At 38.6% G+C, this 72,089-nt stretch overlaps 1 long non-coding RNA gene across 1 annotated transcript; it reads left to right on the plus strand.

The window, feature by feature from the left end:
- Window positions 1-17,004: 17,004 nt before the first annotated feature.
- Window positions 17,005-44,701, plus strand: LOC122689280. Its single transcript, XR_006339787.1, has 4 exons — window positions 17,005-17,015; window positions 22,166-22,176; window positions 40,078-40,080; window positions 44,588-44,701. It is a non-coding gene; the product is annotated as an uncharacterized LOC122689280 (long non-coding RNA).
- The last annotated feature ends 27,388 nt before the right edge of the window (window positions 44,702-72,089 follow it).

Here is a 72,089-nt window from a genome sequence, read left to right on the forward strand (position 1 = left end):
GGGGTCTACGTGCTTGCATGCAGCATACCATTGTTAAACATTAACTTTTCCTACCTGGAAGGGGTTTCAGTATCTGCAAAATAGGTCAGATATTGTGTATATCCACTAATAGAGGAAACAGGACCTTGCCCCAAGGCTACTCTTAACTGTTTCTCCCAGGTCTCACATCTACTCCCTTCCCTAATTAACAGCTTCTTGAATTTGCCCATTGGAACTCAGAGAAGGTCATGAAGTCTGAATGAAGGCCATTTCCTGTAATCAAAGAAATAGGGTCTCAGAAAGTCTTTGTGCCCAGGAGCCCCACAGGGCTCAAAAGTTTCCTCAGAAACCTTCTGTTTGAAACATGTGTACAAACATAACTTCTACAAGATCATAATCTGTATATTTTCTTGCAGAAAATTCAGCAACTAAACTCAAAGAAATCATCCCAACAAAGCAAGATGTTTGTGAAACTGAGAAGGACCTTGTGGAGCCCTCCCTGGTACAAATCCTTTTCTTGTCCCCTATTTCTTGTTTGTAGAAAATAGGCTTCATTCAGCCTCCTTGACCTTCCTTGAGTTCCAAAGGGCAGATTCAAACACTTGCTAATCAGGGAAGGAAGGGGGATGCAGAACAAAGAGGGGAAATAATAATGAAGCCTTAGGGTAGGTCATGGTTCTTCCTCAAGGACTAAGCATAACAATATCTTTGAACAGAAACCCCAGTTCAGGTGGAGGATGGCAAGTGCTGGGTGAGAGTAAGAGTCCTAGAGCACTTCATTATTGCCTCACCACCAAATCACATACCCTGCATCTCCCCCCACCCCAATTTTGCCTATAAAACTTCTCCCTGAAAACTATCAGGGAGTTTAGGGTTTTTGAGCAGGGTCCACCTGATGTTACTTGGCTTTTGCAATAAACTTTTCTCTGCTCCAAAACTTTGACATTTCTGTTTGTTTGGCCTCACTGTGCAACAACACACACTAACTTATGTTCAGTAACATTTGAATTTTGTTCTATTAAAGCACACGATTTAAAAATCAATTAATGTAATCCACCACATCAACATGCTATGGAAGAAAAATAACATGATCATATCAGTAGATGATAAATAAAAATCTCTCATAAAATGGTTTTGAAAAATATAGGTAAGATGATCCCACAAACTGTCAAATGCTAGGGCTATAGTGATAATTACAAAATTAAGGATGTATTCCTGAGGTTAAGTAGCAATAATCTTAGACAGATATTTAAAACTATGCATGTAAAAAAATTTTTTTAGTTACACAGGCAACCCCTTATAAATCTTGGGCTGAGGGAAGCAAGAAATTACACTAGATGGATGGATTGATATAGATATAGATATAAACATATGTTAGAGAGCTGTTGACAAATTTGGGCTCCAAAATCACTGCAGATGGTGATTGCAGCCATGAAATTAAAAGATGCTTGCTCCTTGAAAGAAAAGCTATGACTTAAATGGTCTATTAAAAAGCAGAGACATTACTTTGCCAACAAAGATCCGTCTAGTCAAAGCTATGGTTTTTCCAGTAGTGATGTATGGATGTGATGAAGAGGAAAAGTTAAAATTTTACATAACCTCCTTCTCCTTCTGCCTCTGTAACTCAACTTGCCCCTTGCAAAGTCTAGATCATATAGGTCACGTAGTCTCATAAAGTGGGGACTTGCAATACTAGGAACGAGTTTATCTCACTCACCCTTGTCCTGCTCTTAGCAATCACCCAGCCCCTGCAAACCTGCTTAATCATGCCTGTCCAGACCAGGCACCTCCCTCCCCATCTTGACTGCTGTTCCCACATGCAAAAAACCCCTTAGTTTAAACCAGCCTATTAACAGCTAGTGTTGCCCACTACAGCCTGTCTATAAAAACTCTGTAATCCCTTTGTTCAGGGCTCAGAGCTTGGAGTGTTAACTCCTCTGGGCCCACCGGCATAATAAACCTGAGTTTTCCAACTCTCCGAGTGTGGTGCTTGGTTTCTTGAGTACTGGTTTCTGCAACAGTGAGTTGCACTATAAAGAAAGCTGAGCGCCAAAGATGCTTTTGAACTGTGGTGTTGGAGAAGACTCTTGAGAGTCCCTTGGACTGCAAGGAGATCCAGCCAGTCAATCCTAAAGGAAATCAGTCTTGAATATTCATTGGAAGGACTGACGCTAAAGTTGAAACTCCAATACTTTGGCCACCTGATGCAAAGAACTGACTCATTGGAAAAGACCCTGATGCTGGGAAAGATTGAAGGCAGGAGGAGAAGGGGACGACAGAGGATGAGATGGTTGGATGGCATCACTTTGAGTAAACTCCGGGAGTTGGTGATGGACAGGGAGGCCTGGCATGCTGCAGTCCATGGGGTCACAAAAAGTCGGAAATGACTGAGCAACTGAACTGACTGACTGGGTAGTTGACGGACTAGCCAGGGACTCTAAAGAACCAGACTCAAGACAAATGGCAGGAATCAAGTGTAGACAAAGAATATCACCTGCCATTTCAGTCAGCAAAGGATGTTTCAGCCATAAAGCCATCAGCTGTTGCAGCTGCCCCCCAACTCAGTGGTACACCTTGAAGGGAATCCAGGATGGAGAAAAACAGGATACTCACTGTAGATAGTTAAAATGTATATCAAAGGGATAATTTCAATGAGCCAAGACTTGCATCTTCCCATACATAGAAAATCATTAACTTGAGAAATCTGTTTTTTGTGATTAGCAGTAATCTTTTTTTATAAGTATAGATGGATGTCCAAAATGCTTTAACCTCAGATATTGTCTGTTTACGGCCACGTCATGTGGTCTATTCAGATTTTCTATTTCTTTTAAAGTCAATTGCGGTATTTTGTGTCCAGGAGTTTGTCCACTTCATCTGAATTGTCTAAGCTGTTGGTATAAAGTTGTTCAAAACATTGCCTTATAATCCTTAACATTTTTATAGATCAGTAGTAATGTCCCTCTTTTAATTTTTCGTCCTGGTAATCTATTTTTTTTTTTTTTTTTTTTGTCCATGTTGTACAGGATCTTAGTTGCCCAACTGGGGCTTGAATCCAGGACCATGGCAGTGAAAGCACTGATTCCTAACCACTGGACCACCAGGGAATTCCCAGCAGTAATCTTTCGATGTTCGACTACATGTGGTTTTTTTTTTTTTTCAGCAAATACTCTTGTATAGTCTGGCTCCTCCCTTACCTCTTTGAAATAGTCCCTCAGAACTATATGAGAGGCTTCCTTCCTGAGCTATAGTCCTCAGTAATGTCCTGAATAAAATATAATTCTCAACATTTAGGTTGTGCGTTTTTTTCCAATCAACACAACAGAGGTTAGAAAATCAGAAATGTGACTAAAATTATACCTGAAACTTAATCTAATGAGGCCACCACTGCCATACACTGATACTGAAATTTGCACCACTGCTATTGCTGCCCGCAGAAACTGGCTACTGTGGCTTAGCTTCCATGTGGAGAATAGACATAATAAACCAGGCCAGAAGAAAGATCAGTTAGGAAGCTATTTCAATGTAAACTACAAATTGGCACTTGCCATCGGTGTTTTGTCATCTACCTCTGAAATGGAGCAGGACCCTATGGTCCTTACCAACCTCACCCCCTCAACCATGTCTTCTTCCTGCCTTTTGCCTTTGGAAAATTTTAATCAAAGAATAAGTTTAATCAGAGAAGTGAGAAATGCTGAAACAAAGGAAAACAATCAAAGGAGACGAAATAATAATAATATAGTCATTAAGCACGGTCAAGGACCTTTAGCTCTTTCTCAAGGACTATAGATAATATTCTGAGTCACATCCTGTGAGATGTCTTATAAATACCAAAACACCAGGTAGAGAAGTTAACTATATGATTACCAGACTGTACCCAGGACATGAGCTGCCACAATTGGAAAACAGACCCCAAAGAAATGGGAACAAGTACATCCTGGAATTGAAGATTAACTGTACCTAGAACAACCAAAATGATGCTAGTCAGGCCATTGATGACCAATTTGAAGATTACTATGCTGTTTCTGCATGTAATCCACCCCTCCGACTCTGTCTATAAAAGCTCTCACCCCCTGCTTGTTGTGGGGAGAGTCCACCTTTGGACAGATATCCACCACCATCCAATCTGGCCTGTTTATTGGCTTTTGAGTGGAGAGCAGAAGGACCCACCACACTCCTTCAGTAACACCTCTACAAGGATTAAATCATGTGCTGCTGCAGCTGTGGTTGCTGACCTTCAACACCCCCAAAAGGATTTCAAGGTGGAGAGCAGAAATGAAGCACTCTATGCTCTGGAAAAACTGGCAGAACAGGTCTTCAGATAGTTAGATATTTTCAGGAGCTGATTTGATGAGCCCAGTTCTTGCATCTCCTCATATTTAGAAAAGCACTAAATTCCTTCATGGTGACATTTGCTCCTCACAACTAGCAGAAACCTTCTGCAAAAATAGTGCTTGATTGCATGTACTCCACCTTTACCAATATCACATATATACTGACCTTCTCCCTACACCTCTTTGGAGCTGTTCCTCAGAGCTATCTGAGATGCTGTTTCCTGGGCTTTAGTCTTCATTTTGCCTCATATAAAACTTAACTTGAAACTTTCACATTGGGCATTGTTTTTAAAGTTGGCAACACTACCATGTCTTTCAGGCTCCATTATCTCTTGCTACAAACAAGAAATTTGGAACCATTAAGAAATTTTTTAAAATGTTAAAACATAGACTGTCTGTCTCTTTTTCTGGGTCACATCTATTAGAGGGATACCAGTGTGATACTTCTAGAACCCCAATGTCCCCAATGTCTTAAAGACTTACTGGAAATTTTTTTTTTTTTAATTTTTCTTGATGGTGGTGCTGGTGGTGTTTTGTTTTTGTTTTTAAAATTCCAGTTCCTCCTTTCTCTAGGTTTTAGATTGAATTTAGTAAAAATTGGGCTAGAAGACAACTTGAGAGAGACTGCTCATAAAATTACTTTGCATAAAAATTGCTTCTCTCATGTGACAAACAAGGAAGCTATTTAATAAGTCTGGCCTTGCATTACTTTTGTCTGCTTCCATTCAGATAAGCATAGGTTCAAACTGAGTCCCCTGCTATTAATACATAAAGTCTAACCCACAGTTTCAAATGTTTCTTCAAGTCAATTGTAGAGCAATTGGGTATTTTTTAATCAAGGACCTTTTAGTTGGAAATAATAGAAGCCTATTTCAACTAGGTTAAACAAAAGGAAGATTTATTAGAAGAATCTAGTGGAAGTCAACAGTATGAAATGTAATTTATCCTCCAAGAAGATTGGAACTGTTTAACTTATTTGATAAACTAAGAGTATTTGACGCAGTTGATCACATTTAACTCCTTGAAATGCTTTCTCCACTTGAATCCTATGACACCACACTTCCCTGGGTTTTCTACTACCTTACTAACTGCTCCATTTCAGTTTTCCTTTTTTGGTGCCGTCTTATCTCCCTGACAGGAGAGCATGGAAACCCACTCCAGTGTTCTTGCCTGGAGAATCCCATGGACAGGGGAGCATGATGGGCTGCAGTCCAAGGGGTCGCAAAGAGTCAGCCATGACTGAAGCGAGTTAGCACACACGCACATCTCCCTGACCTGTAAGACATTGGTGTTCAAACTTTAGCATACATCAGAGTCACTTGGAAGACTTATTAAAATACAATTTGTTGTGCTCCAACCCCAGAGATTCTGATTCAGTGGGTCAGGAATATGGTAGGAAAATTCACATTTCTAATAAGTTCCCAGGTGTTACTGATATTGCTGGTCTAAGAACTATACTATGAGAACAACTGCTTTGAACATTGGAGACAGAACCCAGTTCTTAGACAATTTCTCTATTTATATACACTGATTCAGTGATCCTTAAATCATGCGACTCAGACTGGGACTTGAAACCACTCAGCCAGGTCTCAAACCCAGTGAAAACCCAGATTGGGACATGAACCTATGATCTTTTAGCTGAGATCACACTTGGTCTCTGGACTTAATGAAGCTCAGGTTCTTGATGTCTTATTGCAGGAAGAATTCAGTGAGAGACAAAGCAATAAGTAAGAAGTGGATTTATTTAGAGAGAAACACGTTTCCACCAACCTGGCCTGTTTATTGGCTTTTGAGTGGAGAGTAGCTGGACAGAGTATGGGCCATGTCAGAAGGCAAGAGTGGCCTCAAAATACTATGTGGTTTGTTTTCATGGGCTGGGTAATTTGATAGGCTGAGTGGGAGGATTATTCTAACAAAATATTTTGGGGAAGAGGTGAAGATTTCCAGGAATTGAGTCACTGCCCACTTATTGGTCTTTGATGGTCACCCTTGGAACTGTCATAGTGCTGGTGGATGTGTCACTTAGCTTATGCTAATGTATTCCAATGAGTGTATGATGAGGCTCAAGGTCCACTGGAAGGCAAATATTCTACCATCTTGTACCTAGTTGGTTCTAGCCAGTTTTCATCATATCCTATGGCTATGCCATTCTTTTAAAGGCTGTGCCTTGCCCTTTCCCTCCTGTTCTAATTTCATCTAGCCTTATGATTTTCAAAAGTAGATATACACTGATGTCTTCCAAATTTGAATCTCTAGCTCAGACTTCTCCACTGAAAGTTTGTATAATTGACTACTTGATATCTCTACTCAAATACACAATAGTAATCAGAAACTTAATTTTTCAAGGCCAAATTCTTTAAAAAATGTTTTATTGAAGTATAGTTGATTAGTTAGGGAAACACTGACTGAAACAGCCTACCCTGACCAGGTACCATAGTAATCATTTGTGTGATTTATTTTATGACAGGAGGTCCCGGTAAGGAACACAGAACTAACAAGCCACCACCAACTGGAAGAATTTGGGAAAGGTCAAAAAGAGGCCTACATGTCCTATCAATCTCCCAGGATCCTCCTCACTGGAATCCATCTTGGCTGAGTGATGCGTGTACTGCCAGGAAGGACCCTGGAGTTAGAGTGATTGGCCAGAGACAACCAGGAAACTAATCCCATTACCATAAAATTTGAAACAGCATGCCACATAGTAGAGCAGTTCTCCTGGGGTTCCTTACCTTGCTGCTCTCCACTTAGTATCCCTTCCTAATAAAGTCTCTAGCTTTGTCAGTACATGTCTTTCCTTGAAAAATTAATTTCTGAGTGTTCAACAGGAGCCCATTCTCAGGCCTGGAAGGGGTCCACCTTCCTGTAACAGATTTACGATGTTATATTAGTTACTGCTGAACACAAAGTGACTCAGATATACATACATTCTTTTTCTGTGCTATACAGTAGGACCTTGTTATTTATCCATTCTATATATACCAGTTTGTATCTGCTAATTCCAAACTCCCAATCCTTCCTTCCTGCACCCCAACCCCCAACCCAAGACTAAATCCTAATCTTACTGAAACCAAGCAACACCCTGTGGGGGCCCTCTTGGGCCTGAAAGTTTTTCTGCATCCCAGTTCTTATATGCAGGAAAAAGGCTTCTGCCTCCTGGACCTTCCTGAATATCAAAGGACAGATTCAAACAGTTGCTAACCAGGAAAATAAGGGAATGAAGAAACAATGGAGGAACAATCATGAAACAATAGTGCAGCAATTAAAGCAGTGTCCTGTTTCCTTCTCAAGTGGTATTCCTAACATTATCTTTGTCGTTTTTCTGGGTGGGAGGGGAACTAAGATCCCCACCCAGTTGTAGCATGGTAACTTCAGACTGAGCACAGCATTCCCACAACACTGCCCTGGTATCTCTCCATCAACCAATCAGAAGAAAGTCACACACTCTGCAGCCCTCATCCCAAATTTTGCCTAAAAAACTTTTCCCTGAAAACCATCCAAGAGTTCGGGGGTTTTGAGCATGAACAATCCCCATTCTCCTTGATTGGCCCTTCAATAAGCCTTTTTCTGTTCCAAATTCTGATGTTTTGCTTTGACCTGCATACAAACTTACGTTTGGTAACATTAACTCACAAACCTGGCTCCTCCCCTGTTTGGCCTCATTTCAGTAAATGGCAACTCTATTCTTCTATTTTGTTCAACACAAAAGTTTTGAAGTCATTCTTGACAATGTACCTTCTATCACACTCTATATGCAGTCCATCTGCATATCCTATGAGATCTACCTTTAAATTACATCCAGAATCTTCATCACCACATCTCACCACCTCTACTACTACCATCTTAATTCAAGCCATCATCATTTCTTGCCTGGATTTTTGATGTCAACTACAAATTGGCACTTAGCTTGGGCAGTTGCCATCTACTTCTACAGTGATTAAATCATGTGCTGCTACAGCTGTTGACCTTCCACACCCACTGAAGGGAGTTCAAGTGGAGAACAAAAATGAGGCACTATGTGCTCTGGAAAAACTGGCAGAACAGGTCTTCAGATAGATATTTTCAGGAGATGATTTGATGAGCCCAATTCTTGCATCCTCTCATATTTAAAAAGCGCTAAATTCCTTCATGGTGACATCTGCTCCTCATGACTAGCAGAAACCTTCTGCAAAAATATGTGCTTAATTGCATGTACTCTGCCTTCACCAAAATCACATATATACTGACCTTTCCCCCCTACCTCTTTGGATCAATATCTCAGAGTGATCTGAGATGCTGTCTCCCAGGCTATAGTCCTCATTTGCCCCAAATAAAACTTAACTTGAAACTCCTACATTTTGCAATTTCTTAAGTTGGCAATATCAAGAAAATGAGTCCAGAGGAAATGAAAAGAAATATTATGATTATGTATGGCAGCTAACTGGATTGTTTGTGATTACATTATGAAAGAACCCCTCCCCTGGAAATATTAAAGGAAAAAATTTTCAGGAAGCTGGATATATTTTTAAAATATATGGAAATAGAAACCATTGAAATTTGAGTTATTGTTATTGTTAACTCTTATTAATACCCACAGGCTGAAGGTGAAGTCTAAGAAAGTTTGTGTAATACATAGGAAATTTTTCATTCATTAAGATTTTGCCTTATACATTTATTTCTTCTGTTATTCAAGATTTATTATTCCAGTCATATTCCTAATTCCCTTTTTTCTGTCTTCTCTAAGATAGGAAACGTGTCTATTGATTATCTCCTATTGTCTTCACTATTTTTAATGCCTTTCTTTTCCCTACCTCCTTTTCCCATAGCCTATAAACATGTTTAACTAAATCTTTTCCATTAAAAAGAAACACTCTATCTTACCTTGTGGAAGTAGTTGTTAAAACAATGAGTTGGAGTTTAGCACCAGTATTTACTAGCTATGTGTCCTTGGGCAAAATTTTAAAGGCCTCTGTACCATTCCCTTATCTGTAAAAATGAAATAATACTAGTTCTTACTTTATGAGATTATTATGAGAGTTAAACAGTGACTAATAAAGCTCTTAGAACAGTGCTTGACAGATAGTAAATGCTATATGTGTTTACTAAATAAAAATTAATTAATTAATTAATTAATCCTCAATTTATGGTTTGTTAGAACTCCGCTGACACTGCATAAGGAAATGGCAACCCACTCTAGTATTCTTGCCTGGAGAATCCCATGGACAGAGGAGCCTGGTGAGCTACAGTCCATAGGGTAGCAAAGAGTCAGACACAACTGAGCTACTAACACACACAGAACTCTGCTGAAGGTTAAAAAAAACCAAAACTCTTAATTACTAAATTTAATGTATTATTTACTTCTTCACTAATTTGATCTTCCAGCAATGCTTGACCCAGTTCAGTTAAGTTCAGTCACTCAGTTGTCTCCGACTCTTTGCAACCCCATGGACTGCAGTATGTCAGGCCTCCCTGTCCATCACCAACTCCCAGAGTTTACTCAAACTCATGTCCATTGAGTCAGTGATGCCATCCAACCATGTCATCCTCTGTCGTCCCATTCTCTTCCTGCCTTCAATCTTTCCCAGCATCAGGGTCTTTTCCAATGAGTCAGTTCTTTGCATCAGGTGGCCAAAGTATTGGAGTTTCAGCTTCAGCATCAGTCCTTCCAATGACTGCTCAGGACTGATTTCCTTTAGGATGGACTGGTTGGAGCTCCTTGCAGTCCAAGGAACTCTCAAGAGTCTTCTCCAATACCACAGTTCAAAAGCATCAATTCTTCAGCCCTCAGCTTTCTTTACGGTCCAACTCTCACATCCATAGATGACTACTGGAAAAACCATAGCTTTGACTAGATGGACCTTTGTCAGTATAGTAATGTCTCTGCTTTTTAACATGCTATCTATGTTGGTCATAACTTTTCTTCCAAAGAGTAAGCATCTTTTAATTTCATGGCTGCAGTCATCATCTGCAGTGATTTTGGAGCCCAAGAAAATAAAGTCTGTCACTGCTTGTGAGGAGATACCCCACCTCCAAGGGCAGAGAAACCCCAGCAAGATGGTGGGGGGGGGTGAAATTGCATTTAGAATCAAACCCCATACCTACCAGAAACACTCAGAGGGCTCAAACAAACCTTGTGCACACCAGGACCCAGAGACCCCACAGAGACTGAGACAGAACTGTGTTTGAGTGTCTCCTGTGGAGGTACAGGTCAGCAGCAGACTGCTGCAGGGGCAGGGGCTGCAGGTGCAGCAGACCTGGGTATGGCATAAACCCTCTTGGAGGAGGTCACCATTAACCCCACCATAGAGCTGCCAGAACTTACACAGGACTGGGAAACAAACTCTTGGCAGGCACAAATGGAACCTTGTGTGCACCAGGACTCAGGATAAAGGATCAGTGACCCCACAAAAGACTGGCCCAGATTTGCCTGGGATTGTCCAGGAGTCTCCTGCAGAGGAATGGGTCGGCAGTGGCCTGCTGCAGGGCTGGGGACCCTGAGTGTAGCAGTGCAAGCATGGGATCTTTTGAAGGAGGTCACCATTATCTCCATTACCTCCCCATAGTTTGGCCCCAGGTAAATAACAGGGAGGGAACACATCCCCACCGACCAACAGAAAATTGGATTAAAGATTTACTGAACATGGCCTTATCCATCAGAACAAGACCCAATTTCCCCCTCAGTCAGTCGCTCCCATCAGGAAGCTTCCATAAGCCTCTTATCCTTCTCCACCAGAGGGCAGACAGACTGAAAACCACAATCACAGGAAACTAACCAGTCTAATTACATGGACCACAGCCTTGTCTAACTCAGTGAAACTATGAGCCATGCAGTGTAGGGCCACCCAAGACGGACAGGTCTCGGTGGAGAGTTCTGACCAAATGTGGTCCACTGGAGAAGGGAATGGCAAACCACTTCAGTATTCTTGCCTTGAGAACCCTATGAACAGTATGAAAAGGCAAAAAAGATAGAACACTTGACCCAGTGGAGTACTAAATTCTTCTTGGAATTCTCCCTTTATTTCCTCAACACCACTTTCCTGGTTTTTCCTATAACTCTCTAATACTTTCTATTCAATTTCTTTTGTAATTTCCATGGGGTTCTGTCTTTAATCCTCTTCCCTTATTGCTCTATAACTCAAATATGATAGGAAAAAATTGTTTCAAGTCTTTCACATAATAAAAAATGTCTCTCCATAATCTAATCTCTGCTAATTTCTTCAGATCCATCTTTCAGTACCTCACCACAATGAATGGCTTGCACTTTCCAGAGTGTGCTGGTAGTGTTGATTCCTCTGCCAAGCAATATCCTTCCCAACCCTACAATTATTCCTTAATTTTCAAGTCCTAATTAATTTTTTTGATATGTTAAGTGAATTTTCTCCTTTAAGTCATATATATATATATATATATATATGTTTTGTAGCTACCAGTATCCCCAGAGCACAATGCTGTAAGGAGCTCAATATTTGTTGTATAGACTGAATTATAGCACTTAAATTAATATTTTGCATGTATTTATTTTTCACAAGCAACTGTATATGTCTTTAGAAAAAGATTAGCTTATTGGGACGTCCCTGGTGGTCCAGCAGTTAAGACTCTGCACTTGCACTTTAGGTGCACAAGTTTAATCCCCTCTCCTCAGTCAGGAGTTCCTCAATGCCACGAAGTGTTGCAAAAGGAACAAAAAAGAGAGAGAGAGAGACTGACTTACAGTTTTCAGGACTCTGGCCATAAGCACTCAGTTACCTTTTAAAATCTCTTCAGATCATTTATGTTGTGATTTCTGTAACAACTTGAACAAATTTTCAGCTCTTAAAAATTATTAATTTGCTTTTTATTTCCCCTGAAGAACCAGTTAGTTGCACAGGATTCCACTAACATGTAGAAGTGGTGTATACAGAGCTTTATTAGGCAATAAGTGTCACATTTCCATTTTTCTTAAGAAAAGTCATGAACAAACATTTAGGGAAGTCACAAAAAAGTATATGTCACTATATACCTCTGAGAGTGAAAGCTGCTCAGTTGTGTCCGACTCTTTGCAACCCCATGGACTATATAGTCCATGGAATTCTCCAGGCCATAATTCTGGAGTGGGTAGCTTTTCCCTTCTCTGGGGGTTATTCCCAACCCAGAGATAGAACCCAGGTCTCCCGCATTGTGGGTGGATTTACCTGCTGAGCCACCAGGGAAGTCCACTGGATGAGTCTTAACTGATAGATTTATGGTAGTTCTTTGAATTTGAGAGAAACAGAACCAGTCCATCATGAATATAACATTGTATTCTACAGAAATGCCAGCTGCAAAGAGGAGAAATGGGGTTCTTCTGAGAGCTATAAAAAGCAAGGATCAAGCAGTCTGTTACACACAGACACACACACACATACATACAAAGTAGCCAACTGAGTAGTCTATGTACAGGAGAAGAAGCAATTTTTAGAAAGAGCGGGAAAGAAATGGGCCAGTCTTCCTCTTTTGTTTTGTTTTTCTTGGTGAGCCAAGTTTCTGATTGGGGACCTGGGAGAGTAGATGCCAAGCTCCACCCCCTGGGTCTTAGGGACAGCAACGCGACAGACTGTGATTGGAGGACGAGTTTTGTCGGAACCCGAGTGAACAGTACTGGGAGCTCCACACTCGTTTGGAGTGTGGTGCAGTCACGCTTAGGAAACAGCTTCTATTTCCAAACGAATATTTTCTGGAAAGGAGATGACAGACACCGACAAAGAGGGAAAGATGAACTTTCTAGATACGTCTCTAGGTATGTATCAATAGATCCCGGTTGTGAAGGGCAGGTTGGAAGCCGGGCTGTGAGGCACGCCCTCAGGCAGGGAGGCTTTCCCCTAGCTAGCGCCCACCGCTGTGAGAAAAAAAGAGCGATCCGAACCCCCACCCCCACCCCCAGGCCCTTGCCTTTCCTCTCTGTTCCCATTTTCCCGCTTCTCCAGCCCTGGCCTCTTAGATGGAAAACTGGCCAAAGCTTATAGAAATTGCGTAGGGATTGCTGGAAGGGGTCTGACGTGGGAAATAAAAAGCCGACTGTATCCATATATTATATCATTCAAGGACTTCCCTGGTGGCTCAGACGGTAAAGTCTGTTTACAATGCGGGAGACCTGGGTTCGGTCCGTGGGTCGGGAAGATTCCCTGTAGAAGGAAACGGCCACCCACTCCAGTATTCTTGCCTAGAAAATCCCATGGACGAAGGAGCTTGGTGCAGGCTACTGTCCATGGGGTCGCAAAGAGTCGGGCATGACTGAACGACTTCCATTTCCCTATCATTCAAAGGAATGGTAGCAAGTTACCTTTTTCACACTCATGTGCGGTTAGTCGCCCTTGCTCTTCACAGTCCCAGTGCGTGTCACAAAGGGTGAAGTAACAAGCCTAAGGCTAGTTTTTGAGGAGTGGTGGTCAGGCAGCCAGACTGGGCAAAGGGATGGTTTATTTGGTTGCCTGTTTTTTTGACTGATACCTGTTCGGTCTAGACCGTCCTTCACTTCTGCTGGTGCCCTCCAGTCTCTCGCGCTTCCCTAGTAGCTAATTTGGTAGAGTTCTTCTGTAATGCAGGAGACCACGGTTCGATTCCTGGGTCGGGAAGATCCCCTGGAGACGGGAAAGGCTACCCACTCCAGTATTCTGACCTGGAGAATTCCATGGACTGTATAATCCTGGGTAAAGAGTCGGACACGACTGAGTGACTTTCACTTTCACTTTTCCAGTCTCTCACCTCAGACCTCTACTGTCTCACAGCCACTTAAAAATTGGAGGTGAGAGTGGGAGGGAGGGAGGACGGACTGCATAACTGAAGCAGGGGGAAGGAGGGCAAGAGGTGGTGGTGAGGCAGCACAGAGCAGAGGAAGGGAAAACCTTAGTCATGGCGGGGAGCAGAAGGAGCAACAAAGCATCAGCAACTTTAGAAAAGAGAAGTAGAGGAACATGGCAGAGAGGTCTAACTGGATGTGGAGGCGAGGAGCAAGGAGAAACGAACCTGGGGATGGGAAGAACAGTAGGAAGAGATTTCACCTCAGAAATGAGAGTGGGCGAGCAAAGCAGGGAGGGCAGCACTTTGAAATGGAAGGGCACAGAGCAAGGAGGGCTGATATACTATAAGTGAAGAGAGAGAGAGGAAGGACCGACATCAGAATTGAGGAGGAAGGAGCATCAGACCTAAAATATGAGACAGGGAGCAATAGTAAGGGCAATCATTAGAAGCGGAGAGAGAGAGGAAAAACAAAACAAAACAAAACAGTGGGAAGAGCCAGAGCCAGGAGCAAAGACCTTAGGAAAAAGAGGAAGTGAAAGTGGGGAGAGCAGACCTCAGAAATGAGCAGAGCATTGCAGCCAGGGAGGACCTCAGAAATGGTAGGGAGCAGGTGGAGTAAACCATAGAAATGAGGGTAAGAGACCAGAGCAGGGAGGGTGGACTTTTGAAAATGAAAGTGGATTCTCTTTTTAGTGTTGAGCTGTAAGAGTTCTTTATGTTGTGGACACTAGAACCTTCTCAGATATATGATTTAAAAATATTTTCTCCTATTTTGTGGTTGTTTTTTCATTTTCTTGACTATCTTTTGAAGCACAAAAGTTTTTAATTTTGACGAAGTACAATTTATTTTTTTTTTCTTCTGTTGCTCATGCTTTGGTATCATATCTAAGAAATTATGATAAAGAGTTTTCTAGTTTCCACTTTGATTCATATTTTATACTCACATCATTGATTCATATTGAGTTAAATTTTTGCAGATAGTGTGAAGTAGAATCTAACTTCTCTTAAATTCTTTTGCCTGTGAATATCCAGTTGTTGCAACATCATTTGTCATAAAAAACTATTCTTTCTCCTATTAAATGGTCTTTCTTAACTTCATTTTTGGATAGTCCATTGCTTTCCTAACTTCACTTTTGGGTAGTTCATTGCTAGGGTATAAAAACAGAATTTATTGCTACCCAATAAATTATTGGGTAAATCTTCATCATTTCTTATTGTGGTGTGCAGGAGCTGTTCTTCATTGCGGTGCAGGAGGCCTCTCATTGTGGTGACTTCTCTTGTTGCTGATCACAGGGTCTAGGCATTCAGATGGATTTCAGTAACTGCAGCATGTGGGCTCAGTAGTTGCAGTTCCCAGGCTCTAAGGCAGGAGTTTAGTAGCTGTGGCACAGGCGCTTAGTTACTCTGTGTCATATGGAATCTTCTCAGACCAGGGATTGAACCAGTGTCCCTTGCCTTGCAAATGAATTCTTAACCACTGGGCCACCAGGGAAGCCCCAGGCAAAACTTTTGGTTAGTCATTTAAGGCCCTACTAGTTTGAAGCCAGAAAAATACATCGTAAAGAGCAAATATATGTTGTTTCTATGAAAGTGAAAACTGAAAGTGTTAGTCACTCAGTCGTGTCCAACTCTTTGCGACCCCATGGACTATAGCTGGTGAGAAATCTATGCTTTTCTAATAAATTTCCCCATGCTTTTATTAAAGTGAAAAGATTACTTTTAACAATATATATCTTTGGATAGCTACACATATTCATTAGAAAAGCAATTTTATATTATTTGTATATTACATATATAATTTTATATTATTTATGGGAGCTTCTCTGGTGGCTCAGATGGTAAAAAAATCTGCCTGCAATGTGGGAGACTCAGGTTCCATCCTTGGTTGGGAAGATCCCTGGAGAAGAGAATGGTTACCCACTCCAGTATTCTTTCATGGAGAAGTGCATGGCCAGAGGAGCCTGGCGGGCTACAGTCCATGGGGTCTTAAAGAGTCAGACATGACTGAAAAGCAATTTTATATTATTTGTATAATACATATATGATTTCATATTATTTATACACATATAAATATATTATTTACATTGAATGCACAGATTTTACTTCCATTGTAATCAAATAGGAAAAGGCTCTACAAATTTATTTTCTTTTTTTTTGTCACTAGTAAACATTCTCAAAAGGCATTATAAGTGTTTTTTTAAGAAATAAAAGGCAAAAGTAAGACCAAAATTGGAACGGGCAACAGCAAGAACTTACTGGGAACTGCACCCCCCATGTTCATCACTTCTATCTAAATAAGACTAAGGCAAATGGTTCAGTAGTTAGAAAAAGAGGAACCCTTTTTGCTTGTTAGATATATTATATCATAGATCCATAAATGTTTATAAGGTATCCACTCTGTATTAAGCACTATCTAGACACTTGGTGTACTGATAAATAAACATGGTCTCATCTCAAGTATTTAATAATGTGGTTGGAGAGGCAGATAAATAAATACATGCAGTTATATGTTGCCAGAGTCTCTCAGAAATTGAGAGGAACCTTAGATCACTTACATTTTTTGAGGTTTCTAATATTTTAAGTATTTAAAAAATAACAAAACAATGTTTACAAAAATTGGGGTATCTTTTAAATGTTTATAAATAATAAAATAGTGCTTTCAACATATTCTAAAACACCAGGCAGTATAGTTAGGCTTTTCACAAGAAAATCAATTCTTTAATTTTAATAAAAATTTAATTATTCATATGGCATCTCAAGCAGCATGATCTATTTTAAGCAGTATGAGGAATGTTGTTTCTTCAACCCTGATAGTATACTTCTGAGACTAAGTATATCTCACTTAGATCAAGAATTCAAATTTGAGGCTCTTTGGTGAGTCCTGGACCAAATGGTTCTCCTTGGGAGACTGGATTCTCCAGATGGATTCAGTGGAGAATGTCATCACATGGAGTAGCAAGAACAAAGCACCATGTCTCTGTAATGATATATCTTGAGAACTGAGGCAAAGGATGCCGTCTTCATAACCTCACAGACTATGCTGAAAGGATCCTTACACATCTTACCCAGGCGCAAAAACATTTGTTTTCTCTTCTTTATGGACAGGCTGAGCAGCAATTGAATCTCATCTCTAAATCATAGCTGATAAGATATATATTTTTTAATTTTAAAAATAATTTTATTTATTTATTTTTTGGCTGTGATGAGTCTTCATTGCTGTGTGGGTTTTTCTCTGGTTGCAGTGAGCAGGGGCTACTCTCTAGCTGTGGTGCTTGGGCTTCTCATTGCGTTAGTTTCTCTTGTTGCTGAGCAAAGGCTCTAGGGCACATGGGCTTCAGTATTTGCAGCACATAGGCTCAGTAGTTGTGGCTCATTGGCTTAGTTGCTCTGAGGCATGTGTGATTATCCTGGACCAGGGATTGAACCCATGTCTCTTGTGTTGGCAGGTGGATTCTTTACCATTGAGCCTTCAGGGAAGTCCTGATAAGATCTTTGATTTCTAGCTGTTTATGTTATTGCACAGTTCCGTTGCAGTGTAACAAATCAAATGGTGTTCTCTAGACTTACCAAATCCAAGGATTAAAAGTATGTATACTGTCACTTCAGAGAAGGAAGTGGCAACCCACTCCAGTACTCTTGCCTGGAAAATCCCATAGATGGAGGAACCTGGTAGGCCAGTCCATGGGGTCATGAAGAGTCAGACACGACTGAGCAACTTCACTTTCGCTTTTCACTTTCATGCATTGGAGAAGGAAATGGCAACCCACTCAAGTGTTCTTGCCTGGAGAATCCCAGGGACGGGGGACCCTGGTGGGCTGCCGTCTATGGGGTCGCACAGAGTTAGACATGACTGATGCCACTTAGCAGCAGCAGCAGCAGCCTAATGTCACTTAAAAAAAAAAAACCTGCAATGCATCCAAGGGTGTAAATAATTGAAAGTTTTGAAAGTAATTACGTTTTTAAAATAATTTTTTATTCTTTTCTGCTTTATTAAGATATAATTGACATATACCACTGTGTAAGTTTAAGGTGATGTACAATGTGATGATTTGATTCGCATATGTATTGTGAAATGTTTACCTCGGTAAGAAAAAGTAATTAAGGTTTTAAATAAGTTTGTAAATAACCATTATGTGTAAAAAGTCAAGACTGCTGGTGTTTCTCAGTCTTTTTTTTTTTTTTTTCCTGCTGTGAAACCATCTATTCATCTTGGCCTGCTTAACATACACCTGTATACTCAGAAGATAGAAACCTCAAAATAGAAAAATAAAGTACATTCTAGAGACCATATGCATACACATGAGAAACTGTTTAGTGTCAATAATATTAAATGCTAATTCAAGTATTTATTAAATATCCACTATGTATCTAAGATAATTTCTATGAAACAGAAATACTTCTTACATTATACTTTTTTCCTTCAATTTTCTAATGTTATTGGTAGAATTTTAGAGCTAGAAGGGACTATAGAGACTCTCTTGTTTCCGAACAGTCAAATAAGGAAGTGTCTAGAAAGAGAAAGGAATGTCATTGCTAAACTCATTTCACATAGGCAATACCTGAAGTCTTTTTTTTAGTTCTCATGGTACATTTTTATGTTGGGGCCGTACATAGTTTTTCCTAATATCTTTTTTCCCAATTATATTTCAATGTAGACATTTGTGAATTTAATATGGACTATTGGTGAAATCCCAAATACTAGGCTTATTTTCAGAAAACCTAGCACAGAAGCATAGAATGGGTGTTCAAGATTATGGACCTGGGGTGTTTTTCTTTTCTCCCTTTGAATCTGGAGCACATTCATGATTACAATTTCCTACTCACTTGACTTACATCATAGTTGACATTTTAAATGCTGACACTAGAACTTACATTAGTTTAGATGGGTACTATGCCATACAGTGGAGAAGACAATGGCAACCCACTCCAGTACTCTTGCCTGGAAAATCCCATGGACAGAGGAGCCTGGTAGGCTGCAGTTCATGGGGTCGCTAAGAGTCAGACACAACTGAGTGACTTCACTTTCCCTTTTCACTTTCATGCATTGGAGAAGGAAATGGCAACCCACTCCAGTGTTCTTGCCTGGAGAATCCCAGGGACGGGGGAGCCTGGTGGGCTGCCATCTATGGGGTTGCACACAGATATGACTGAAGCGACTTAGCAGCAGCAGCAGCAGCATGCCATACAGGCTTTTCTTGAGGTGACCACACCATATCAGTGTTTTAAGTGCAAAGAGAAATGGAATAGCCAACACTTGGCAAGAGGTGAGATAAAAGATCTGTATTATAAAGATCTTATTGTAAAATAAGTAACAAACATACTTGCTTTTAAGGATTGAATGTTATATTAAATGCATGCATCTTGCATGTTTTCTTTGACTTTCCTCCTTTTGTGGTCTGGGCAGCTTTGCAGTATTTGCTAAAACAAGTTCCCTTGTTTTAGAAACTGAGGAGAGTTTCTAAAAACAGTCAAATGAAATAAAGATTATTAGATAATAGAAAGGATAGTTTCCTTCCAAATAGCTGTGCAGTGATAATATAAATTCTCTCTCTGCTTAAAAAGCATTGATCAATTTCCTGATTTCATGTGATACCTAGAATATTACCAAGCATATAGATGCTCTCAGAAACTGCTTGTTATTTGGTAGATTGACATGGCACTGTGCTAGATATTGTATGGAATACTCCCCTTGGTCCCTGTCCATAATCCTTACTACTTAGCTTCTGACATTCAAGGCTTTTCATCATCCACCTTATCTGTCTGACCTTTCTCCCATAACTATCTGGCACCAGTCTTCCATTCTAGCCAAACTGAACTTCTCCTTGAAACATATTATATTAATTCCTGGCTCCAAGGCTTTTTTTGTTTCTCTTTCATGGAATGCTGTGATCTTTCACCTCTTCAAACCCTATCCTTTTTACCCACCTCTGCTACAAGGATTTAGCAATTTTTCCAGTACACAGTAGTCTGTCTTTTGTCTGCAATCTTGGAACATTTAGTGCCTGTGTTATTCATTTGATTCTTAATCATATACAGGCAATTCCCAACTGGTAAATGTGTTGTTATGTTCCAATACCTAATTTATACACCAGTTGTTGGGTGCATAAAGAATTGCATGCATAGAAACAATATTTTAAAGAGTGGACAGGTTTCTAGGACAATGCACTAGAGTCTATTTGGCTCACTGATACTTGGATTGAAACAACCATTTATAGTAATATTTTATGCAAAAATGAATTTCAGGGTCAAGCAGGATTCTAGGAAAATATCTCCCCTGCCATATTTCTAAGAATATCTCTCTTTGTATTCCTCCTTCTTCTCAACTGGACCTCATTTCCTTGGTTACCTGGGGAGGTCTTTCATAACTGATCATTGAGTGAGAATACTTGGGCTCTGGGATTGTGCTTGTGTTTGGAAGAGGATGAGTAGAAGAAAGCGAGGCTGTGGAGGTCTCTGTACTCAGTGTTCCCAATGGGTCTGAGGTGGATAGGGACTTCTTGTTTTCCTTTTCCTTTTTTCCTGACATCACCTTAGTATAATCTTTTATTTCTTCATGCTTGCATTATTGTTGATCCTTCTGTCTACTGCAAAATAATTCATCTTCCTTTTTATAGTCTCACTTTATTCTGCAATTTATTGTGAATCACAAATTGATTCGTCCCCAAACCAACAATTTAATAATCTCCCTCTTCTGCTCTTTGAAGATTCTCCATTGCTCACAGCAGTTGTTTGCAATCTTGGCTAAACATCAGAGTTACTCGGAGGACTTTTTTGGAAAATCACAAATATTTGAAACTCACTATGGCCCTACCAAGTCATAATCTTGGATAGGGGCTCTGTATTTTAAAAGAAGTCTCTCCAGGTGATTCTGATGCTCAGCCAGGGTAAAGAACCACTGACCTATAAGATAAAATTTAAAAATCTTAGCTTGACTGTTGGGACCAGCCCAACAACGAACTGACTTGAGGGAGTGGTGCCGCAGAAGAGTAAGGAAAAATAAGACTCAAATAAAGTGGGGATCAGGAAGCTGATGCCATTCACAGGCAAAAGCTCAGGTCCTAATCTGTGCATGCTTTTTTATTGTTAACATCTACTTCCTTGTACTTCCTTGTGCTCTATAGATATCTGTTCTTTACAATCTCAGATCAGGGATAAAGATATACAATGCACAGTCCTAAATGTCAAACCTTCAGGCCTTTCATGACTTTGTTTAGCCCTTCGGCTAGTGACACCCTTTCTCAGCAACTCCCTCAAGGCTCTAGTTATGGGAACAGTCACTAATGGTTTTCCCTCAGTCACATCAGTACTTCAACATCTTGTTTTCAGGATGTCTTTCCACTATGTACTCTCTACTGCCCCCAACCCTTCGCCTGGGGGTGATGAGAAAGTCATTCTTATTTTTCAAAGAAGCCGTGTTAATTAGAGTATAGGCCTGTGCATAGCATATTCCCTACACTGGACTTTCAAAACCCTTCATGTTTGGGAGAGTTGTGTTCTAATCCCAGTTCTGGCAATAGTTAACCTTGGGTATATCACTTGGCCCTCTCTGGGCCTCAATTTTCTCATTTGTAAAACAACGGATTGGTACTTTCCTACTTAATGTTTCCATTCTAGATTTGGGGTGATTCTAGGCTGCTTTCTACCTTTATATTTTATCTAGTGTTACATTTTAGTCTTATTTCAAGAAAGCTGATTTAGGAGGCCATTTAAATTAAACAAATGTGTGAACAATTATTTTCAAGGCAAAAATATACCAGTGACACCCCTTTCATCTTTTAGACAGAGTTTCATTTACCTGTGTTACAGACTGTAGGGACAGATTTCTGCTGACTGTTGTGTAGCTTGTTTTTCTGCACTCTATTTTGGTGTCCTTATATCTTCCCTTGCACAAGTGATCCCTTTCTACAATTGATGTGAAATTCAATTTTAGGATAAATATAACAAATATGGAAAAATACCAAAGAGAAAATTGAATTTTCTATTAGTTAAATGAATTTTATATAGCAACTGTGGGTGTAGTCATTAAACCTGAACCCATATTACGGGACTGCTGATGTTTTAAAGAGAAGCCAGTACTATCACTTATGAGTCTAAATTAGGTGAAAGCAGTGATCATTTTAAAGAAAATTTAAATGTCAACACTAGAACAAAATCTTTTTTAGTCTAGAACAGTGAATGACCTTAGAGTTTGGCTAAATAAGTGAGAAAATAATCTATTTTCTGACTCAGAGAGTCTCCTTATTGTAGATTTGGATGGATACCAGAGCATATTTCTACCTTCTCTATTCTAGAACAATTATTGTGAATCAAAATATCTTGATGCTGTTGGCCAGGTAGCAGATATGAAACTTATACCGATTTGTTGAATGTGAACTTTGACAATCTCTATAAAACCTATTTGGGAATGACATTTTTATGAGAATCTCATTTTGTATGAAATGTACCACGTTTTGCTGTCTGTAATACTACCACTATTCACTACTCTTTCTCTGATGTTTGTTCATTCATATTATTAGGGAGTTATATTATATTTGGATTGAGTCAAACTGAGATGGGAAAATGCTTCCATCCAATAATATATTCATTCTAAAGGAAAAGATTTGAAAAATCTTATGGGATTAATGTGGCACTGTTAGGGTGACACTGAAACTGAAGTCTTTATAATGTTATGTGTAAGTTGAACTAATGGAGAAGGATTTGATTTTAGGGAAGGAGGACTCTAGGCATTTGTGGAGCATTCTATATATTCCACTCATGAGTTTAAAAGGATTGTGTGACTTGCAGGGTAGTTTGATTCAAAGTTCAAATGGCTTAAGTTCTTTTGGGCAAATAAAGCCACAGATAGGATTTAAAGCCATGCTATAGTTTTCCTGTATAGCACTGTGGTTCAGAACAAGCCTGATAACAGTTGCATACCAAATCTTAGACTGACCGAATCAAGGGGACAGGGCAAAATGGGAGCTTGAATACTGGGTTAAAGATTGCTATTGCACTAATTTAATGCTAAACTTGATTTTGTGCAATTAATTACAAATAGATTTGAAAGGAAAATGCTATTTTAGTAGGAATACCACATTCAAATGAATGGTCACTAGCCTCGTTGCTGCTGTTTTAATTCTCTGGATAGCTGAGCTTTTGAAGGAGGAAGTGTAGTATAGTGGCAAGGATCTTGGCCTTAGAAGCTGTCCCAGCTTGTTAACCTATTAATTTGCTGCCCTCAAGTAAGTCATATAATCTTCCTGAGCCTGTTTTCTTCTTCTTCTTCTTCTTCTTTTTTGTTTGCTATGCTGCCCATAGCCTGTGGGATTTTAATTCTCCAACCAGGGACTGAATCCAGGCCCTTAGCAGTGAGAGCATGGAGTCCTAACCACTGGACCACTAGGAAACCTCTGTTTTCTTCTTTAAAAATGAGGATAATCTCTACTGGCCTCTAAGGGTGAAGGTACAGTACCTAGCATATATCAGACACTTAATAAATGTTTGTTCATGTGTTATCTTATTTACTGAGAGTCTCATATGTGCCAAGTACTGTGTCAAGAGCTTTTATGTGGAAATACTCTGTAAACTTTAAAGTATTATTCAGTTTAAAGGTGTTATTTATTTATTTTACATTAAAAATTTTTTTGGCTGTGTTGCATAGACTGCTAGATCTCAGTTCCCCAACTAGGGATAAACCCAGATCACGGCAGTGAAAGCCCAGAATCCTAAGCACTAGGCCACCAGGGAACTCCCTTAAAGGTGTTATTATTAATCTTCATGGTTTATTCATTCAGCCATCCATGTCATGAAACATTAAATAAATATTTCTCAACTGTAGCTACAGGTCTACATGAGCCTTGAGAAATTGTCTCTTTTTTTCTAATCCTTATGTGATTCTAAAATAGAACTTGACGTAACGTTTGGTCACTCTGAGGACAGGAAAAGTTTAAAGTCGCTGCAAGTTGTGTTTGAGTGCCATAAGGCAGAGCACACCTTAATGTGAAAGCACTTACTTCATTGTAAAAGATACCGACTCTTCATTTTCTCCTCTCTGGAAATTTTGCTTTTCTATATGGGAAGTCACCTGTTTCATTGGGTCCCTGTAGACTGGATACTGGTTGTTTCAGAGTTGATGAGGGAGAAGTGTTGGAGATTCAAACAATCTTCTGTGGCGTCCTGTAAGATGTTCTGATAGTGCACTCCCTTGTATAGTTGACCCTTGAACAACACGGATTTGAACTATGTGAGTCTATTTTGTTGACTGGGAAAAAAAGCACAACTTAAAAGTTGAGAATTATATTTAATTTGTCAGACTTTCTGAGGACTTAAGTCCTGAAGACAGCCTCTCAGATAGCTCTGTGGGACTGCTCCAAAGAGGTAAGGGAGGAGCCAGGATATATAGAAAACCCAGGTAGTCAGAACTTCAAAAGATAACTGTTAGTCTGAGAGAACCACACATCTCAAGTTAATGAACTTAGTGCTTTTCTATGTGTGCATGCGTGCTCTGTCACTTCAGTTGTGTCTGACTCTGTGTGACCCCATGGACTGTAGCCTGCCAGGCTCCTCTGTCCATGGAATTCTCCAGGCAAGAGTACTGGAGTGGGTTGCCATTCCTTTCTTCAGGGGATCTTCCCAACCCAGGGGTCAAAACCATGTGTCTCTGCATTGGCAGGCTGGTTCTTTACTAGAGCCACCTGGGAAGCCCATTTCTGTGTGTGTAAAGATGCAACAGTCAGGATTCATTGAAATCATTTCTTTGATATGCATCTTAACTATCTAGGGCCAGTATCCTATGCTTTTTCTATCCTGGATTCCCTCAGGGTACATGGGTGGGGGCTACAGTAGCTGATGGCTTGGTGACAGCAACATCCTTTGTTTACTGATATGGCTAGCAACATTCTTTGTTCATACCTTATACCTGGATTTGTTTTAACAGTAAATACCATAGTCTACACCATCTCTGGTTGATTGAATCCACAGGTCCGGAACTGTAAATACAAAGGAACCATGGATACTGAGAAACCATGTACAGGGAGGGATGGCTATACATTTTATGCAGATTTTCAACTGCAGGGACAGTCAGCACTCCAACCCTTATGTTGTTGAAGGGTCAACTGTATTGTAATGAGAAAAAAGTCTACAGAAATTCGTACAGATTTTAAATGTAAATTACAGGAGAAATAACAGAGGAAAAATTAAGAAAAGGGAATACATAAAAAATACAAGGAACAAAATTAACGATTATGTCTGCAGGAGATGTTACAGCCAATGGCTGCTGAGAGGCATAAAGAACAAATGCTTAAAATAGGATTGTCAAGAAATGATACTCTATTGATTATTGGGCTTTACCTTGATTTTTACTTTTGAAGATGTCAATCATTTCAAAGAAAATTAGAATCAGATTTTTGGAGACCTAAGGCAGGACTAATACTAAGCAGAATGATAAAGGAGTGGTTAATCTTTGGTGTCCAACTGTTTCCTCTATGCACCCTTCTTGGCTCCCCCTCTTTCTGCTAGTTTTTCTATTGTTTTTTAGTCATTAACTCATGTCTGACTCTTTTAGACCTCATGGACTGTTGCCTACCAGGGATTTCCCAGGCAAGATTACTGGAGTGGGTTGCCATTTCCTTCTCCAGGGGATCTTCCCTATCCGGGGTTCAAACCTGCATCTCCTGCATTGGCAGACAGATTCTTTACCACTGAGCCACCTGGGAAATCCTAGTTTCTCTAGGTCCTTCCAAATGCCTAGCTTGTGCTTATTTCTGAGGATATCTTGACCTAAGTAAGCTTTCATCTACTGATAGAACATCCAACCTTTAGAGCTTTCCATCCCAGATTGTTAGGAGAGATATTTTAGAGTAGGTTGTACCTGTCTCTCATCCTTCAAATGACGGCATGTAAATGCTCTTCACACGAGTGCATAAGAACATGCCTGACTGATCTTGGTGAGGCAGCAGTGAATGGTGGCATGAAGCAAGATCTTAATTCCCTGCCCAGGAATTGAAACTGGGTAGCCTGGATGTGGGGTTGCAAAGAGTCGGACACGGCTGAACGATTGAACTGAACTGAACTGAACTGAACTGAGCCTGGATGAAAACCAGGAATCCTAGCCACCAGACCAGTTAGGGCTAGATGCTAGAAGCTATTTTCCTCTGGCTCTCCCCAGTGAAAAATGCATCTCTCATAGAAGTAAAAATTGTAAATTCAGGTACAAAGTTTGTTATTAGAGACATAGCACAACAACAAGTGGGAGAGCACACAGAGAAGCAGTTTGTTTAGTTAAGATAAAAGCAAAGGAGAGATGCGTCCCTGGGGAGAAAGAGTGTGGGTGTCCCCCTAGTGAGGAGGAGCACATTAAAGAGGTGGTTAAGTCACTTTTATAGGACAGTTCTTCTGGTCTTTGTCTTCCTTCTGCCAACTGTCCTGCTTTCCCCCCCTCACTAATTTGTTTCAGGATCTTTACCCTAGGTGTGCACACCTTTCAGCCAAGATGGGTCTTGATATAAAGGGATCTGGAAGAAGCAAGGCTCATTAGGGTCTGGCATCATCCCCTGACTTTTGAACCCCCAAGGAGCCTTTCTGTACATGTGCAATTTTCCCCCCGCCACAAGGAAGAAAAATATATGGCTCTTGATACTTTACTCACAATTTAGCCCTTCTCTATTCCTACCATGCCTATTGTCTTAAGGTATCCACAGGAGACAAAGTCTGGCTAATTTACCCTGTATCTGTTGTTACTTACATTTTGGAGGGCAAACAGGAGGCTGATTGTAAATGCCTAACCTGGAGCCCACCTATCTCCTGTCTCAGGAAATGCAAACAGAAGGCTAGTGGTAATTATCCAGCCTGAAGTCCACATTTTTCCTGCCACAAGATATGTAAGGAGGTGGCCAGTTGTAAATGCTTAGCCTGGGGCCCATTTGTCTTCTACTTCATGACTGCAAACTAAAGTTTGAATGCCTTCTCAGTTCAGTTCAGTTCAGTCGTTCAGTCGTGTCCAACTCTTTGCGACCCCATGAACTGCAGAATGCCAGGCCTCCCTCTCCATCACCAACTCCCAGAGTTTACTCAAACTCATGTGCATCGAGTCGGTGATGCCATCCAGTCATCTCATCCTCTGTCATCCCCTTCTCCTCCTGCCCCCAATCCCTCCCAGCATCAGGGTCTCTTCCAATGAGTCAACTCTTCGCATGAGGTGGCCAAAGTATCAGAGTTTCAGCCTCAGCATCAGTCCTTCCAGTGAACACCCAGGACTGATCTCCTTTAGGATGGACTGGTTGGATCTCCTTGCAGTCCAAGGGACTCTCAAGAGTCTTCTCCAACACCACAGTTCAAAAGCATCAATTCTGTAGTGCTCAGCTTTCTTCACAGTCTGACTCTCACATCCATACATGACCACTGGGAAAACCATAGCCTTGACTAGACGGACCTTTGTTGGCAAAGCAATGTCTCTGCTTTTTATTTTATTATTTTTTAATTTTCCCAATTATTTTTATTAGTTGGAGTCTGATTACTTTACAATATTGTAGTGGTTTTTGCCATACATTGACATGAATCAGCCATGGATTTACATGTGTTCCCCATCCTGAACCCCCCTCCCACCTCCCTCCCCATCCCATCCCTCTGGGTCATCCCAATCGCCAGTCCAGGTTGGATGCATGTCTCTGCTTTTTAATATGCTACTAGGTTGGTCATAACTTTCTTTCCAAGGAGTAAGCGTCTTTTAATTTCATGGCTGCAATCCCCATCTGCAGTGATTTTGGAGCCCAAAAAAATAAAGTATGACACTGCTTCCACTGTTTCCCCATCTGTTTCCCATGAAATGATGGAACCAGATGCCATGATCTTAGTTTTCTGAATGTTGAGCTTTAAGCAACTTTTTCACTCTCCTCTCTCACTTTCATCAAGAGGCTTTTTAGTTCCTCTTCACTTTCTGCCATAAGGGTGGTGTCATCTACATATCTGAGGTTATTGATATTTCTCCCGACAATCTTGATTCCAGCTTGTGCTTCTTCTAGCCCAGCGTTTCTCATGATATACTCTGCATATAAATTAAATTAGCAGGGTGACAATATACAGCCTTGTCGTACTCCTTTTTCTATTGGGAACCAGTCTGTTGTTCCATGTCCAGTTCTAACTGTTGCATCCTGAACTGTATATAGGTTTCTCAAGAGGCAGGTCAGGTGGTCTGGTATTTCCATCTCTTTCAGAATTTTCCACAGTTTCGTGTGATCCACACAGTCAAAGGCTTTGGCGTAGTAAATAAAGCAGAAATAGATGTTTTTCTGGAACTCTCTTGCTTTTTCGATAATCCAGTGGATGTTGGCAATTTGATCTCTGGTCCCTCTGCCTTTTCTAAAACCAGCTTGAATATCTGGAAGTTCACGGTTCACGTATTGCTGAAGCCTGGCTTGGAGAATTTTAAGCATTCTTTTACTAGCGTGTCAGATGAGTGCAACTGTGTGGTAGTTTGAGCATTCTTTGGGATTGCCTTTCTTTGGGATTGGAATGAAAAGTGACCTTTTCCAGTCCTGTGGCCACTGCTGAGTTTTCCAAATTTGCTGGCATATTGAGTGTATCACTTTCACAGCATCATCTTTCAGGATTTGAAATAGCCTAACTGGAATTCCATCACCTCCACTAGCTTTGTTCATAGTGATGCTTTCTAAGGCCCACCTGACTTCACATTCCAGGATGTCCGGTTCTCGGTGAGTGATCACACCATCGTGATTATCTGGGTCATGATCTTTTTTGTACAGTTCTTCTGTGTATTCTGAATGCCTTCTACTACTACACTAATCTTGGTTCCTGACTTTGGTATCTCCTATCAGTGTCCATTGCCCTTATTTCCTCTCTTACTTTATAAGAAAATAAATGCAACTAATTATTTAGGTGTTACATATCATATAGTCTTACATAAGTGTCATCTTACATATAGGGATGATGCTATTGCTGCATGTTTCCCTGAAACTAAAATAACTTAGTAAAATCATTTATCTAAATGATTTCCCCCTTAAGCTACTTTATGGTGACAGTATTTTTTTTTCATAAATGAAGTTACTATAAATCTGTTTAACAGGAACTTTTCTCTTTTCCAGGAAACAAATCCTAAAATATCTGCATTCTTTGATCTTTGTTATGGTTTTATAAGTGCATTATTATTATAGTGTTATTTTTCAGGGCTACCCTTTTTTAAAAGTATTCTGAAATATAATGAGGTAACAATATAGATTATGCTCTTGAGACACATTGCTGTAATTCGGCTTTTTCCATTGTCTTTATTTTTTTCTGTATTTTCAAATACAGATAACATTATAATCCTTAGAAAGATAGGAGATACAAGCACTGAAGAAGAAAAGAATGGGACACAGAAAGAGCAAAAAAATAGCTCATTTTCAAGAGAGCAATCAAATGCTTATAAGCATCACCAGCAGAGAGGTAAATTTTACAGAAAAATCACACATGGTAAAAAAAGTCTGAAATATTTCTGAGTAACTGGATAAGCAAATTCACAAACTTGGAATGTGTTGTAAAATTGCATGTTGCTAGTCTATCTAGCTGCTATATGTTGCTAGTCTAATCTTTCTTGGAAATGCATGCCTACAGGATGGTGTAACTTCATGCCATGACAAATGAAAAAAAAATTATATGAATTACTTCCTTAAGGGAGAGCAGGATAAGAATGAGAAATATTTTGTACTTGTTCACAAGCCTGTCTGGATGGTCCAGTTTTACTTTAAGGAGGCAATACAGGAGGGTTAAGAGCATGGTTAATAACCTGAGCATCATGGTATCTACATTTTGAAAAAATAAATGCTGTAGGCAATGAGAGCACAGAACAAAGACAGCCCTTTGTATCCATAATTACATTGGTCAGTGCAATGTAAGCATTTTAATATGAATGTGTTAGGCATTGCCATAGTAGAGAAGTCTTTGCAACCATTAAGGATCTCCATAGTCTAGTGCACAGGTTGGAACCATCTTGACATTGTACATACTCTGAGCCCCTTCCAGCTGCCTACCCAGCTTCATTACAGTTCTTGTTTAAATCCTTCAGTGGCTTAGCAGGTTCTGACAAAAGGAGGGATGGTGGTTATTATAGGGGCAAAGCTGCTAAGAGTGGTGGGAGGGCAACAATCTCATGTTTCCAACTAAACATAAAATATATCTTTGTGAGCCTTTTGGATATCTATATTCTTTGATCATTCCTTAAGCTGTCTTTACACCCAAATCAAAGCAATGATTGAGGCAAATATTCACAGGATTAATACAAAACAGATAGCTTCGTTCCATCTCTCTTTTTTCTATTAGAATATCCTTTTTAATAAAAGAGTTTATTGATTTAATAAAAGAGTTTATTTTTGGCTGTTCTGGGTCTTTGTTGCTGTTCTTGGACTTTCTCTAGTTATGGCAAGTGAGGGCAACTCTCTAGTTGTGGTGCCTGGGCATCTCATTGCTGTAGCTTCTCTTTGTTGTGGAGCATGGGCTCTAGGACACACAGGTTTTAGTAGTTGCCACATTTGGGCTCAGTAGTTATGGCACACAGGCTTAGCTGTCTGGCAGCATGTGGAATCTTCCCAAACCAGGGATTGAACCCATATCCCCTGCATTGGAAGGCAGATTCTTAACCATTGGACCACCAGAGAACTCCTCTGTTAAAGTATTCTTTCAATTAATTTCAAATAACATGTCCCAACTTTGGTGGCATATGAAACCAAATTTCAGGTACTGTATACAGAGAAGACTGCTGTATTAAGATACACATAGAAACAGTATGGTAAAGACTGTTCTAGAGTTCACTGAGACTCTCAGATGATATCATACTAATGAAATATCAAAAGCTTTGCATATATGGGTGTATAGCTTTAAGACAATAAGATCACAGGTAGTTCTTTCTGAAAGATATGTTGAATTTACTGACTGAAAATACATAAAATAATTCTTTTTTGAAGGACATTCAGGAAACAACGTTGAAGAAAGAAATGACAAAAAAACAAACAAGGTTGAGGAAATAAATGGCAAAGAAACAAACAACATTGAGAAAAGAAATGACAAAAAACCAAGCAACATTGAGAAAAGAAATGACAAAGAAACAAACAACATCAAGAAAAGAAATGACAAAAAACCAAACAAGGTTGAGGAAAGAAATGACAAAGAAACAAACAACATCAAGAAAAGAAATGACAAAAAACCAAACAAGGTTGAGGAAAGAAATGACAAAGAAACAAACAACATCAAGAAAAGAAATGACAAAAAAACAAACAAGGTTGAAGAAAGAAATGACAAAGAAACAAACAACATCAAGAAAAGAAATGACAAAAAGCCAAACAACGTTGAGGAAAGAAAGAATGAAAAACCAAACCAAGAACCTTTTGGATTGAAGTTTGGACAAAGCCCTTTAAACAAGAAACCTTTAATGAAGCAGGTAAATACATATTAAGAATTAACCAATATAAATGCCCTAAATTTAATGTATTCCTTAATATTAAGAATTATTTTAAATTCCACTAAGAGTGGGGATTGTTTCTTAATATTCCCCTATGTAGTCTTGAACATAATTTAAATTCAATATTTGCTAATTGATTTTTCCTCTGTAACTATTTCCTTTCATTCAAAATGTTTTGCTATTTTCAGTCACTGCTAGAAATTTTGAATTTATAAAATGCCAAAATCAATGATTGGTTTCATTATTTGTCTTGTATAATCATTCTCATTTTTGTCCTCATACAATAAGAGTCTTTGATCTTAAGTTTTAGTATAAAAACAATTTTAGTAGATGTGTAAATGAATTGTAAAACTAGAAGTCGGGTGACATAGTGCATGACATAAACTCTAGAATCAACAGATAGGACTTACTGTAGCTGTACATCTTATGGTAGCAAATTCATCACCTCTAAACTTGTATAGATGAGCCAGTCACTGGACAGAAATTTGAGAGGTGTTCATATCCAGATTTCATAAGTTAACACTGATACTATGGTTTCAACTTGGTCTATAAAGTGTTATGTGGTCATTTAGTTAAAAATGGTGGTCCTGGGAGCTTAAATCATTTTCGCTAAATTATATAAATGAAAATTTGGGGGGAGGAGAACATGTTGCATTTTCAAATATTTAGAGGATTCATTTAGCAAGTATTAAATATCTTTAAAATTTATTTATTTTTAATTGAAGGATAATTGCTTTACAATATTATGTTGGTTTCTGCCATACATCAACATGAATCAGCCATAGGTATACATATGTCCTCTCCCCCTTGAACCTCCTTCTCACCTTCCACCCCATCCCACCCCTCTAAGTTGTCACAGAGCACTAATTTGAGCTCCCTGAGTCATAGAGCAAATTTCCACTGGCTATTTTACATTTGGCAGTGTATGTTTCCATGCTACTCTCTTCATGTATCCTACCCTCTCCATCCCCCTGTGTCCACAAGCCTGTTCTGTATGTCTACATCTCCTTTGCTGCCCTGCAAATAGGTTCATCAGTATCATCTTTCTAGATTCCATATATATGTGTTAATATACAATATTTGTTTTTCTTTTTCTGACTTACTTCACTCTATATAATAGGCTCTAGTTCATCCACCTCATTAGAACAGACTCAAATTTGTTCTTTTTTGTGGCTGAGTAATATTCCATTGTATATATATACCACAGCTTCTTTATCCATTCATCTGTCTATGGACAGCTAAGTTGCTTCCATTCCCTGAAAGTAAACGTTGCTCAGTTGTGTCCGACTCTGTGAACCCATGGACTATAAAATCCATGGAATTCTCTAGGCCAGAATATTGGAATGGATAGCCAGTCTTTCCCTTCTCCAGGGGATCTTCCCAACCCAGGGATTGAACCCGGGTGTCCCACATTGCTGGCAGATTATTTACCAGCTGAACCACAAGGGAAATCTCCATGCCCTAGCTATTGTAAATAGTGCTTCAATGAACACTGGGGGTGCATGCGTCTTTTTCAGTTATGGTTTTAACCTCACACTAGTGAATGAGAATCACCAAAAAATCTACAAACAGTAAATGCTGGAGAGGGTGTGGAGAAAAGGAAACCCTCTTGCACTGTTTGTGTGAATGTAAATTGATACAGCTACTATGGAGAAGAGTATGAAAGTGAAAGTGAAAGTTGCTCAGTCGTGTCTGACTCTTAGCAACCCCGTGGACTATACAGTCCATGGAATTTTCCAGGCCAGAATACTGGAGTGGGTAGCCTTTCCCTTCTCCAGGGGATCTTCCCAACCCAGGGATTGAACCCAGGTCTCCCACATTGCAGGCAGATTTTTTACCAGCTGAGCCACAAGGGAAGCCTAAGAACACTGGAGTGGGTAGCCTATCCCTTCTCCAGCAGATCTTCCCCACCCAGTAATTGAACCTGGTCTCCTACACTGCAGGCAGATTCTTTACCAACTGAGCTATCAGGGAAGTCTGGAGAAGAGTATGGAGATGCCTTAAAAAAACTAGGAATAAAACTACCATATGACACAGCAATCCCTCTACTGGGTATGAGCAACTATTAATTAAATGTCTATTCTAGGCACTATACAAGGTATCAGAATAGCCCTGCTTCAAACATTATATGTGGTGGTAGGAAAGAAGGATAAGAAAGAAATTTAATGCCAGGCAGTTAGCAGTAAATGTTCTAATAGAGTATAAGCTATATATTGTGGGGATGCAACAATCCATTTTAATTAGGCAGACTTATGAAAGTTTGATGGAGGAGATGATATTTAATCTATAAGGTGAGAAGGATTTTGATAAAGTTTGGAAAGAAGGACATGAGATTATAGTCTGAAATGCATAAGTGAACTAAGAATATTGTAAAATAGTATTTTCAAATTGAAGTCATCTATTTCTCATACTTTTGAGACTTTTGAGACTGTCATAACAGGACTCACTGGAAAAAAAGTATTTTGCAATAAAGAACTATATTAAAATTTAAGCATAATTATTCTATTAATAAATTGAGTAACAATTATAGTTCTCAATCATACTTTGAAATCCCAATAAGTCAGTTTTGTATTTCACAAGATTTAATCTTAATATTGGTAAAACACAATTGTATTTATTCAGCACAATTCTTTTGGATAGTTTCTGTTGTTTATAAGGACAATTTCTGTTGTTTTTGCTTGTTTCTGTTGTTTTCTAAAGGTTGAAATCTGTGCTATACAACTTGATGAAATTATAATTTTTGTATAAACATTTGTAAAAAGACTACAAGTTCCTTTCGAAAGGTGCTTGGGGACACATGTGTCTTTAGGAGATAGATCTCTATCCTTCCTGCTGACCCACTGTGTTCCCAATACTAGTCACTTAGAAAAGGAAAGCGGTACATGTACATTTCACCCAATCTCCTTATTTATGTTTTATAGTAGAAAATCTGGAGAGTGACTATGACTTTATCCTTTAGAAAAACAACAGATTAATCATATTTTTTATTTTACTGAAGTTTTATTGAATATTATTCTTTATGCCAATACCTCCTCTGCCTTTTAATAATTGTTTTCAGGTTCTGGTAGTTATATTAAAAAGTCACAATGTCAGATCTAGGGCCTTTTTTTTCTTTTTGGCCTAGCAGTATTTGCTAGTGAAAAGCTTTATTTCTTAGCATGGTCTATATGACTTTGTCCACTTATATTTTTGTAGTATCATAGAAATTTGTCAAAGGTTTCATTATTTCCATTTGACTGATTCACTCCATTGCCTTTTTTATTTAAAAAAGTGAAAAGGTAGGAAGACTGAGTTGTTGCCAGGTCAATTTACTAACAGTATTAAGCCTACATTATGTTTTCTTTATAGCTACCTATCCCTTCACTTGCCTTTATTGCTAGAATTAAGTGTTAGTTTATATGGAAGAGTTTATTACAAGTTATTTTTTAACTGAAGTATAGTTGATTTACAATACTGTGTTAGTTGGTGGTTTCTTTTTAATGATCCTGAACAGATGGAGAATAAATAGTATGATTTTGAACACTATCCTATGGTTCTAAGGATTTGTGCAACAAAAGATTATCAACTATTCTGTCTCTCAGCTATATAGTCACAGAATCTGTTGTTTTTTAGCTAAAACATAGATCCAGAAAATGATAGGTAGAGCATTAACTTGCAATATATTCAAATCCACAAAACAACTGATTTCCCATATTTAAAATACTTTATTAAAGTTTTATATGCATAATGTTCTTTATGCCAATGACATGAGACCTTAGAGATTTCTACATATTAACTCAAAAAACTAGTTAGTCTTTAAAAGTAGGAGCAGTGGAATTAAAAAAAAAAAAAGGAGTTACGCATATAAATGGCCTTGATGAAATATCATTATGAAGGTTTTATTTTAAATTAATTTATTTGTTTTCATTGGAGGCTAATTACTTTACAATATTGTGGTGGTTTTTGCCATACATTGACATGAATCAGCCATGGGTGCACATATGTCCCCCCCTCATCCTGAACACCCCTCCCACCACCCTCCCCACCCCAACCCTCTGGGTTGTCCCAGAGCACTAGCTTTGAGTGCCCTGTTTCATGCATTGAACTTTCACTGGGCATCTATTTTACATATGGTAATATACATGTTTCAATGCTATTCTCTCAAATAATCCCACCCTCAGCTTCTCCCACATAGTTCAAAAGACTGTTCTTTACATATGTGTCTCTTTTGCTGTCTTGCATATAGGGTCATTATTACCATCTTTCTAAATTCCATATATATGCATTAATATATTGCATTGGTGTTTCTTTCTCTGACTTACTTCACTCTGTACAATAGGGTCCAGTTTCATCCACCTCATTAGAACTGACTCAAATGTGTTCTTTTTTTTTATAGCTGAGTAATATACCGCTGTGTCTATGTACCACAACTTCCTTATCCATTCGTCTGCCAGTGGACGTCCAGGTTGCTTCCATGTCCTGGCTATTGTAAACAGTGCTGCATTGAACATTGGGGTACATGTATCTCTTTCAATTCTGGTTTCCTCAATGTGTATTCCCAGCAGTGGGGTTGCTGGGTTGTATAGCAGTTCTATTTCCAGTTTTTTAAGGAATCTCCATGCTGTTCTCCATAGTGGGTGTACTAGTTTGCATTCCCACCAACAGTGTAAGAGGGTTCCTTTTTCTCCGCACCCTCTCCAGCATTTATTGTTTGTAGACTTTTTGATGGCAGCCATTCTGACTGATGTAAGATGGTACCTCACTGTGGTTTTGATTTGATTTTCTCTGATAATAAGTGATGTTGAGCATCTTCATGTGTTTGTTAGCTATCTGTATGTCTTCTTTGGAGAAATGTCTGTTTAGTTCTTTGGCCCACTTTTTTATTTTTTATTTTTTTACTATTCTGATATTGAGCTGTATGAGTTGCTTGTATATATTGGGAATTATTTCTTTGTCAGTTGTTTCATTTGCTATTAGCTTCTCCCATTCTGAAGGCTGCCTTTTCACCTTGCTTATAGTTTCCTTCATTGTGAAAAAGCTTTTTAAGTTTAATTAAGTCCCATTTGTTTATTTTTGTTTTTATTCCCATTAATCTGGGAGGTGGGTCATATAGGATCTTGCTATGATTTATGTCAGAGAGTGTTTTGACTATTCTTTCCTCTAAGAGTTTTATAGTTTCTGGTCTTATGTTTAGATCCTCAATCCATTTTGAGTTTATTTTTGTGTATGGTGTTAGAAGGTGTTCTAGTTTCATTGTTTTACAGATGGTTGACCAGTTTTCCCAGCACCACTTGTTAAAGAGATTCTCTTTTCTCTATTGTATATATTTGCCTCCTTTGTCAAAGATAAGGTATCCATAGGTGCAAGGATTTATTCTGGGTTTTCTATTTTGTTCTATTGATCTATAATTCTGTCTTTGTGCCAGTACCATACTATCTTGATGACTGTAGCTTTGAGTATAGTCTGAAGTCAGGCATGTTGATTCTGCCAGTTCCATACTTCTTTCTCAAAATTGTTCTATTTGAGATTCTTTGTGTTTCCATATAAATTGTGAAATCATTTGTTCTAGGTCTGTGAAAAACACTTTTGATAGTTTGATAAGGATTGTGTTGAATCTATAGATTGCTTTGGTGGTAGTATACTCATTTTCACTATGTTGATTCTTTCAATCTAAGAAGATGGTATATTTCTCCATCTATTTGTGTCATCTTTAATTTCTTTCACCAGTCTTTTATAGTTTTCTATATATAGGTCTTTTGTTTCTTTAGGTAAATTTATTCCTAAGTATTTTATTCTTTTCATTGCAGTGGTAAATGGAACAGTTTCTTTAATATCCTTTCTGTTTTCTCATTGTTCAGTTCAGTTCAGTCGCTCAGTCGTGTCCGACTCTTTGTGACCCCATGAATCGCAGCACGCCAGGCCTCCCTGTCCATCACAAACTCCCGGAGGTTACTCAAACTCATGTCCATCGAGTCGGTGATGCCATCCAGTCATCTCATCCTTTGTCATCCTTTTCTCCTCCTGCCCCCAATCCCTCCCAGCATCAGGATTGTTTCCAATGAGTCAACTCTTCACATGACGTGGCCAAAACATTTGAGTTTCAGCTTCAGCATCAGTCCTTCCAAACATCCAGGACTGATCTCCTTTAGGATGGACTGGTTGGATTTCCTTGCAGTCCAAGGGACTCTCAAGAGTCTTCTACAACACCACAGTTCAAAAGCATCAATTTTTTTGGCACTCAGCTTTCTTCACAGTCTGACTCTCACATCCATACATGACCACTGGAAAAACCATAGCCTTGACTAGACGGACCTTTGTTGGCAACATAATGTCTCTGCTTTTTAATATGCTATCCAGGTTGGTCATAACTTTCCTTCCAAGGAGTAAGCATCTTTTAACTTCATAGTTGCAATCACCATCTGCAGTAATTTTGGAGCCCAAAAGAGTAAAGTCTGATACTATTTCCACTGTTTCCCCATCCCATGACGTGATAGAACCAGATGCCATGATCTTAGTTTTCTGAATGTTGAGCTTTAAGCCAACTTTTTCACTCTCCTCTTTCACTTTCATCAAGAGGCTTTTTAGTTCCTCTTCACTTTCTGCCATAAGGGTGGTGTCATCTACATATCTGAGGTTATTGATATTTCTCCCGACAATCTTGATTCCAGCTTGTGCTTCTTCCAGCCCAGCATTTCTCATGATATACTCTGCATATAAGTTAAATAAGCAGGGTGACAATATACAGCCTTGTCGTACTCCTTTTTCTATTGGGAACCAGTCTGTTGTTCCATGTCCAGTTCTAACTGTTGCCTCCTAACCAGCATACAGATTTCTCAGGAGGCAGGTCAGGTGGTCTGGTATTCCCATCTCTTTCAGAATTTTCCACAGTTTCGTGTGATCCACACAGTCAAAGGCTTTGGCATAGTCAATAAAGCAGAAATAGATGTTTTTCTGGAACTCTCTTGCTTTTCCGATGATCCAGCAGATGTTGGCAATTCGATCTCTGGTCCCTCTGCCTTTTCTTTTTTTCTTTTTTTTTTTCCTCTGCCTTTTCTAAAACCAGCTTGAATATCTGGAAGTTCACGGTTCACATATTGCTAAAGCCTGGCTTGGAGAATTTTAAGCATTCTTTTACTAGCGTGTCAGATGAGTGCAACTGTGCGATAGTTTGAGCATTCTTTGGGATTGCCTTTCTTTGGGATTGGAATGAAAAGTGACCTTTTCCAGTCCTGTGGCCACTGCTGAGTTTTCCAAATTTGCTGGCATATTGAGTGTATCACTTTCACAGCATCATCTTTCAGGATTTGAAATAGCTCAACTAGAATTCCATCACCTCCACTAGCTTTGTTCATAGTGATGCTTTCTAAGGCCCACCTGACTTCACATTTCAGGATGTCTGGCTCTAGGTGAGTGATCACACCATCGTGCTTATCTGGGTTGTGAAGATCTTTTTTGTATAGTCCTTTTGTTTGTATTCTTACCACCTCTTCTTATTATCTTCTGCTTCTGTTAGGTCCATTCCATTTCTGTCCTTTATGGAGCCCATCTTTGCCTAAAATGTTCCCTCGGTATCTCTAATTTTCTTGAAGAGATGTCTAGTCTTTGTTGTTTTTGGAAAACACTCTGTTGTTTTTCTCTATTTCTTTGCATTGATCGCTGAGGAAGGCTTTCTTATCTCTCCTTGCTATTCTTTGGAACTGTGCATTCAAATGGCAATATCTTTCCTTTTCTCCTTTGCTTTTTGATTCTCTTCTTTTCACAGCTATTTGTAAGACCTCCTCAGACAACCATTTTGCCTTTTTGTATTTCTTTTCCATGGGGATGGTTGTGATCCCTGTCTCCTGTACAGTATCACGAACCTCCATCCATAGTTCATCAGGCACTCTATCAGATCTAGTCCCTTAAATCTATTTCTCACTTTCACTGTATATTCATAAGGGATTTGATTTAGATAATACATGAATGGTCTAGTGGTTTTCCCTACTTTCTTCAATTTAAGTCTGAATTTCACAATAAGGTGTTCAAGATCTGAGCCACAGTCATCTCCCAATCTTGTTTTTGCTGACTGTATAGAGCTTCTCCATCTTTGGCTGCAAAGAATATAATCAACCTTGTTTTGGTTTTGACCATCTGGTGATGTCCATGTGTAGAGTATTCTCTTGTGTTGTTGGAAAAGGGTGTTTGCTATGACCAGTGTGTTCTCTTGGCAAAACTCTATTAGCCTTTGCCCTGCTTCATTCTTTTCTCCAAGGCCAAATTTGCCTGTTACTCCGGGTGTTTCTTGACTTCCTACTTTTGTTTTCCAGTCCCCTATAATGAAAAGGACGTCTTTTTGGGGTGTTAGTTCTGAAAGGTCTTGTAGGTCTTCATAGAACCGCTCAACTTCAGCTTCCTCAGTGTTACTTGTTTGGGCATAGGCTTGGATTACCGTGATATTGAATGGCTTGCCTTGGAACCTAACAGAGATCTGTCATTTTTGAGATTGCATCCAAGTACTGCATTTCAGACTCTTTTGTTGACCATGATGGCTACTCCATTTCTTCTAAGAGATTCCTGCTGACAGTAGTAGATATAATGGTCATCTGAGTTAAATTCACCCATTCCAGTCCATTTTAGTTCGCTGATTCCTAGAATGTTGACATTCACTCTTGACCTCTCCTGTTTTACCACTTCCAATTTGCCTTGATTTATGGACCTAACATTCCAGGTTCCTATTCAATATTGCTCTGTACAGCTTTGGACTTTGCTTCTATTACCAGTCACATACATAACTGGGTATTGTTTTTGCATTGGCTCCATCCCTTCATTCTTTCTGGAGTTATTTCTCCACTGATCTCCAGTAGCATATTGGGCACCTACCAACCTGGGGAGTTCCTCTTTCAGTATCCTATCATTTTGCCTTTTCATACTGTTCATGGGGTTCTCAAGGCAAGAATACTGAAGTGGTTTGCCATTCCCTTCTCCAGTGGACCACATTCTGTCACACCTCTCCACCATGACCCGTCCGTCTTGGGTGACTGCACACGGCAAGGCTTAGTTTCATTGAGTTAGACAAGACTGTGTTCCGTGTGATCAGATTGGCTAGTTTTCTGTGATTATGGTTTCAATGTGTCTGCCCTTTGATGCCCTCTCGCAACACCTACTGTCTTACTTGGGCTTCTCTTACCTGTACGTGGGGTATCTCTTCATGGCTGTTCCAGCAAAGCGCAGCCGCTGCTCCTGTTAGTGTATAGGAATGCAAGGGATTTCTGTGTGTTAATTTTATATCCTGCAACCTTACTATTTTCACTGATAAGCTCCAGAAACTTTCTGGTTGTGTCTTTACAGTTTTCTATGTAGAGGATCATGCCATCTTCAAACAGCGAGAGTTTTACTTCTTCTTTTCCAATCTAGATTCCTTTTATTTCTTTTTCTTCTCTAATTGCTGTGGCTAGGACTTCCAAAACTACGTTGAATAGTAGTGGTGAGAGTGAGCACCCTTGTTCCTGGTTTTAGAGGAAATGCTTTCCATTTTTTGCCATTGAGGATAATGTTTGTTGGGGATTCTTTGTATATACCTTTTATTTTGTTGAGGTATGTTCCTTCTATGCCTGATTTCTGGAGAGTTTTTTTGTTTTTTTTTTATCGTAATTGGGTATTGAATTTTGTCAAAGGTTTTCTCTGCATCTATTGAGATAATCACATGGCTTTTAACCTTTCAGTTTGTTAATATGGTGTATCACATTGTTTGATTTGCAAATATTGAAGAATCTTTGCATCCCTGGGATAAAGCCCAGTTGGTCATGATGTATCTTTTTAATATGTTGTTAGATTCTGTTTGCTAGAATTTTGTTGAGGAGTTTTGCATCTATGTTTACCAGGGATATTGGCCTTTAGTTTTCTTTTTTGTGGCATATTTTTCTGGTTTTGGCAGTATAGTGATGGTGGCCTCATAGAATGAGCTTGGAAGTTTACCTCCTTCTGCAATTTCCTAGAAGAGTTTGAGTAGGCTAGGTATTAGCTCTTCTCTAAATTTTAGGTAGAATTCACATGTGAAGCCAATTGGTCCTGGGCTTTTATTTGTTCCAAGATTTTTTATTACAGTTTCGATTTCCCTGCTTGTGATGGGTCTTTTAAGATTTTCTATTTCTTCCTGGTTAAGTTTTGGAAAGTTATACTTTTCTAAGAATTTGTCCATTTCTTCCAAGTTGTCCATTTTATTGGCATATAATTGCTCATAGTATGCTGTTACCGTCTTTTGTATTTCTGTGTTGTCTGTTGTGATTTCTCCATTTTCATTTCTAATTTTATTGATTTGATTCTTTTCCCTTTTTTCTTGATGAGTCTGGCTAATGGTTTGTCGATTTTATTTACCTTCTCAAAGAACCAGGTTGTAGTTTTGTTGATTTTTTATGTAGTCTCCTTTATTTCTTTTTTTACTTATTTCTGCTCTGATTTTTATTATTTCTTTCCTTCTACTACCTTTGGGGTTCTTCTTTTCTTTTTCTATTTGCTTTAGGTGTAAAGTTGGGTTGTTTATTGGATGTTTCTCTTGTTTCTTGAGGTAGGCTTGTATTGCTATGAATCTCCCTCTTACCACTGCTTTTACCAAATCCCATAGGTTTTGCATTGTCATGTTTTCATTTTCATTTGTTTCTATGCATATTTTGATTTCCTTTTTGATTTCTTCCATCATCTGTTATTTAGAAGTGTGTTGTTTAGCCTCCATGTGTTTGTATTTTTAATAGATTTTTTTCTGTATTTGACATCTAACCTTATCGTAGTGTGTTCAGAGAGATGCTTGAAAGGATTTCATTTTTTTTTTAAATTTACCAAGGCTAGATTTATGGCCAAGGATGTGATCTATCCTAGAGAATGTTCCAAGTGCACTTGAGAAAAAGGTGAACTAAAATCCATTGTTCTATGGTGAAATGTCCTATAGATATCAATTAGGTCTAACTGGTACATTGTTTCATTTAAAGCTTGTGTTTCCTTGCTAATTTTCTGTTTGGTTGCTCTGTCTATAGTTGTTAGTGGGGTATTAAAATCCCCCACTATTATTGGGTTACTGTTAGTTTCCCCTTTCATACTTGCTAGCATTTGCCTTACATATTGAGGTGTTCCTATGTTGGGTGCATATATATTTATAATTGTTATATCTTCTTCTTGGATTGATCCTTTGATCATTATGTGGTGTCCTTCTTTGTCTCTTATCACAGTGTTTATTCAAAGTCTATTTATCTGATATGAGTATTGCTTCTCCTGCTCTCTTTTGGTCTCTATTTGCATGTAATATCTTTTTCCAGTCCTTCACTTGCAGTCTGTATGTGTCCCTAGGTTTGAGGTGGGTTTCTTGTAGACAGCATATATAGAGGTCTTGTTTTTGTGTCCATTCAGCCAGTCTTTGTCTTTTGGTTGGCACATTTAACCCATTTACATTTAAGGTAATTATTGATAAATATGGTCCTGTTATCATTTGTTGTTTTGGGTTTATTTTTATAAGCCTTGTCTGTGTTTCCTGTCTAGAAATGATCCTTTAGCATTTGTTGAAGAGCTGGTTTGGTGGTGCTGAATTCACTGTTGTCTGTAAAGCATTTGATTTCTTCTTCATTATCTGAATGAGATCCTTGTTGGGTAGTGTAATCTTGGCTGTAGGTTTTTCTCTTTCATCACTTTAAGTATGTCTTGCCATTCCCTTCTGGCCTGAAGAGTTTCTATTGAAAGATCAGCTGTTATCCTTATGGGAATCCCCTTGTGTGTTATTTGTTGCTTTTCCCTTGCTGCTTTTAATATTTGCTCTTTTTGTTTTATCTTGTTAGTTTGATTAATATGTGTCTTGGGGTGTTCCACCTTGGGTTTATCCTGTTTGGGACTCTCTGTATTTCTTGGACTTGGGTGGCTATTTCCTTCCCCATTTTATGGAAGTTTTTGACTATTATCTCCTCAAGTATTTGTTCACGGCTTTTTTTTTTTTTTTTTTTTTGTCTTCTTCTGATACTCCTATGATTCGAATGTTGCAGCATTTAACATTGTCCCAGAGGTCTCTGGGGTTGCCCTTGTTTCTTTTAATTCTTTTTTCTTTTTTCATCTCTGCTTCATTTATTTCCACCATTCTATCTTCCACCACACTTATCCTCTCTTATTCCTCAGTTATTCTACTTGTTCCCTCCAGAGTGCTTTTCATCTCAGTTATTGCATTGTTCATTATTCATTGACTCTTCTTTATTTCTTCTAGGCCCTTGTTAAACATTCCTTGCATTTTCTCAATGCCAGTGTCTAGTCTATTTATCTGTAACTCCATTTTGTTTCAAGATTTTGGATCATCTTTATTATCATTATTCTGGATTCTTTCTCAGGTAGACTCCTTGTCTCCTCCTCTTTTGTTTGGTTTGGTTGATTTTCATCATGTTCCTTCACCAGCCGAGTATTTCTCTGCCTTTTAATATTTTTTAGCTTGTTGTGTTTGGGGTGCCCTTTCTGCAGGCTGGAAGTTTGTGGTTCCTCTTAATTGTGGAGTCTATTCCTTGTGGGTGGGGTTGGACTGGTAGCTTGTCAAGGTTTCCTGGTTGGGGGAGTGTGAGTCTGTCTTCTGGTTGGTGGAGCTGGATCTATTCTCTCTGGAGTGCAGTGAAGTGTCTGGTAGTGAGTTTTGGGGTGTCTATGGGTTTGGCATGGCTTTGAGCAGCCCATTTTTTAATGTTCAGGATTATGTTCCTGTTTTGCTGGAGAATTGGCATGGTATGTCTTGCACAGGAACTTGTCTCCTGGGTGGAGCTTGATTTCAGTGTAGATATGGAGACCTTTGGGTGAACTCTAATATTAGATTTCCCTGGAGTCAGAAATTCTATGATGTTCTGAAGTTTTGGAATTAAGCCTCCCGCCTCTGGCTTTTTGTCCTTCTCTTAAAGTAGCCTCACGTCTTCTCCATCCATGCAGCACAGAAGATAAAACCTCTAGGTTAATGGTGAAACAATTCTCCACAGTCCTGAACACCCAGAGAGATTCACAGAGTTATGTAGAGAAGAGAAGGAGGAAGGAGATAGAGGTGACATGGAGGAGAAAAGGGAGAGTTGAAACAGGAGAGAGCAATCAAGCCAGTAATCAAATCCCTCCTTTTGAAAAGATTGGGCTGCCTCTCTGGGTGCCTAGTGTCCTCCACCAGCATTCAGAAGTTGTTTTGTGGAAGCTGCTCAACATTCAAATTATCTTTGGATGAATTTGTGGGGGAGAAAGTGGTCTCCCTATCCTATTCCTCCTCCATCTTGGGACAGCCCCCAAAATATCATTATGATTTAATGAGCTCAGTGGAGTATATGTTTTATTCATTTTTCAAAATTGCGGTTCTTTTCAGGACAAGTACAATGACAAGTCTAAGGCCCAAGCAGAGATGAATCAAAGCCATTCAGAAGGGTACCGACATCGATCAGAAGGACTTCAATGACAATCAGAAGAAAATCGACACTATTCAGAGAGATCTCGAGGCCAAGCAAAGAGATCTCGTGGTCGAGAAGAGAGATCTCATGGCCATACAGAAAGATCTTGTAGCCAATCATGGAGATATCATGATCAAAGAGAGAGGCCTTATGGCCAAGTAGAGAGATCTTGTTACTATACAGAAAGATCTTATGGCCAGTCAGAGAGATCTCATTACCACTCCGAGAGATTCCATGTTCATGCAAAGAGATCTCATGACCATTCAAAGAGATCTAATGTCCTATCAAAGATATCTTATGGCCGAATAGGGAGATTTCATGGTCAATCAGAGAGACTTCATGACCAATCTGGGAGATATCAAAGATACTCACCAGCAGAAACTGAGTCTGAATTTGACAGGTAAAAAAATAATGAATACTTAACTATTAATGTACTGAGTGATGTGGAAAAGTAAAGGGATGCTTTATATATGTATATTTTAGTGGCTTAATATGTATTTTTGAAACACACGTTGAATTGGGACAAAGATATTAATACAATAGAGGTGATATATACATGGCATCAATATTCTTTCAACTTACTGATGCCCTCTAACTATCATCCAGTTTCCCAATTACCCTAATTAAGTTGCTCTGTCTAGGTCAGCTTTCCTGGAAGAGCCCCAGTGTACTCAGTCTTTCCCCACAATAAAAATATTTTGACTTAGTGTCCCATTCCCTTTAAACTTTCCAACCTGCTAGGCTAGATGATCTAACAATAAACTATGCTACATTGATAATATATAATCTCTGATAATGAATTTCTGTTTCCATCCTCTACCTCCTTTCTAAAGAGTCTTCATAGACTCCTCAGCAGACAAATAATAGGTGTATCTTTGGGCAGCTGAACTTTTCTGTTTTCCACAAATCAGACCATAGGAGAGGATGCTAGTTTATGCCTAGATGCAACCCTAACCTAAATGTATTTTATATATTGCATATATTCACTATTGTTTAATGAAACTGTCTACCCTAACAAAAGAACCAGATAAATTTAATCATATCTCAGATTGTTTGTTTTAAAAACCTCAAAACATTTTATTGTGATAGTCTAGGTAACTGAGTAAAATAATTATTTTTAGTTTAAATTTCTCAGTGATTTCCTTCAGTTTGCATTGCTTATAAATGTCTAGTCAAATATTTTAGCTCATATTAACTGCATAGAATTGCATATTTCAGCTAAAAATTATTTTCAAAATGTATATGTGGGTTATTATATATATATATATATACAATGTCTGGTGTAGTCACTGCTTTGATGCTAAAGGCCCCACCCTTCTTATATTATCAGTATACAAATAATTTACTATAAAAATTTAAATATATTTAACACAGATAAACAATTCATGTTTCTGCATTTATCAGGGATTTTCATGTTTTGCTTCATTTTACACATCAATTTTTGTCAAGTGGCATAACAATTCCATTAAGGCACTGAAATTCCACTGCTGTTTTCTAGTTACATATGTCTGTCATTTTACAAGTGCACTTTAAAATATGATGAACAAGTTGTCAAGTTTTTCTCCTTTATCTTCTATTATAATTTTTTTGTATCCTTAGCTTAAGTAAGTAATTCTTTCTTGGTTAAAGTTATCAAATGTAGAACTCTTACTAAAGAACACATAGAGTACAAAAATTAAAGTACTTTTATAATTGATCCCTTGGAGATTAATTCTTCTACTCCATAACTTTCCATTCTAATATATATATATGTATATATATATATTTATAGTTGTAAAATATATATATATAGTTATTATATATATATATATATATATATATATATATATATATATATAGGTTGGAAAGTTTAAAGGGAAATAAAGATGTAAGTAAGATGTGAATTTGTATTTTTAATAACCCCAAGATACCTGATAACAATTTCAGCTTTTGCCCCTTTTTCCTGATTTGGTAATTATATATCCATAGTCAGATGAGTTCCTTGGCTGGAATAACATGTATGAAGCTTAACATAATAAAATCTGTTTTCCATAACTCCCTTTGAGTAGCCTACAAGAAATGAGTAGCAAAATCTGCTTATCTTTACATTAGCTGGGCTGTCTCTTATGAAAGGGTTTCTAAACACAGACAATAGCTTCAGAGGAAATGAAGTGCTTAGTTTTAGAGTGTTTGCCATTTAAACTCTAATAATAGAATGATATCTCATTATTATGCGATCATTCCAAGTAGTTATTAAAATAGGTTCAAAATCTGATTATAATTGACAAATAAATCTTTTGGGTCTAAAATTACTAATATGCTGTATATACAACAGATCTCTAAAAAATAGAGGTCTTTTCAGTACTGGTTATTTGATTTCCCAACTCTTAAATTTTCCCTAGACCTATTTCTTACCCAGTTGTTAGTATTTTTTATTTTTTGGAAGATGTTGATGAGAATCTGGTCTGTGTTTGTCTAAGGAATTTCTAATAGAGTACAAGTAGCATCAGTGAGTGGAAGGCAGTGTAGGAATACTAAGATGTGGCTTCATGTCCCAACTCTGTCACTTAACTATACAGCATTGAATATATTACTTAATATTTCTGAGTCTTAATTTCCTAATATGTGAAAGGAGAAATTTGGATTACATGACTAAAGATCTATACCAACTGAAAACATCTTGTGAGTTCATGAAAATGAATTTTATTTGTTCATTTTATAAAAATTGTGCTAAAAAACACGTAGCATAAAATTTACCATCTTAACCCCTTGTAACTGTATATCTTAGTAGTGTGAAGTATATTTACAATGTTCTCAAACAGATCTCCAGAACTCTTTCATTTCACAAAACTGAAATTCTACACCCATTACACAGTAAAACCACTTTGCCTCCTCCCCACGGCTCGTGATAACAATTATTCTTCTTTCTGTTTCTACGAATTTGACTACTTTAGATACCTCCTGTAAGTGGAATTAGGCATTATTTATTTTTTGGTGCCTGGCTTATTTCACTTAGCATAATATCCTTGAGGTTCATTTATGATGTAGCATGTGATAGGATTTCCTTCCTTTTTAAGGCTGTGTATGTGTGTTAGTTGCTCAGTCATGTCCAACTCTGCTACTCCATGAACTGTAGCCCACCAGGCTCCTCTGTCCATGGAATTCTCCAGGCAAGAATACTGGAGTGTGTTGCCATTTCCTTCTCCAGGGGATCTTCCTGACCCAGGGATTGAACCTGGGTCTCCTACATTGCAGACGGAAGTTTACCATCTGAGCTACTAGGGAAGCCCAATTTTAAGGCTAAATGATATTCCATTGTGTATATATACCACATTTAGTTTATCCATTTATCTGTTGATGGACATTTGGGTTGCTTCTACCTCTTCAAATAAGCTCTCTGCAGCCCCCCTTCTCAGATTTTCATAATGCATACATTAGTAATGTCTCATAAGTCCTTTATGCTCTCTTCATTTTTCTTTATTTTAGCTCCTAAGCCTTGATTTTAAATGACCTGTCTTCAAGTTTGCACATTCTTTTTTATGCCTAATTCAGTTCTGTAAGCTTAAGAGGAGGGACACAAATGGGTATACTAAATGCCATGGATATTCTTACCCCATTCACTGAAACCTCTTCTTGGTTTTATAATGGCCTGGATACTGTAGCTTCTCAACTGGTCTCTAGAGTTCTCACAGAGGTACTCTAGTCTACACATTGTTTTAACTTGAAGTCTTTCTCTGTCAAAGAAAGAGGGCCTGTAGCTTCCTAATCCACCACTGTCTTAGTCTGCTAGTGCTGTCATAACAAAATACCACAGACTGGGAAGCTTAAACAACAGGAATTTATTTCTCACAAGTCTCTAAGCTGGAAGTCTGAGATCAGGGTGGGGCTCTAGTAAGAGCTTTCTTCCTTACTTGTAGGTGGCCACCTTCTTTCTGTGTTCTCACATGGTCTCTTTCTCTTTTTATAAAGACACTAATCCCATTGTGGAGATACTACACTCATGACCTCATCTAAGCCTAATTCCTTCCCAAAAGCCCTACCTCCAGATACCATCACATTGGGGGTTGGGGCTTTAGCAATGAACTTGGGGGTGGGGAGGTGGGGAACAAAAACATTCAGTCCATAATAGCCATCTTGCTGACATCATTCCTGAAACAAATTTTTAAATAAAAAATTCAATCATGCCTGTTTAATTTATCATATGTTTAATTCATGTTTAACATGTAGTAAGTAATAAATCACAAGCTAAAAATCACTTATCAAAACACTATACTGGATTTTAAATGTCTCTAATGTTCAGTCTTAAATCAAATGTTTAAATATGTATAATAAAATAATACTGCTTGAAGATATACATTCCCAATAATAATTTATTTAAAAATAAATGATTGCTTTTTAAAGTATTATAATTTATGATTCATATTAGGATTTTTGCAATGAAAAGAAGGAATGAATACTTACGAAAGCAGATGCAGCAAAGAAGTGATTCAAGGAACATAAATCGAAATGTAAGTGTCAGCACTTTCAAATTTATGGCAGAGAAACTGTGGATTTACAGATTTTCATTTGAATAGGCTTTCTTTCTGCAGCCTTTGTTGGCATCTACTTATACTGATGATTACTTAGTACATTTTAAAACTTGTTTATGATATTGACCTTGTAGGTTGTCATGATGATTAACTGAAATATATGCAAAACATTTTAGACTAGAAACTAGATTGTAGTAAGCATTCAATACATTGGAGTTATTTTATCATCACTATGATAATTATATAAAATTATCCATTAAAATCACTAAATGTCCACTATGGCAATATTAATATGAGAACCTTAAAAGTTCTTGCATTCTAATTAATTTTGTGTGATTCAGATTATGTATATATATAAAATATTTATACACATAAGTATGTACACACATATACATGTATGTATACACACTCATTCATTATTGAAGGGATTTTCAATGTGAAGTGAGAAATCCCCACTAGAATATGGGGCAAATATGAATATTCTTTAAATAGAAACAAAACCTCACAGTGGTCCCCAATCTTTTTGGAATCAGGGACCAGTTTCACGGAAGACAATTTTTACACAGACTTGGGGAGTCAGGAATGGTTTTGGGATGATTCAAGTGCATTACATTCATTGTGCACTTTATTTCTATTATTACATCAGCTCCACCTCAGATCATCAGGCACTAGGTCCCAGAGGCTGGGGACCCCTGCAATCTAACAGGCTTCCAGATAGAGTTAAAACCTCACAAGTGTTTCTATTTTCCATTCATTTCTTGAATCTGACCTCAGTTCCTACCATTTTATTAAATTTTATTCTCAAAAATTTATTACTTCCTTGTTGTCAAATTCAATGGCCTTTTCTTAGTCCCCTTCTTCCTCTACTTCTTTGCAGTATTTAATTTATTCATTCGGCAGTCATTGGGCTCTATTTGCTAGAAATGTGCTATGTACTTGAGAAAGAATCTTTAAGAAAGTAAAAAGAAAGGAAGGAAGAGAGAGAGAGAGTGAGAGATGGAGGGAGGGAAAGAGACAGAGAAGCATAGCATAAACATTTAGAGGTATGCCCAAGGTACTATGGCAGCATAGAGAAAAGAATCTCAAACCAGCTAGGGAGGTCAGGGAGCATCCTAGAGTAGATAGTGTTTGAGTTGAGTCCCAGAGACTGAGTAGGAGTAAGCAAAGCAGAAAAGGTAGAAAAGGTACTCCTGTCAGCGGAAACATCAAGTGTAATGGTATAGGAGTGAAAGAAAACATGGCATATTCGGTAAACTGCAATTTACTTAGTTTGGCCAGAGGGCAGTGATTTTTAAACCAAGATTTTGTTGAAACTAGGGGTTCTTTCACTTTAAAAATTAGTTTGAAAGCCACTGAGTTCAAGTATAAAGTGTGTGGGCAGAACTGTTGAGGGGTGAGAGTGGAGAGGTAGAGTCAGGAAGCAGATCATGGAACATGAGCCATGCTAGAGTAGAGATTCTATATAGAGGGCAATGCAGAACTATTGAAAGAAAGGAAATGGCATTGACTAACTTATTTTAGGAATGATCACATTAAGCTAATATCCCTTTCTTCCAATAGTTTCTGTTAATTCCTGCCTTTTTTTCCCCTATATTTCCATGGCTTCTATTCTCACTTCTCCAACTTTGGCTTCACTACCACCTAAGTAAGTGCTTTGATAATCTGTTGCAATTGCTACTGGCTTACATATAAATTATACCTCCATTCTATTGGCATTCTTATCTTTCCTAAGTTTTTGGCAAGGACCCTGTTAACTAGTGTTGCCCATAGAGTATAAGGTGAGGGTATGTAAGGGTTTATTTATCTCATGGAGTCACTACCATTAGACACACATGCATCTTGAATTCAAGGTTGCTTTCAGTAGCATGTTACTTGTAAACATTAATACATGCTTCCAACCTAAACATGAACTTTCTAACAAAAAAATATTTGCTCTGAAAACATTAACTTTTAAGAATATCTCCATGTGTTATTCTGCTTTTATAATCTACTGACTCTACAGATTTCTTGGCTACTATATTACTTGTAAGTCTTTTAATACCAAATCCACCTGCAAACTGTAACTGTGATTGGACTTCATATAAAAAAATGCTGGACCACCAACCACCAGCTACATATAACTGGATGCACTGAAGCCAGTTTAGTTATGTAGTGATGGGGCCAATTAACATTTGAATCGAATGTTTTGATCATGCTTTCTTTGGTTTGCTTAATTGACCAGGTATAGATGTAATCTATGTTGTCACAGTAATTACAGGAATAAGGGGATTAAGTTGAGTATTGAACAAAAAAAATCCTAACTTTTACTTGAAATGTCTGATTGGAGTAGAAGTGAGACTTTCTAAAATTAAGTTATTAAGGTAATATAGCTCTCCATCTCACTTAGCTATCTTGAATACAGTCAAGTTCTCAGGTCTGTTATATAAAGATTATGAGGATACCTTTGTGGATTTTATTTACCATCACTGCCTTTCCCCTTGATTCAGACAAGTATCCAGGCCATATTTAGATCTTGAGAGTTTTCTTCTGGGTCACTACTAGCTATAAGGCCTTGAGGAAGTAATTTAAATTTTCTGAATCCCTGTTTCCTTATTTGTTATGTAAGGAGGTTGGACTGCTTGATCTTTAAGGGTACAGTCTTTAACACTCTTGCATTCATGAATGGGGGGCGGAATCTGAAATTGAATGTTAGACTGAGGACCAGGCAAAGAGAATATTGTTACTGAAATGTCAGTCAATTTAAAGTATAGAAAATAAGCACCTGTGCTGAATAAGGAAGGCTTTTGTATGACTGGATTTAACCTTTCCCATTTAGATATCACCGGAAAAGGATCACCTGTCCTATGAAAAGTTTGAAAGACGTGAAAGGTAATTGCAGACAGACATCTCTACTACTAACTTTAATTAGTTTTAGGAGGAAAAAATGAAACAAAAATGAGTATAACTTCTAGTAGGGGCCTCTAGAATCTGATTCTGAACAATCCATTACAATTTTTATAAATAATCCTACTGTAGAATCAGAAAATTCTGGCTCTATTTTAAGATTCCCATGAATCATTTTCCTATGGTGAGTATAAATGTCTTGATGTATCCTTTCTACTTAAAACATGCAAGAATTGTCACCTGGAAGAATTCAGTACCATTCCTCATGTTCAATCTTAAGATTAAAATCCTTCTGTTCTTTAATAATAATATATATTAAGTAAATTTCAGTATTCCAAATGATCTTAGTTTTAATCACGGAGGACTTTGCCTGATGATGATTATCAGAAGCATTTGTGTATCTTTTCAGAACTAGAGCATGAAAGGTAAGAATGCTTTTACATTCCCTTTAAAATGGGTCTTACCAAAGGCATCGGTGGTAGGGTTGAAAGAGCTGCAGACATGGAAGCAGATTAATAAGAGCTAACATTTCCTGAGTACCTGTCATGTGCTAGGCACTGTGTTAAGCATTTTACATTTGTAATTTAATTTAATCCCCGGCAATCCTGTAAAGTAGCTATGAACATTTCCACATTACAGATGAATAAAATAAGCTCAACAGAGCGTATTAATTTTCTCAAAGTCAAATAACTAACAATATAATTCAAAATTTGAATATATGTTCAAATTTGGCTTGTGTGGCTACAAAACCAGTGGGCTTTCTATTCTACCATACTGCCTCTCTATAGGTACAAGTAAAGATAAGGTTAAATTCTTTAAAAGCCTAGAATATTTGTTTCCTACTGCTGCTTAAATGAATTACCGCAAACAGCAGATTAAAACAGTAGCCACCTATTATCTCACAGTTCTGCAGTTCAGATATCCAGCTGTGTTTGGCTTGTTTTCCACCTAGGGTCTTAGGGAGGGGAAAACAAGGTTCTGGCCCTGGGTTGCTCTCTTATCTCCAGGCTCTGGGGAAGAATCTGCTTCCGAGTTTATTCTAGTTGTTGGGGAAATTTAGTTCCCTGAGGTTGTGGGAATGACATTTCTGTTTTCTTGCTACTATCAGCCAGTAGCCTCTTTGTTTCTAGTGTGTGCCTGCTAAGGCCTTTCAGTCGTGTCTGACTCTTTGTGACCCTATGGACTGTAGGCCATCAGGCTCCTGTGTCTGTGGGATTCTCCAGGCAAGAATGCTGGAGTGGATTGCCATGCCCTCCTCCAGGGGATCTTCCCAATCCAGGGATTGAACCCGAGTCTCTTATGTCTCTTGCATTGGCAAGCGGATTCTTTACCATTAGTGCCACCTGGAAAGCGAGATAGCCTGAATTCCCTTTCATGTGGGGCACCCTCCGTCTTTAAACCATCAACAGCATGTCATGTTCAGTTCATTCCTTGAATTATTCTGACTTTTTCTTTTACCTCTTCTTTTGTTTCTGTTAGGTGATTAAATTAAGCCAACCCAGATAATCTAGTATAATTTACCTAAAGTCAATTTATTAGTAACTTCCCTGGTGCCTCAGATGGTAAAGCATCTGCCTAAAATGCAGGAGACCCAGATTCGATCCCTGGGTTGGGAAGATCCTCTGGAAAAGGAAATGGCAACCCACTCCACTACTCTTGCCTGGAAAATCCCATGGACAGAGGAGCATGGTAGGCTCCAGCCCATAGGGTTGCAAAGAGTCGGATATGACTGAGCGACTTCACTTTCACAAATTATAAGATCTCTTTTGTCAGATAAGGTAATATATTCATGGATGTTATATCATATTCACAGTCCTGAGAAAACTCTTTAAGGGCCATTTTTAGAATTCTCCCTACCACATCCAGAATATTACAGTTACCTGCTTTTTAAATTAAGAATGCAGGGCTTCCCTGTGGCTCAGTGGTTAAGAATCCACCTGCTAATGCAGGAGATGTGGGTTAGATTCCTGATCTGGGAAGATCCCACATGCCATGGAGGAACTAGGCCTGTGCTCTAGACCCTGGGAGCTGCAACTACTGAACCCACGTCATTGAGAGTCTGTGCTCCATAACAAGAGAAGCCACTGAGATGAGAAGCTTGCTCACTGCATCTAGAAAGTAGGCCTAGCTTGCTGCAACTAGAGAATGCCTCTGTGTAGTAACCAAGACCCAGCACAGCCAAAAATAAATAAATAAATAAATAAATAAAAATTTAAAAATAAAAAATGCAATGTATTTTGTTTAATAAGCCAAAAAACATTTATACATTCTATGATATATTATCAAAAAAATAAAATGATAGAGAAATTATGGCTAAAAGTTAATTAAGAAAATAATAGTTATTTGATTACTCAAAGCACTCTCTTCTTTCCAAGTCAAACGTTTTTGGTCCAGTTGTGTCCTAGTAGGAGCAGTATTTATAACTAGAAAAAAAAAGCAACAATGAAAAAATACTTGACTTATTTCAAGTTATAAATTATAGCAACTTAGCTGACACTATCAAGATAACCATATAGCATTTGGGCTTTTGTTCTCTACCTCTGTTGGAATATGACTACATGCTATGGTTTGAATGTTTGTGTCTCTCCAAAATTCACATGTGATGGTGTTAGAAGGTAGGGCCTTTGGGAGGTGACTAAATTGTAAGAGTGGAGCCAATGGGACAAGTGCTTTTATAAAAGAGACCCCAGAAATCTCCCTTGCCCTCTCCACTCTGTGAGGACACAGCTAGAAGTTGGCAGTCTGCAATCTGGAAGAGGGCATGCATCAGAATATGACCATGCTGGCACCTTGATCTTGGATTTCTGAGCATTCAGAACAGTGAGGAACAAATTTCTGTTGTTTATAACCTGGCCAGTCTATCAATTTGGGGACATCAGCCCAAACAGACTAAGACATTAAATGTGGCAAACATTTTCCCTTGAACTATTTAGCCATCCATTTAAAACATTTCTGTATTGTTTATTTACATCAACAGCTGTTATAATAATACACAGCAAAAACTAGGCCCAGCAGCAACCATTTAGGAGAGGCTACCCCTGCAACATGGCAGAATGAAAGTTTTCGATAGCCATGCTGCTTTTTGTATTAAAATCTTATGTATCTATATGCTCCAGTTCTTTTTTTTTTTTTTTTGGTAACAACTCTATTGAGATCTAATTTTCATACTATGAAGTTCACCCATCTAAATAAACAATTCAGTGGCTTTTAGTATATTGTTTGTGTGTTCTTAGTGGCTTAGTTGTGTCCCAGTCTTTGCAACACTATGGACTATAGCTCTCCATACTTCTCTGTCCATGGCCTTTTCCAGGCAAGAATACTGGAATGGGTTGCCATTTCCTTCTCCAGGGGATAGTCCCAGCCTAGGGACTGAACGCACATCTCCTGTATTTCCTGTATTGGCAGGTGGAGTCTTCACCTCTCAGCCACCTGGGAAGCCCTTTTAGTATACTAACAGAGTTGTATCACCATCACTATAATCTAATTTTAGAACATTTTCATTAACCCCAAAAGAAACACTTTGTAGCCATTTGTAGTTTCTTCCCCTTTACTCCCTTCCCTTGCCCACCCCCAGCCCCCAGACCAAGCTAACTACTAATCCATTTTCTCTATATATGGAGACACTGGCTACTTTTGTTCCAAATGCCTATAGGCATGACCATACTTTAATAATAGTAAAACTTCTTTGGCATTTAAACAGCAGAAAAACTCATCTAGTGGTTTTGAAGTGACTATGAAAAAGGTTAGATTAATGCCTACATATGATCCTCTTGAATGCCATACTCCCAGATTCAGTACTTGTAATCTTAATACTACTAAAAAGAACCTTGAAGATTCTTGAATATACCTTCTTAATTTTATAACTGGTGAAAATGAGACCTAGAGAAGTTAAATTGAATGGCTCAACATTACTCATCTAATTAATGGCTGTCAAATAGATTTTAACTGAAACATTATGCTTAATTGACAGACTCAAGAGGCGTGAGATTAAACGTTTACCCCTAACAACTACATATGCTACAACCAGGTATTCTCAGCACCAGCCCAAAGGAATACACCTGGATTACAACTTCCCAGCAATTGGTAATCAGGTAAATATAATAAAATTGTATGATAATGCTTTTCATGAAATGGTAAAAAAAAATTCATGTCTATTTTAGGTGTATACAAGGGTATCTTTTATGAATAGAAAAAAAGTGTAGTTAACCAGAGCCTATTTGGAGTCCCTAATACACAAGAAACTTCTTCCCTATATTTCGCCTCTGTGAAAAACACAGAGGTCTATGAAATAAGCCAATCTCAATTATTTATTTTTAAAATGAACTTCAAGTTAAACATGGATTTAGTTCAATGTACTATATGTTTACATCTGTGGTGGCCTTCAGTCTCAACATGGTTCTCACTTGCCAAGAAGGTAACCATGTTTATGAGACTATGTACTAAGGCAAAATAATGTACTCATGTATTTTTAATGATTTTCACATTGGGGATTGAAATCAAAAGAGTAATTTGCTAACCTTCAGTTAGCAACAGGTTTAACTAACCAGAACACCCTATTCCACACACATTCAGAATTTTTTCTGCATAGAAATATATGGCCTAAAAGTGGAAAATAGGCAGTATAGAGTAATGAATATATCCCACTCGGGCCTCAGAGCTGTATCAATCTTGTTTCTGATTTAGGTTTTAGGGTGGTGTTGAAAAGGATATTTCTTGAAGATTGAGAAAGAAACTTGGGTTCAGGGGCAGTCTATATAAGGATGAAACTAGAAATTAAGTTTTGGGAGATCTCTGAGATATCTGATTGTAGACTAATAACACCAACTGGAAATCACTTGGGCATAGGGGTATCTTCACAAGGCAGATTACCAAATTCCTGGGCATAGTTAAGGCATTTAATCACTTCATAGAAGTAAACCTGATCCTCATTCCACTATGGGCACTTACCCACTTACTCTGTGGGTTAATAGTATGCTTTCTTTCCTATGACTTCAATGAAAGCTTTTTGATGCCACTATTTAGCCTGTAAGAACCAAGAGGTGGCCTCAATGATATACCATAGATCAAACTACTTTCTACTTCTGGGATCACAGAGAAGAGCTCTATGCAGTTTCTTCAGTTCACTTTTCTTCCTGTCACTCACAGGCTTCTCCAACATCCCTGTCTACCTTTAGTAACCAAGTTTCATGAGTGTTTTGTAAGATTGTTAACCTTCTGAGGTCATAGCTTTTCTCTCCTTTGCAGACTAAGCTTTCACTCAATGAGAGATTTTCTAAGCTGATGAAGAAAAACCCAGGATCAGTCAGTTTTGAAGACCAAAATGATTTTTCCTATTGAAAGTTTGCTGTTAACAGATATTGTTGTGAATTTTATGCAAGAGCACATATATTTTCTTTCAATATTTAACTTTTTATTGCTTTTGTTAATGTATCTTTCCTTAGGTGTAGGCTTTGATGTGAGTGATCTGTTAAAACTGTTTACTAAAGAAAAAATGTTTAACTTTGTTTACATAAAAGAACAGAAAAGTGAGCAATAATGACGGTGATTTAGAATGAGAGATTCTAGGAAAACAGCTATGTTTTCAGAATTACATATCTTTTCGACATTAGAGAATTTCTTTCTTTGGTTTGATTTGTTCTTTGAGCTCTAGAACACATAGATGAATCCTAAGTAGACTATATTGACAATAGAATAAGGTAATTGATATCTTCTGTAACTAAATACTCTGTGCCTCAAAGTCAGTAGACTGAATTCTATTCTTTAATTATGAGAATGCTAAATTTGTATCTGAGTTTTTACATTTTTTCTTAGAAATTCATGTTTTTACTTTTGACATGAATTTATAAGAATGTTAAACTCTTCTACTGTCATTGTTTTGTGAATACATTAAGTTAATAAAGTTTAAAAAGAAATGTGACTTTTTTTTCCTGTCCATTGATACTTGGGGTCCAAAGTAATAATGATCTTGATACAGATTATCAAAGAGTTAATTTTAACTTCATCTGTTCAAAGTGTAACGTGAACCTCAGCCTTCCAGCTAAGTCTGTTGTTAAAGTACACTGAAAAATCCATCTGCAATTATTTGGTAAGCACCATGCTGGTGGTTTTTAGCTTAATTTCATAATGTCTGTCCTTGTATTTAACAGTTGTTTATGCAGAGAAAAATTCAGTATGGAATTCAGTATGGAAATATATAAGTTGAGTTCTAATTTGGCTCATTTAAAGCATCGCCTTCTAAACCAAATTAACAGATGGTAAAGATTCTTTTACTAATGGTATTATGCTGAGAAACAAAACAGACATCACTTTGATTTAAGGTGTGTAGATCATGGGACTTCCTTGGTAGCTCAGTGGTAAAGAATCCTCCTGCCAATGCAGGAGACACAGATTTGATCTCTGGTCTGGGAAGATCTCCTGGAGAAGGAAATGACAACCCACTTCAGTATTCTTGTGTAGAAAATCCCATGGACAGAGGAGCTTGGCATGGCACAGTCCATGGGATTGCAAAAAGTCAGACACAACTTAGCAACTAAACCGCAACTTTGCTATAGCAAAGTGCAAAAGCTGCAAATTCCTAATTTTGAATATAGAGAATGACAATCTATAAGCTTTGTAATTTTCATCAAGTGGAAAGAGACTGTTTCTTCTGATCACAACAGCAATACACGTTCATTGAAGAAATTTTAGAAAACACAAAATGCCAAAACACACATGTAACAGCTGTAATATCTACCTCCATATTTCTTTTCTTGACTCTAAGATTTCTTCCACAGCAATGCTTTCCACAGTGTCTGTTCAGTTCAATTGCTAGACATTTAGGCTGTTTCTAGTTTGAGTTTTTATAAATTAAACGTGTGATGAGCATCCATGTAACTATATCTTTGCAATATATCCCAGTTGTTTCCATATGATCATTATCTAGAAGTATAATTGCTAAACAAAATAGTACTTATTATAATTAGAATATTTAGAATGTTACACATATTGATAAGTTACTGTATAGAATATATACAGAATATGAAAAGGCTTGTCTTCTCATACCCTTACCAACAGAGAATATGGGATAGATATATACTGTTTTCACTCTCTTGCTTAATGATTGATAATAATGAGTTAATAGAAACAGTGTAAGTTAGTGAACCTAGCAATATTTTCCAAGCACCAAATGGTCTCTTTTCTATATTAAACAGCAGTTTTTAAACTCACAACTCTCTGCCTCTCTCCCTCAAATAACATTGAAGTACAGGAACATTAACAACCAGTTTGATCAGTGCTAAGAGATAAACACTCCAGCTATTAGTCAGTGCATGAACAAAGAAACAGGTTGACTGAATTTTCCGTTTTTGCTCCATTTGGCACCAACCATAGTATTAATTTTTGAAGTGAGGTTCTCTCACCAGCTGAGCATCAGCATCACCTAGGAACTAGCAAATTTTGAAACCTCACCCCAGACCTACCATATCAGAAACTCTGGATGTGGTCCCCAGCAATCTGTGATACATGCTAAAGTTTGAGGTTGTACAGTATACCACTCCTTACTGGTAACTAAAATCCCTACCCAAGAACCGGTTAAATTATAGAGCCTACCCCATCTCCCTCTTTCCATCTGTTTTAGTCTTTCTGCTTCTTACTCTTGCCCCTCTCCTACATCTCCACTCTAATACTCTATTCAGCATTTAATAGTAGATGTCAAGGACCCTCTGCTTGGCTACATCTGCAGCGCTCTATTGATGCAGCCACCTTCACGTGATCTTAGGTTTCCTAGAGACAGAGCATGGGATGTAGCAAATGATTACACTCTATTTATTGGTTGAGAAGTGGTGAATAAGGTAAAGCTAGAAGCAGCAGAGCTGACATTTGAATTCATACTCTTAACCTCTTTAGTATTCATATCTTTGCTTCAAAATTGTTGTCTCTTTTGGGATATGTGGTGACTCAGACAGTAAAGTATCTGCCTGCAATTCGAGAGACTCTGGTTCCATCTCTGGGTTGGGAAGATCCCCTGGAGAAGGGAATGCCTACCCACTTCAGTATTCTTGTCTGGAGAATTCCATGGACAGAGGAGCCCGGTGGGTTACAGTCCATGGGGCCGCAAAGAGTCAGACATGACTGAATGACTAGCACTTGCTTACTTTCCCTACTCTGCTGACTATGGATTCCATTCTTCAAACTGCAGCTCTATTATGTTCAGTGGGCTTAAATGAGGGACTAAAATACAAAACTGTCTATACATGATTTCACCTCTTTGTGATTTGATCCCTGGCTATGCTCTTATCTTTGGAGAAGGAAATAACCCACTCCAGTATTCTTGCCTGGAAAATCCCATGGACTGAGGATCCTGGTAGGCTACAGTCCATGGGGTTGCAAAGAGTTGGACAGGACTGAGCGACTTCACTTCACTTATGCTCTTATTTTACCTTCTTCCAGTTTTCTTCTCCCACACACTTTTCCAGCCACACTCGCTTCCTTGTTATGCCTCTAGCAGTGTAGGTATGCTCCTCTTCAGAGCATTTGCATTTGCCTTTCCATCAGCCTAAAAGACTCTTCCTCCTAGACATTTGTGTGGCTTCCTCCTCTGGTCATTCAGGTTTCTGTTCGAATGTCACTTCTTCTACCACCTCAGAGGGACCTTCCATGACTACCTTATCTAAGATATCACTGCAATCACTCTGTCTCCTTATTATTGCTTTCTTTTTCTTCACACAATTTATCATTATCTAACATTTAATTAGGTCTCCATTTGTTAATTCTTACCCTACCCTTAAACGGAAATACAGGGCTCTGGGTGCAATAAAGCTGGGTATGGCATAAACCCTCTTGGAGGAGGTCACCATTAACCCCACAATAGGGCCACAAGAACTTACATGGGACTGGGGAAACAGACTCTTGGAGGGCACAAACAGAAACTGGTGTGCACCAGGACCCAGGAGAAAGGAGCTGTGACTCCACAAGAGACTGACCCAGACTTGTCTGTAAGTGTCCAGGAGTCTCTGGCAGAGGCATGGGTCAGCAGTGGCCTGCTGCAGGGTTGGTAGCACTGAGTGTAGCAGTGTGTGCAAGGGACCTTTTGAAGGAAGTCCCATTACCTTCATTACCTCCACCATAGTTTGGCCTCAGGTCAAATAACAGAGAGGGAACACAGCCCCGCCCTTCAACAGAAAATTGGATTAAAGATTTACTGAGCATGGCTCCACCCATCAGAACAAGACCTTTCCCCCTTGGTCATTCCCATCAGGAAGTTTCCATAAGCCTCTTACACTTCTCCATCAGAAGGCAGACAGACTGAAAACCACAGTCACAGAAAACTAACCAATCTGATTACATGGAACACAACCTTGTCTAACTCAATGAGACTATGAGCCATGCTGTGTAGGCCCACCCAAGATGGACGGGTCATGGTGGAGAGTTCTGACAAAATGTGGTCCACTCAAGAAGGGTATGGCAAACCCCTTCAGTATTCTTGCCTTGAGAACCCCATGAACAGTATGAAAAGGAAAAAAGATAGGACACTGAAAGATAAACTCCCTAGTTCAGTAGGTGCCCAGTAGGCTACTGGAGATCAGTGGAGAACTAACTCCAGAAAGAATGAAGAGACAGAGCCAAAGTAAAAGCAACACCTGGATGTGGATGTGACTGGTGATGGAAGCAAAGTCCAATGCTATAAAGAGCAATATTGCATAGGAACCTGGAATGTTAGGTCCATGAATTGAGGCAAGTTGGAAGTGGTCAAACAGGAGATGGAAAGAGTGAATGTCAACATTTTAGGAATCAGTGAACTAAAATGGACTGGAATGGATGAATTTAACTCAGATGAGCATTATATCTACTACTGTGGGCAAGAATCCCTTAGAAGAAATTGAGTAGCCATCACAGTCAACAAAAGAGTCCGAAATGAAGTACTTGGATGCAACCTCATAAACGAGAGAATGATCTCTGTTCGTTTCGAAGGCAAACCAATCAGTATTACAGTAATCCAAGTCTATGCACTGACCAGTAATGCTGAAGAAGCTGAAGTGGAATGGTTCTATGAATAACTACAAGAACATCTAAAACTAATACCCAAAAAAGTTGTGTTTTTCATTATAGGGGAGTGGAATGCAAAAGCAGGAAGTCAAGAAATACCTGGAGTAACAGGCAAATTTGTCCTTGGAGTACAGGATGAAGCAGGGCAAAGGCTCACAGAGTTTTGCCAAGAGAACACACTGGTGATAGCAAACACCCTCTTCAAACAAAACAAGAGAAGATTCTATACATGGACATCACCAGGTTGTCAATACTGAAATCAGATTGATTATATTCTTTGCAGCCAAAGATGGAGAAACTCTATATAGTCAGCAGACACAAGACCAGGAGCTGACTATGGCTCAGATCATGAACTCCTTATTGTCAAATTCACACTTAAATTGAAGAAAGTAGGGAAAACCACCAGACCATTCAGGTATGATCTAAATCAAATCCCTTACAGTGGAAGTGACACATAGATTCAAGGAATTAGATCTGATAGACCGAGTGCCTGGTGAACTATGGACGGAGGTTTATGACATTGTACAGAAGGCAGGGATCAAGACCATCCCCAATAAAAAGAAGTGCACAAAAGGAAAATGGCTGTCTGAGGAGGCCTTACAAAGAGCTACAAAAAGAAGAGAAGTGAAAGGCAAAGGAGAAAAGGAAAGATATACCCATTTGAATGCAGAGTTCCAAAGAATAGCAAGGAGAGATAAGAAAGCCTTCCTCAGCGATCAATGCAAAGAAATAGAGGAGAACAGTAGAATGGGAAAGACTAGAGGTCTCTTCAAGAAATTAGAGATACCAAGAGAACATTTCATACAAAGATGGGCACAATAAAGGACAGAAATAATATGGACCTAACAGACACAGAAGAGGTGGCAAGAATACACAGAAAAACTATTCAAAAAAGATTTTCACAACCCAGATAATCATGATGGTGTGATCACTCACCTAGAGCCAGACATCCTGCAGTGCAAAGTCAGTGGGCTTTAGAAAGCATCACTAGGAACAAAGCTAGTGGAGGTGATGGAATTCCAATTGAGCTATTTCAAATCCTAATAGATGATGCTGTGAAAGTGCTGCACTCAATATGCCAGCAAATTTGGAAAACTCAGCAGTGGCCACAGGACTGGAAAGTCAGTTTTCATTCCAATCCCAAAGAAAGGCAATGCCAAAGAATGCTCAAACTACCACACAATTGCACTTATCTCACACACTAGCAAAGTAATGCTCAAAATTCTCCAAGCCAGGCTTCAGCAATACGTGAACTGTGAACTTCCAGATATTCAAGCTGGTTTTAGAAAAGGCAGAGGAACCAGAGATCAAATTGCCAACATTCGTTGGATCATTGAAAAAGCAAGAGAGTTCCAGGAAAACATATATTTCTGCTTTATTGACTATGCCAAAGCCTTTAACTGTGTAGATCACAACAAACTGTGTGGAACATTCTTAAAGAGATGGGACTACCAGACTGCCTGACCTGCCTCCTGAGAAATGTGTGTGCAGGTCAAGAAGCAACATTTAGAACTGGTCATGGAACAACAGATTGGTCCCAAATCAGGAAAGGAGTACATCAAGGCTATATATTGTCACCCTGCTTATTTAACTTATATGCTGAGTACATCATTGGAAATCCAGGCTGGATGAAGCACAAGCTGGAATCAAGATTGCCAGGAGAAATATCAATAACCTCAGATATGCAGATGACACCACATTTATGGCAGAAAGTGAAGAAGAACTAAAGAGTCTCTTGATGAAAGTGAGAGAGGAGAGTGAAAAAGTTGGCCTAAAGCTCAACATTGAGACAACTAAGATCATGGCATCTGGTCCCATTACTTCATGGCAAATAGATGGGGAAACAGTGGAAACAGTGACAGGTTTTATTTTGGGGGGCCCAAAATCACTGCGGATGGTGACTGCAGCCATGAAATGAAAATATGCTTGCTCCTTGGAAGAAAAGTTATGACCAACTTAGACAGCTTATTAAAAAGCAGAGACATTATTTTGCCAACAAAGGTGCTTCTAGTCAAGGCTATGATTTTTTCCAGTAGTCATGTATGGATGTGAGAGTTGGAATTTAAAGAAAGCTGAGCACCAAAGAATTGATGCTTTTGAACTGTGATGTTCGAGAAGACTCTTGAGTCCCTTGAAGGGAGATCCAACCAGTCCATTCTAAAGGAAATCAGTCCTGAGTATACATTGGAAGGACTGATGCTGAAGCTGAAACTCCAATACTTTGGCCACCTGATGTGAAGAACTGACTCATTGGAAGAGACCCTGGTGCTGGGAAAGATTGAAGGCAGGAGGAGAAGGGGATGACAGAGGATTACATGGTTGGATGGCATCACCGACTCAGTGGACATTAGTTTGAGTAAACTCCAGGAGTTGGTGATAGACAGGGAGGCCTGGTGTGCTGCTGTCCATGGGGTCTCAAAGAGTCGGACATCACTGAGCGACTGAACTGAACTGAACTGAAATGAGCCCTTAAACAGAAATACAAGGGACAGGGCAAGGATTTTCTCTCTACTCCCCCCCACCAAACTCTTTTATCTACAGTGCCTAACAAGGTACCTGGTATAGAGAAAGTGCTAATAAATATTTGTTGGAAGAATGTCAGGGTCATGGAGAAAAAATGAATTTTGAATGAAAATCAGTCTAGTGCAAAAAAAAATGCATTAAACTATTTTGGCAAAAATGTGTTATTGGGAACTACAGGAAATTGCTGTTTTCCTACATCTACTTTTCAAGATTTTATAAATTTTCTAAAATAATCACATTTTACCTATATCAGAAAAAAAGACATTGTGAATAAAATAATAAGTCACAAAAGTATTTAAGTTGTTTTTGGTTTGTATATATGGTGTCTATAGTTGTGCCGGGTTTTTTGTTGTTGTTGTTGTTGTTTGTAAATCTGGCAGAAAAATTTCTTTGCTCCAGCAGCGTGTTGCCCCCTCAAGCAGTAGATGGCAGCATTCAACTTGTAAAAAACAAATAGCCTTTCACTAACTTGTAAACCCACAAAAAGAGAGAGAAAGGAAGAAGCAGGAAGGGAGGGAGGGAAAGATGGAGGCACCTTAATGGTTAAAGTTCTGTAGTGTTTGGATACTTCAGAAAATGAAAACTTGTTTGAAGCTGGGAACATTTTATCCTTACAGCACAGTGTCCCAGTTTAATTCAGACAGATGATATCTTCAGGCTGTTTAAACAATTAATCTTGAAAGTCCACTAGTAAAGAAAGGAATGATGGCATATTTTTACATTTCCCAGAATCACATTTGGTAGCTGTGGTCAAGAGCAACCTTCTGTGGCAGCTGCTTTCACAGAGTAATTTTAAGACTTCTGAACTATTATTTTCCCATTCCTGCACCCTAACTTTTGTTGTTATTTACTTGCTCAGTTGTGTCTCACTCTTTGTGACCCCACTGAACATAGCTCGCCAGGCTCCTCTGTCCATGTGATTCTCCAGGCAAGGATACTGGAGTAGGTTGCCATTTCCTCCTCCAGGGGATCCTCCAGACCCAGGGACTGAACCCACGTCTCCTGTGTCTCTTGCACTGGCAGGCTGATTGTTTACTGCTGAGCCACAGGGGAATTCCGCAGCTCTAACTAATGCTCCCCCAAGTTACTTTCCTTTGAACTGAGGTACATTAAACACTGTCCCTTTTTAAAATTTGGTTATCCCTAGAGGAATCACTTTCACTTTTCACTTTTATGCACTGGAGAAGGAGGTGGCGGTCCACTCCAGTATTCTTGCCTGGAGAATCCCAGGGATGGGAGCTTGGTGGGCTGCCATCTATGGGGTCACACAGAGTTGGACACTACTAATGTGACTTAGCAGCAGCAGCAGCAGAAGAAGAATTTGAATAGTCACAGAATTTTAATGTTATAAAGTGATAAAATCTAGTTTTTTTCTTTGTTGGAGAAAGAAATATGAGATTAAGGGCTTAAACAACTCCTCCCCCCCCCCCACCCATGACCAGTGGTGGAGCTGAGTGAAAGTAGGCCTAGGCCCCAACCTTCAGCCCACTATATTTTTTATGTTTGCTTGTGTTTTGCAGTATCATACTGCTTCTCTTTAAGAATATATATACCAAATCCTTTTTATTCTTGTCATCATATATAGATCTTTCTCATCCTGTGAGATACAAGTTAAATCTCACCCCTCTATAGAAAGTCTTCCCTCAATCAAACTCAGGATAGACATGCCCAGTGACTCAGTAGCATAACCCCTGGATATCATAGTATTCTTAATTAAGCACCATAAATGCTACTGTATTTTAAATTAGTATAGTTAAATACATCAATTTAAGGGAGGTAAGTTTTCAGTGGAGTGAATGTGAACTAAATTTTGTGTGTAATGCATTGGTAAAAGATTTTCATTGTTTGATTTCACTTGAAACACTAATGCTTTGTACCTATATTGTGTGACTTCCCTTGGGTAGCCAATTAAAAGTGATGAGAAATCAGGAGGCTCAGAATCTGGTCATAACTTTAGTTGCTAACTGGGTATATAATTTTTGAGCTACCTTAACCTTCTCTATGAATCAATTGAAAAATGGGGATGATATACCTGTTGACAAACAATCTCTACAGATTCTATTTTCTTTTCTCTGCTCTCTTCTCCAGTACCACTTCCCTAGTTCAACACTTTTATCATCCTTGGTCTATGATGCTCTAATCACTCAAATTATGGTCTGCAGCCAAGCAACAGCTTGCTAGAAATGCAGAATCTTGGGCTATACTCCAAATCTATCAAATTCTCCAAAAAGAATTTGCATTTTAACCAGATCTTTAGGTACTCACATGCACATTAAAAATTGAGAAGCATGACCTAAACTAATTACAGCCTTTTAACTAGTTTCTCTGTCTCAACTGTGGCTCCTTCCAATCCACCTCTGCATTCCACCTAGGAAGGTCTTTTCAATAGGCCAAGCTGGTTATATTACTTCTCTATTTTAAATTCCTCTCTATTATGAAATAGCAATATGGAAAGAGCACACGCATGTCTTACTTGAACCACCTATGAGTTTTGTGATTTTTGACAAATGATCCAAACTTCTCTTGGTCTCAGTTTCTTTCATTCATAAAATGACAGTAAAAATGTCTAACCTCACAGGGTTAGGATGAGGATTAAATTAGTATTTATATGCAGAAATTTTGCAGATGAAAATGTGATGTCTGAGGTTTAGTTCTGAATAGTCCATGGCAGTGGGGAGGATGTGGATGGGGATACAAATGAAACAAGACCAGAGTGGCAGATTGTGTCTTCAAAGTATGGCTGCAACAATATCTCCTATTACATGTGCTCTTCTGCAGTGTATCCTTGACACCTCTCCACTTTAAGATGAGAGCCTAAACAAACACTTGTTGGATCTTGAAAACATTATGCTAAGTGAAAGAAGCCAGACACAAAATGTTACTGAAAAACTATACAGGCACATTCATAGTTGCATTATTCATAATAACCAAAAAGTGGGGGGAAAAACACTCAAATGTCCATCAACAGATGAATAAATAAGCAAAATGTGTGGTATACCCATACAATGGAATATTATTCATCCATAAAAGGGAATGAATGACTTGAAAGAAGCCAGACACAAAAGGTCACATGATTCTACTTATCTGAAATACCCAAAATAGGTAAAAAAAAATATAGAAAGAGAAAGCATACTGGTGGTTGCCAGAGGCAACCTTTAAGAGATTGAACCTAATTCTAGTTGCTTTGAATCTTAGCACTTACAGTCTTATAACTCACTGATAACCAATGTGGCAGAAGTGATGCTCTGTGACTTCTAAGGTGATATCAGAAGAAGTCATGGACCTTTCACCTAGTTCCTTTGAGAAACTTGCTCAGGGAGAAACCAGCAAGAAGGCTGACTACCCTGAGATCACCATACCAGAAAGACTACATTTACATACTCTAGTCCACATTCTAGCTCATCTCAGCCTTCCAGCCATTCCTATCAAGCCAACAAACATAGGAGTGAAGCTGTCTTGGGCCCTCTGTGCCAGCAAATCCACCAACTGAGGGGCTTCAGTAGGTGCTATATAGGGTAGAATTGCCCTGCCCAAATTCCTGGCACCCACAACCCATGGGATATAATAAAATGGTTGTTTTATGCCACTAAGTGTAGAGGGAAGATTTTTATGCAGCAACAGATAACAAGAACAATTGGCATGAGCTGATAATTGTTGAAGCTGGGTAATGGATACATGGAAGTTCATTATATCAGTCTCTCTACTTCTGTTTTTCATAACAAAGCTTTTTATTTTTTAAAAAAATGTATAAAGTACTCAGCTCAAAGTTGGTCATCAATCAATATTAGTTATTTGTTTTTGCCTCACCATGCTGCATGTGGGATCCTAGTTCCCCAACCAAGGATTGAATCCATGCCCCCTGCAGTGGAAGCGTGGAGTCCTAACCACTGGACCACTGGGGAAGTCCAATAATAGTTATTATTTTTGTGAATGGAAGTAGTCAACAAACGATAGCTGTTATTGTGAATGGAAAAACATTGAAATTGGTTAGTTACAGCATTTAGCGTCCTCTCTCCTGCTGACTTCTTCAAGCTTTGCTGCTACTGCTGCTGCTGCTAAGTCACTTCAGTTGTGTCCGACTCTGTGTGACCCCATAGACAGCAGCCCACCAGGCTCCTCCGTCCCTGGGATTCTCCAGGCAAGAACACTGGAGTGGGTTGCCATTTCCTTCTCCAATGCATGAAAGTGAAAAGTGAAAGTGAAGTCACTCAGTCTTGTCTGACTCGTAGCGACCCCATGGACTGCAGCCTACCAGGCTCCTCTATCCATGGGATTTTCTAAGCAAGAGTACTGGAGTGGGGTGCCACTGCCTTCTCCATCTTCATGCCAATCCCTCATTAACTCACACCCTTCAATTCACTCCCATATGCTCTAGAAATTACCAAAATACTTATAGTTTCTAGAATGTGGTGTGCTAATTTATCCCTACAAGATACTGTCTATGTTGCTTTCTCTTTTGAGGAATATTTACCCATCATGGTTTCCTTATAATCTTTCAACGTTCAGCTCAAGTGTAACCCCATCAGGGGAGCTTTTTCTGACACAGATGTAGAATTTATTCCTCCTGTTGTTAGGCTCCTAAATACTTTTTCCAAGGCATCAGCACTAGTTTACTATGCTTATGTGCATATTTGTCTGTTTCCCTTTCCCAGAATGTGAACTCTTTCCCACTGTGCTGTGTGGGATTCAGCAGATGAACATGCCAAAATCTCAACCTTCTTGAAGCTTATGGTACAAGTAGGGAAGCCAGACAATAAACAAGTAAATCTATAATTAAATTGTGATAAGTCCAATGATGGATACAAGCAGGATATGACAATAGTGGGTGAAAAAAAGCAAACTCCTCTCTGATAAATATGACATTTGTGTTGAGACTAGAAACATGAGTAGGAGTTACCCTTATTCACAAGCCAAGGCCTAGCCGAAGGCCTGGCACATAGTAGAATGAATTTTCTGTGTTCTGTGTTCTAGCTTACACGTTTCTTGTGAGAATCACATGGGATAACATTGGCAAAAGTTCACCGGAGAGTATAAAGTACAACAAAATGCAACTTCACTACAAATTATATCCTAAGGGATAGGAAGTGCTCTTAGAATTCACTCTTTTATTAGAGTGAGACTCAGAAAACTTCTTCAGACAAGCAAGTTCTTCCATGGCCAAGTGTATCCAGCCATATGATCTTCTCCACAAACATAATTTTCTCATTCTGTTTGAATCATCAGCATGGCCTTTAATAAGATACAGGAGGGAGTAGACACATGGCTTGTGTGGGCGTAGATTTGGATGAAGTCCTACAGTAGGAAGGGAGCCAGCTCTAGTACATTGACTGGACGATCAAACTGGATGACTTTCAAGAGTGGAGGAGGATGCTCAAGAGAGTGGCAAGTGGGGAAGATGATTAAAAATAGTAATTTTAACAACATATATACCCCTCACTGATTCTGTGTTTAAGTGTTTGAATTCTTCCCCTTTCTTTACCTCTCTGACCTATAATTGCCCAAATATTTCCTGTTTTCAGTAAGACCAGGGGAAAATTAATATATATTTGTCTACTAGGGCTTCCCTGGTGGCTCAGTTTGTAAAGAATCCACCTGTAATATGGGAGACTGCTTGCAACAAAAAAGACCAGGGTTCGATCCCTGGGTCGGGAAGATACTCTGGAGAAGGAAAGGGCAACCCCCTCCAGTATTCTTGCCCAGAGAATTCCATGGACAGAGGAGCCTGGTGGGCTATAGTCCACGGGGTCACAAAGAGTCAGATACTACTGAGTGACTAACACTTTCACGCTACATTTTCTGATTTAATAATTTTATTTGGGCTCCTTATTTGATATTACTGTTTTAAAGTCTTAATGTTTTGGTGCAATAAATTTTATACCCCAATGATTTGAAATTTATATTTCCATAGTATCCTGGTGGCTATTCTAACTATCCTAAGGAACATTGGGAGACATCTTGAGAAGCTGCAATACAGTACAAGTATGTTCACCTGAATAGTCTTGAGGAAAAGTTCCCTTTGTGATGTAAAAAATGTTGATCTCTCTTGGAAAAGAGCCAAGTTCAGACATGAGATGTGCATTAGTTTAAAAAGATTAACAGAGGTGGAAGCTGTAAGACAAAAAGATGCTTACAGGTCTCTGGATTCACAAATGAGTAATTAAAATAGTGCTTAATACTATCATTAATAAATACCTGAGGAAGAAAGAAGAGTGAGAAGAAATGACGAATAAAATGTGGTTGTGTGGAAATGATTTGGAAAAGAACTAATTAGTAAGTCAACTGATTGACCAGTGCATGCAAAGTCAAAGAAAGACCTATTGCGTACCCAGTACTGAGATGGGCTGGACACTACCAGCTCCCCTTATAAAGCTGTTGCCACTAGTCCTGTCATCTTTGCCTGCTACTCAAATGGAGGTAGGCCTAAGTTCAATAAAGGAGCCCCCTTCACTTGGTTACTATATGTGTTGTCTCTGCATTAAGTATCTCTAGCAGTCTCCAGGGACAAGATGCTCTGACTTCAGATAACTATAGCTCTGGCAAGGAATATTTAGGCAGTAGAGATTGTTCCATTAGGAACATGACAAAATCTCTTAGAGCTTCCATAGTGTCTTTATTTTGATTTTACACCATTAAATTATACTATAATATAAAATATATACAGTAAGTTGTTTCTCTGAATAGATCTCCTGACCAAGGAGATAACCCATGGAAAAAACAGGCAGTTCACATTTGGATTTTGGTGCAGTTCAGATTTGGAATGGTATAAGCCAGTTATCTGGACTCAGTCATCCTTGAGTAAGATGACTCTCAAAGTTTTGGATCCACAAGAGCTGAGAGGGAAGACACTTGACCTTTGAGAGCCAATTTCCTCTTCTCCCACTCCAGATGGACTAGTATGACTGTCCATAAAGCCTCTGTCCAGATCTGCCTTTCTCTCCCTTATACCACTGCCAACAGGTCCTACTTCTGTTCTACCACAGCCCAGCAATCTTTATTTTGCGCCCCAGATTGGTTTTGGAATTGACTCTAATAGAAATCTTTCAACCAGGATAGTCTGTTCAATATTCTGTTGTGCCCAATAACTGTAGGAAATTACTGTCCAGTGGGCTGCTCTTTATAGTGACCGTTAAAGTGTTGTTCACTGTCTTTTATTGTTAAAATGCTGAGAACCCACTGTATAGTATTTTACTGTTCTTACACAGTAATAGAAAATGGCTCCAGTGTATATTTTTATGTTTCCTTCTTGAAAATTAAAAACTCAGACATCAGGAATTCCCTTGAAGCTACTTTGAAA

This window comes from Cervus elaphus, chromosome X (assembly GCF_910594005.1).
Source record: "Cervus elaphus chromosome X, mCerEla1.1, whole genome shotgun sequence".
In the NCBI taxonomy this organism is placed as follows: domain Eukaryota; kingdom Metazoa; phylum Chordata; class Mammalia; order Artiodactyla; family Cervidae; genus Cervus; species Cervus elaphus.